The sequence below is a fragment of the Chenopodium album genome, chromosome 8 (genome assembly GCF_948465745.1).
Source record: "Chenopodium album chromosome 8, dcCheAlbu1.1, whole genome shotgun sequence".
Classification (NCBI taxonomy): Eukaryota; Viridiplantae; Streptophyta; class Magnoliopsida; order Caryophyllales; family Amaranthaceae; genus Chenopodium; species Chenopodium album.
In genome coordinates, this window is record NC_137841.1 from 6,825,740 (window position 1) to 6,897,828 (window position 72,089).

The 72,089-nt window shown below is 36.0% G+C and overlaps 6 protein-coding genes and 2 pseudogenes across 9 annotated transcripts in view; 2 read left to right on the forward strand and 6 right to left on the reverse strand.

Moving 5' to 3' along the window:
• The window catches only part of LOC145555756 (uncharacterized), a 6,347-nt gene extending 4,888 nt beyond the window's left edge, over positions 1-1,459 (reverse strand). The window contains exons 1-3 of the mRNA XM_081617482.1: positions 1,053-1,459; positions 481-867; positions 158-372 (exon numbers count right to left, since the gene is read on the reverse strand). Of these exons, the coding sequence (XP_081473608.1) occupies positions 158-372; positions 481-867; positions 1,053-1,061 (611 nt within the window). The 5' untranslated portion in view covers positions 1,062-1,459. The remainder of the gene's footprint in view (positions 1-157; positions 373-480; positions 868-1,052) is intronic.
• Positions 1,460-18,396: 16,937 nt separating this feature from the next.
• Positions 18,397-31,687, reverse strand: LOC145642686 (hyperosmolality-gated Ca2+ permeable channel 2.5-like; annotated as a pseudogene). Its single transcript, XR_014115711.1, has 10 exons — positions 31,385-31,687; positions 29,399-29,539; positions 27,974-28,037; positions 25,962-26,174; positions 24,924-25,118; positions 23,678-23,976; positions 21,175-21,454; positions 20,623-20,901; positions 18,964-19,197; positions 18,397-18,561 (listed from the first exon to the last, which is right to left on the reverse strand). The product of XR_014115711.1 is annotated as a hyperosmolality-gated Ca2+ permeable channel 2.5-like (transcript).
• A 3,446-nt stretch (positions 31,688-35,133) lies between these two features.
• Positions 35,134-37,137, reverse strand: LOC145642687 (pectinesterase pseudogene; annotated as a pseudogene). Its single transcript, XR_014115712.1, has 2 exons — positions 36,765-37,137; positions 35,134-36,200 (listed from the first exon to the last, which is right to left on the reverse strand). The product of XR_014115712.1 is annotated as a pectinesterase pseudogene (transcript).
• Positions 37,138-38,083: 946 nt separating this feature from the next.
• On the reverse strand, positions 38,084-44,383 carry LOC145641678 (diaminopimelate epimerase, chloroplastic-like). 2 transcript variants are annotated; one of them, XM_081692585.1, is made up of 10 exons: positions 44,245-44,383; positions 43,350-43,633; positions 43,066-43,233; positions 42,564-42,634; positions 41,358-41,415; positions 40,638-40,817; positions 40,354-40,438; positions 39,017-39,076; positions 38,753-38,826; positions 38,084-38,579 (listed from the first exon to the last, which is right to left on the reverse strand). In XM_081692585.1, exons 2-10 carry the CDS (start codon positions 43,626-43,628, stop codon positions 38,463-38,465), a joined length of 1,092 nt encoding a protein of 363 aa, XP_081548711.1. In that variant the 5' UTR covers positions 43,629-43,633; positions 44,245-44,383; the 3' UTR covers positions 38,084-38,462. The 2 variants fall into 2 exon arrangements, with proteins under 2 accessions (XP_081548711.1, XP_081548712.1); XM_081692586.1 differs by having other exon boundaries at positions 43,350-43,640.
• A 3,032-nt stretch (positions 44,384-47,415) lies between these two features.
• On the reverse strand, positions 47,416-49,081 carry LOC145555757 (basic blue protein-like). Its single transcript, XM_081617483.1, has 2 exons — positions 48,837-49,081; positions 47,416-47,825 (listed from the first exon to the last, which is right to left on the reverse strand). Exons 1-2 carry the CDS (start codon positions 49,006-49,008, stop codon positions 47,461-47,463), a joined length of 537 nt encoding a protein of 178 aa, XP_081473609.1. The 5' UTR covers positions 49,009-49,081; the 3' UTR covers positions 47,416-47,460.
• Positions 49,082-51,649: 2,568 nt separating this feature from the next.
• On the reverse strand, positions 51,650-52,477 carry LOC145642689 (uncharacterized). Its single transcript, XM_081693861.1, has one exon. It carries the CDS (start codon positions 52,475-52,477, stop codon positions 51,650-51,652), a length of 828 nt encoding a protein of 275 aa, XP_081549987.1.
• A 6,136-nt stretch (positions 52,478-58,613) lies between these two features.
• LOC145641679 (U-box domain-containing protein 24-like) lies at positions 58,614-62,973 on the forward strand. The gene is made up of 3 exons (XM_081692587.1): positions 58,614-59,633; positions 59,742-60,042; positions 61,327-62,973. The coding sequence occupies exons 1-3, from the start codon at positions 58,854-58,856 to the stop codon at positions 62,772-62,774; spliced, it is 2,529 nt and encodes an 842-aa protein (XP_081548713.1). The 5' UTR covers positions 58,614-58,853; the 3' UTR covers positions 62,775-62,973.
• A 1,687-nt stretch (positions 62,974-64,660) lies between these two features.
• On the forward strand, positions 64,661-64,984 carry LOC145642690 (mitochondrial import receptor subunit TOM9-2-like). The gene has a single exon (XM_081693862.1). It carries the CDS (start codon positions 64,661-64,663, stop codon positions 64,982-64,984), a length of 324 nt encoding a protein of 107 aa, XP_081549988.1.
• Positions 64,985-72,089: the final 7,105 nt, after the last annotated feature.

The window sequence follows — 72,089 nt, forward strand, 5'->3', positions numbered from 1 at the left end:
AGTGGGCTATATATTATATGTTAAAAGTCTCAATAAGTTAAATTATCAAAAGCATAACATACCCAAACATTATCAATTATCATCATCCAAGAAAGTTAAAGCAGCATAACAGATCCCTAAGACAAGAACATAAAGAGCTACATAAGCATAATTCTACCTGTACAATGGTAACCAGCCACCGAGCTCTGTCCCTTCTTTTCCCAAGATTATCTCTTGTATAGAAGGCGGAAATTTGGCAAGCTCCTCCCACTTCATCCAATTGGCACACCCAGAGTCCTCGGGTCCATAAAATTGCCTGAACTCTCTATGCATAGAAAGAAGATCCTCCATCATAAGCTGCCCAATTCTTGTCGTTGCTTCAGTAGCATAAATCTGATCATTGAAAACCATATCAACAAACTCACGAACATATCCACAGGGGACAAAACTGTAGAAGAAAAGAAAATCAGACAACAAAACTTCTGTGTACGAAATATTCACCTTAGCATTGAAATTCTTATTGCGGGTCAAGAATGGCAATCCAAGCATTCCCATAGGACTTGAGATTAATACAACATCAATGAAAGAAACATCCCACAGGTGCAAATTACTAACAGTTTTGTACCAAGGGACCCCATGAATCAGACTACTAGCATCAAGGGAATTATCAAGTTTTTGCTTATAATGAGCTGCACAATCAGTGTCCACAGACGCATGACACGAGCAATCGAAAGCATATTCCAGCCGTCTTTCGGAGTAAACAGGTACAGGAGCAAATATCAACAGAGCTGAAAGATCCAATGGGCAATCTACCAAAATGCGGAATCCACTAATTTCAATTATGTGACATGGCGGGAAATAATAACCCTGTCCCTTGCTTAAACAAGTCTGCAAATTGACAAGAAAACATTAAGGACAATGGAGAATATATATACAGAAATGATCATATATCGATTAACTCGATCCTCCCGGATTCAGGTATCGCATTATTAGTTCAAATTACAGTATCGACGTGAGTATTAATCACAAAAACAGAGGAAGTACATAAATTAACTAGGAGGGGAAGAACTTACAAGCTTCATGGAAACAAGAAAAAAGAGAACTTTCCCAAATGATCATATAAAAAAGGGTATCTGATGATCCTTTCCTCAATGACATTCACCCATTAAATCTGATTGCGGCATTTCATCGAACACCTTGTGAGCATGGGAAGAATTTGGAGGGTGTTTGTGATTGTGGTACTAAAAATTGTATGAATAAGAATGCAAGAAGAGAACAACGATAATAGTAACAGAGCTATTCTACAATATACGAAGTTGTAAAGAAACAAAAGAGTCAGAAGCAGCGAGACGGCTGTGCGTAGAGAAAAGAAAGTGAGTGAAGTAAAGCAGCGTGAAATGACGGTGGCTGTTCGGTGGTCGGCGTAGTTACCGGAGGTGGGAGCTGCGGTTGAGTAAGAGAGGTGATGGGGGTTGTGAACTTGTGCGAGGGCAGAGAGAATGAAGAAGAAGAAATGAGGGAGCACTGTTTATAACTTGGTCTTTATATAGCGGTGTCAAAACCAAACCACGACCCCAAAAAAGCTATCCGTTTTGAACTGTAAGTGATTCGATTTGATCCAAGAAATTTAAGACTTAAACCCGATCTGTAACCGAACTGAACTCACCCCGAATCTGAATTTAACCCGATCTGAACTTAACACGACACCGATTTGATCCGACCTGAACTCAACCCAAATTCGATTTGACCCGACATGACCTCAAACCAAACCGCTTTGATCCGACCCGAGCTCAACCCGATCCGAAAATTGACCCGGCAAATAAACGATCTAATCCAATCTGTTTTGACCCGAACTGATATTAACCCGACCCAATTTTAACTCGATTTGATTTTTACTCGATCCAAATTTAACTCGACCATAATTAATTATTGATCTTTTTATTCAAGTTTTTATACTACTCCGTACTATATTTAATAATTATTAATAAGTTAACTTTTTTTACTACAAAGAAATAATCCGGAGTTACAAGTTTACTTCATGTATATACCAATTATATGACATTACTTTCTAAGCTTTATATTCGTCTCATCTAAAAGTTGCTACAAATAATTTGTAATACTTGAATATTAAAACCTCTTCTTTCAACTCAATAAAAAATATGATACATGAATAACTTGATGTTGACCCAATAATAACTTAATAAGGTAAAAACTCAATAATAACTCTAGTTTTAAAATAACCTTATTTGTATATGAATTGGGTCAACTCGATAAAAATCCAGCCAATTCAAACATACAAAGAAAGTGAATTGAAATTGACCAATTAATGAAACAACTGATCAACCTTATCCTAATCAAACCGAACTTGACTGAACCGAAATCATCCGAACCGAAATCAAACCGGCCCGAAATTAACCCGGTTAAAACTGTTTTAAACCCAATCTGAATTTATCTTAATCGAACATGAACCGATCAAGAGTTGACCCGACCCATATCCAACCGGACTCGATAGACCATGACCCGAATTTGATCTGACTCGAATTTGACTCGACCCAACAGGATCCAAATTAAAAGAATAATTTTGACTTGAATATATCCGACCCAAACATACCCGACCCAAATAGACCCGACCCAAACTCTATCCGATTATCCAAATTGACATCTCTAGGTCCATATAGGGGTGATAGTGGGTAAGGTAAAACAAAGGATCTATCTCGTATCTACCCGGTCGATGCGGTAGGGATGGAAAGAGGTTTGGTACGTGTTGGGCTTTGGTGAGTCCGACTCACCGCGGAAGCAAACCCAAAAACAAGACCGCACTCGCAATAAATAAAACTATAAACATAATTAAATTAATCACAAGATTAAGATAAGCTAATTACCTTTGAGGCGTGTTTCGCTCCAAAATGAGCTCTTACTTGAAAGCTTCAAGTCCCGCTCACACGGAGACCTCCAACGAAGTCCACCCGCACCAACAAAACCGACTAGGTCCAATGTCTTGGGGTTAGCAAGACCCGACCAATAAAACCCGAGTAATTATATTGAGTTCAAAGGTTTTCACTAATTGTGATGTCTTTTTCAACTCTTACTCAAGCATCATTCCCAATGCCCATACTTGGGTATTTATAGGAAATGATGGGAGTATCATTTACTCTCCCATCAATGTGGGATAGTATGATTTTTCCATTTTATTTTAAAGCTAAAATAAAATTAATAATCAAGCTAGTAATAAATCAACAAGTGGCAAGCTCATGTGAGTGGTTAGGTGAGGACCACTTGGAGAAGGGGGGGACCAAACTTGCTCCCCACTCCCTCTCCCATAACCGGCCACCTCACTCCACACACACTCAAGGACCACTAGCCACATGGCACCCACTCTTGGGCACCAAGGCAGCCAAGGTGGGCTGCCATGTGTTGCTGTCCGTTGCAGCCACGCCCAACAAGCCCAGCAGGCCCAGCACTCGCATGCGGGCTGCCAGGCGCTGCTGGCCAGCAAGCCCAGCATGCTTGTGCGGGCTGCTGCTGGCCTTGTGCCTTGGCCAGCGCTGCTAGGCAGCAAGCAATGGCCTAGCCATGCTGCTGCTAGCCGTGGCGAGCTGGCGCGCCTAGCGTGCTAGCTGCTGCAGCTTGTTGCGGCATGGCTTGCTAGCCATTGCGCGCACAAGGCTGCGCTTAGCATGCTAGCACGCACTAGGCAGCGCCTAGCCTTGCGATGCTAGCATGGGTGCGCTAGCACGCACCAGCCAGCCTAGGCTCGGCTTGGTGCGCATGCTAGCAACCATGCTAGGCCATACGCCCTTAGCACTCGGTTTGCTTGGGCATTCCGATGCTAGGGGTATTTTGGTCTTTTGTTGATTTATTACTATTTCTCGTCTCGTCTTTTACTATTTTTCGACTCGACTTTCGACGCTCGGTTTCGACGCTTTAAGCTCGAATTTCTAACGTCTAAATAAATATTACTCGGTCGACTCATTAATTCCTTCTGAATTAATTCGTCGTTTCGGTTTGTTGAATGCTTGGGTGTGACCCGAAGGGTTCAGTCAAGATTAAGCTGTAATATTAATTATTCATTAATATTACTGATCGGAAGCGGCCTCCACCCAGGCATTCCGATCACTTGACCTCACTGAATATATTAGCTTTCTAATAATTCTGAACCCACTAACGGAATAGTACACTTGTTCGAAGGACACCATTCCTTTCAATCTCCCACTTGTCCTTCCGGACAAGTGCGCATTTTGTGTACAGTCTTTTTCCTATGTCGCTTAATGTCTCTTCATGAACTATAAGGTAAGATTTATTTTGTCATCCTTATTACGTCCAGAAGTGTTTCCCGATTCCGAGTCCGATTGTCAATAAACAGATGATTTCTAAAATCCATCCGAGCACGGCCATGCATTTTACAGTCTCGCTCTACGAGAGGCCTTGTATACAACAAAGACATCTTCCCTATTTTAGTAGGGGGACATTCCCAGTCTTGTAATGTAGCTCCTCTTAATGAGAGGACCTAGTCGCCCCAGTGTTGCCGTTATAATCCCCTATTACGGCAGACGTTTGACAACATCAAAGCGAACTAGTACTCAAACAAGAGAACTCACAATACTCATGGTCGAGGAAATAGGTTCCGATAGCCATAATGAGAAGTATACTTATGACAAATTTTTTAATTTCTTAAAGTTTTCCCATAGGTCGATCCAGTATGGTTCTAAACCAATACCTGTGCAAATGATTTATGACAATCATGTCCTTGTAGCACATGAAACGATGCTATAAATCAAACTACACACTAATCTCAATCGGTCATTAATCGTCCATCGTTTAAATGACCTTGATTAGGGATAATTTTCGATTATAATATTCAATGTTCACTTAATAGGTGTCTCCTTACCAAGACTGGTCTTGATACCCTATTTTGAATATTCTCATAATCGAATGGACTCATTATTTAATCCTAAACCACAATTAAATAGCATAACGGAGTAATAAAATATTGCATGAAATTTTATATTACTCCAAAACTTGAATGGTTTTCCTTAGCGTCTTACATTAATTTTTTTCAAAATTAACTAAAACACTAAACAAGGAAATCAAAGCTAGTCTCTTACATGCTTGATTCCCATTGCCTCAACGTGCTTGTTGTGCTTCACTTGAGGCAAAGGTTTAGTAAGTGGATCGGCTACATTGTCATCCGTTCCAACTTTGCAAATTCTGATTTCACCCTCTGATTTCCATTCTCGAATCATGTGAAATCGCCGCTTGACATGTTTGACCTTCTGATGTTCCCTAGGCTCTCTGGCCTGAGCAATAGCTCCATTGTTGTCACAATAAAGGGCTATTGGACCCTTTATAGAGGGTACAACATCAAATTCACCAACGAACTTACGAATCCAAACAGCCTCCTTAGCTGCTTTAGCAGCCGCTAAGTATTCGGCTTCAGTTGTAGAATCTGCAGTTGTACTCTGCTTTGTGCTCTTCCAACTAAACGCCCCTCCATTTAGACTAAACACATATCCAGATTGCGATTTGAAATCGTCTTTGTCTGTCTGGAAGCTTGCGTCGGTATAACCTTCCACAACTAAATCCTCTGCACCACCATACACCAGGAATTTATCCTTGTTCCTTTTCAGGTACTTTAGGATATTTTTGGCCGCAGTCCAATGCGCCTCTCCTGGGTATGATTGGTAACGGCTCGTAGCACTTAAGGCATACGATAAATCTGGCCTAGTACATATCATGGCATACATGATCGATCCAATAAGCGAAGCATATGGAATCTGATTCATTCTTACCCGCTCATCAGGTGTCTGTGGACACTGCTTCTTGCTTAGAGTTATGCCATGTGACATTGGCAGGTGACCTCTCTTGGCCTCCTCCATGCCAAATCGAGCAAGTACTTTATCAATATAAGTACTCTGACTCAATCCAATCATCCTTTTCGATCTATCCACTAGTAGAAAAATACAAAAAGGCAACCCCCAAATGGCACCGGTTCAGGCCAAACCGGTGCCAAAAATCGGCCTAAAAATGGCGGGTTTTTAGACAAAGAGAAATGGCACCGGTTCAGATCAAACCGGTGCCAAAAATACAAATGGCACCGGTTTGAACCGGTGCCATAAGATGTAAAAAAAAAACGGTTCAACAAATAATAAACCCTAAATAAATTGACTCACTCCGCCTCTTTTTATATCTTTCCCTCTGATCTCCTTCTCTCTCCTCTCTCCCTTCTTCTCCTCTCCCTTCTCTCTCCTCTCATCTCCCTTATTCATCTTCATCTCCATCTCCCATGCATATTCGATCTCCTCTCTCTCAACCGATCTTCTTTCATCTCCTCTCCCTAGCTTCTTCGATCTCCTCACTTTCTTTGATCTACACCACCACAAATTCGACCACCACCACAAAGCCCACCACCACAACATCACCACTGCCGCAAAGCCGCCGCCACCACCACAAAGGTCGACCGCCGCCGCAAAGCCCACCAACATCATCATCAACAACAATTTCTGGGTATCCTTCGAGGTTAGGGTTTATTCTATGGGTTTAATTCGATGTTAATCGAGTTTGTTGGATTTAAATTTGGGTTTGATTTTGGATTTAAATCGATTTTTCTAGGTTTATTTGATTGATTATTGGATTTTAATTTGAGTTTTGTCAATTTTTCTGGGTATAATTATTCGAATTTAATCGGTTTTGTATTTTAATTCGATTTTTCTCGTTTTTCTGGGTATAATTATCCGAATTTAATCGGTTTTGTATTTCATCCAATCGATTTTTTTTTTTTTGAGTTTTCTGGGTGTTTTAATGTTAAAAGAGAAAATTCGTGGATTTTGTATTTTTCTAGGTACATGCATGTTAAAAAAAATGGATGAAATACTTGTGTTAAGCCATTCTTGTTAAGTAATTCGGGGATTTTGTTTTTCTTTTTTTTTTTCAATTTTTCTTATAATTTTGAGTTTCTGGGTTTTTTTATTTTCAGTTTGTGAGTATTTTTGGAGTTTTTTCTTTTTTTGGGGGGGGGGGGGGATTTCTGGGTTTATTATCTTGCTTTTAATTTCGTGATTTTTGGGTTTATTTTCTGGGTTTAATTTTCGTAGTTTTAGTTTATTGTGAGTTTTTAATTAATTCGTTGTTTTAATTGATGCAGGTGAAGAATCAAAGTGTTGATTTTGGAATTTTTATTTTATTGTTGTAAATTTTTTTTTCGTTCGATGTGTAATTTTTTTTTTCTTTGATGTTGTATTTTTTTTTTTTGGATTTTGATGTTGTAATTTATTTTATTTTTTTGTATTGTAAAATAACAATTTAATCATCAATACATTTCTAATTATATTTCGTATTCAAGCTTGTTATATTTTCTGATTATATTTTGATCAATATCTCTGATTGAATGTGTGGATAAAGCAAACTTAAAAAAAAAAAAAAAAAAAAAAAAAAAAAAAAAAAAAAAAAAACTTGAATTATTGACTTTAATTCCCAACAAAAAAAAAATAGAAATAGATATGGCACCGGTTAACCGGTGCCAAAAATCAATTATGGCACCGGTTTGAACCGGTGCCAAAAAGGGGGGGTTTTTGGCACCCCTCACATTGGCACCGGTTCAAACCGGTGCCTTAGGCCGGGTTTGAACCGGTGCCATTTGCTATTTTTCTACTAGTGATCCCTGTAGTTCTTGATGCCTAGTATGTACTGAGCCTCTCCCAAGTCTTTCATTGAGAAGCACTTTCTAAGCCAGGCCTTTACAGACTCTAACAACGGAATGCTGTTTCCAATGAGCAATATGTCATCGACATATAAGACTAGGAAGGCGATGTCACCCCCACTAACCTTCTTGTAAACACAAGATTAATTTGGATTCTTGATAAAACCAAACTTACTGATGGCTTCATCGAATCGCAGATTCCAACTTCTGCTTGCTTGCTTTAATCCATAAATCGACTTCTTAAGCTTAAAAACTTTCCTAGCATTGTTTTGGTCGACAAAACCTTCAGGCCGTGTCATATACACAGTTTCTTCCAAATAACCATTAAGGAAGGCGGTTTTGACATCCATCTGCCATATTTCATAATTGTAATATGCAGCAATCGCTAGGAGGATCCGAACGGATTTAAGCATTGCGACTGGTGAAAAGGTTTCATCATAATCAATACCATGAACTTGTCTATAACCTTTTGCCACCAATCTAGCTTTGTAAATGAATACATTTCCATCTTTGTCGGTTTTCAACTTGAAAAGCCACTTACATCCGATAGGTGTATAACCTTCGGGTAAGTTAACCAAGTCCCAGACTTGATTTTCAAACATGGATTCCATTTCAGATCTCATGGCCTCTTGCCATTTAGCAGAGTCGGTGCTTGCCATCGCTTGCTTGTAGGTTGCCGGTTCATCTCCATCCATAATCAGGATGTCCTGATTCTCGGTTAATACTAAACCAAGATATCTATCAGGTTGAGATCTCGGCCTCTGAGACCTACGTAGGGTAATGGATTGAGCATTTGCATTGTCGGTTCGACTTTGCACATTTTGATCATTTTGACCTGCGTCAACAGATGCGGTTTGAGCACTTTGACTGTCATTATGATTTTGTTTCTCATCCTCACGAACTTCGTCGAGTTCGATTTTCCTCCCACTTGTCATTTTGGAAAGGTGCTCCTTCTCCAAAAAGACACCATCGCGAGCAACAAACACTTTGTTCTCCGATTTGTTGTAGAATTAATACCCTTTGGTTTCTTTTGGGTAGCCCACAAAGTAAACCTTGTCAGATTTGGGATGAAGTTTGTCAGAAATCAATTTCTTGACATATGCTTCGCATCCCCATATCTTTAGAAAAGATAACCTAGGAGGTTTCTTCGTCCATAATTCATATGGAGTCTTTTCTACAGCTTTTGATGGAGCACGGTTCAGTGTTAGTGCCGTAGTTAGAAGTACGTGTCCCCAGAAAGAGATAGGAAGATCACTAAGACCCATTGTTGATCGTACCATGTCTAACAAGGTTCGATTTCTCCTTTCGGATACTCCGTTCCATTGTGGAGTTCCTGGAGGTGTCAATTCTGAAAGTATACCCTTTTCTTTCAGATGGTCATCGAATTCTTGGCTCAAGTATTCACCACCTCGATCCGATCGAAGGGCTTTGATTTTCTTGCCAAGCTGATTTTCAACTTCACTCTGAAATTCTTTGAGCTTTTCAAATGATTCAGATTTATGCGACATGAGGTAGACATAGCCATATCTACTATAGTCGTCTGTGAAAGTGATGAAATATCGATGTCCATTTCTTGTGGTTGAGCTCATTGGTCCACATACATCGGTATGTATAAGACCCAATAAGTCACTTGCCCTTTCTCCCAACTTGGAGAATGGCTGTTTAATCATCTTGCCTAATAGACATCCCTCGCAATTCTCAAACGATTCTAAATCGAAAGAGTCAAGAACACCTTCTTGTAGAAGTTTCTTGATGCGTTTGATGTTGATGTGGCCAAGACGACAATGCCACAAGTAAGTCTGATTTGACTCTATGGTCTTAGCTCTTTTGGTATCATTATTCACATTATAAACTTGTCTGTCTAAAGAAAGCACATAAAGGCCAATTTCAGAATGTGCAATACCATATAAAACATTATCGAGATAAAACGAACATTCTTTGTCCTTTACTCGAAATTCAAAACCTTTGGCGTCCAACGCCGAAATTGAAATAATGTTTTTGGTAATGTTAGGAACATAATAAACATTATCGAGTTCCAAAACTAGCCTAGTGGGCAAAGACAAACTGAGAGTTCCTACGGATACGACACCAATTCTGGCTCCATTGCCGACCCGGAGTTCAATCTCTCCCTTCTCTAGCTTTCTAGCGTTCCTTAGTCCTTGAGAATTTGAACAAAGGTGTGAGCCACATCCGGTATCTAATACCCATGATGTTAAGCTAGTGAAGTTAAAGTCTATAACGAATATACCTGATTCAGAAGCAACGGTTCTGTTCTTCTTATCTTCCTTGAACTTGAGGCAATCTCACTTCCAATGTCCCTTCTTCTTAGAGTTGAAACATTCGGAATCAGATTTAGAAGACGCTACCTTCTTATCCTTGGTAGCTTTAGACTTAGGCGGAAAAGTTTTCTTCTTACCTTTCCCCTTAAAGCCTTTCTTCTTCTTGCCCGAAAATTTGAACGGCTTGCCCTTTTTAATCATGAGCATATCATGCTTCCCCTCATCCTTGAGCGTTTGCTCAGCTTGCTTCAACATACCATGAAGCTCGGTGAAGGTTTTCTCCATGCTGTGCATATTATAGTTCATCTTGAACTGATCATAGCCTTTGTGCAGCAAGTGGAGAATGATGTCAATTTCCATCTCGGTTGAATACCCCGCATCAAGCCTTCCCATGTTTTCAAACAATCCAATCATTTTGAGTACATGTGGGCTGACTGGCTCTCCTTTCTTGAGCTTGCTCTCAAGGATCTGCCTGTGGGTTTCAAACCTTTCAGTTCGGGCCTACTCTTGGAACATATTCTGCAATTCAGAAATGATCTCAAAAGCCATCTCTTTTTCAAAGAAAGTCTTTTGAAGCTCAGGAGACATTGTGGCCAACATGATGCATTTGACATCTCGATTGGCACTTTGCCATCGATTTAGGGCAGCTTGAGTCACCTCCTCATTGGGAGCTTCGGGCATTTCCTCATCAAGGACATATTCCTTTTGCTCTTGCATGAGAACAATTTGCAAGTTTCTTTGCCAATCAAGAAAATTTGGCCCACTCAGCTTCTCCTTGTCAAGAATTGAGCGTAACGAGAATTGGTTGTTTGAGTTATTTGAAGACATGATTCTACAATTGAAAGAATTTGAAATGAAAAACCATTCATTATACTTAAATAGGATTGAATTCATGCATTTTAATCAAACTTATTTAAAACGTCTTATACACACATTAAAGATTGTCCCCATTTTAGGTGAGAATAAGTCGATTCCAAGATCCAAAGAAACAAAGAGTGGTTAAGCATGCTTTGGCTTGTCTTAACACTCAATCTCCTAAGGTAAGCAACGCTTTGCTAATGGCTCCAAGCCACTCTTGGTTGAATAAATCGTCGCATCCAATGCTCTCTAAAAAATTTATTCACTTTGCCACGACATGTTAGGACTCCATCACTCATATCGTTGAGTATAACCAAAACCACCTTGCATACCCAGTATGCCTTACGTTCCTTGGAGAAGTAGTGATGCCTCGCTTTGGCGTAGCCCACCACTACCCTCGTTCGGTTGGTAAGTGTGTTTTGGAATGGCAAGTTTTACTCAATATTTTAGGGACCTAGGGTTTCTATGTTGGTTGATTTAAGTGAACTTAATTAATCATCTCAACATTCGAAATCCTAAACATGCATCTAACATATAATTCATATATATATAAACATAAATATATATCGAAAACATAAATAAAGATGCATTCGGCAACTAGCATGACCCCTTGAGATCTTCAAGTCTTCAAAAGGTCTTCATTTGCAACTTCATGGCTTTGTCTTCTAAGAACCCCGTCTTCAAGACTTGACCAAAATATTACAATTGCTAGTATCTACGATTAGGACTAATCTAAATATTAAGGTACAAAAATACTCAACGGTTCGCAGACCGTATTTAGATTTACAAAAATACATCACGGATCACAGTCCGTATTTTCTATCCTAATCGGGCCCCACTAGTTGCCATTTCATAAAACCTGTGAGAGAATTTACATTCCATTCATCCATTCACTATCTGTGAATGGCCCATGCATTTTACAACGATAAATAAGTAACAATGCATAAAACGCGCGAGAACTAGTAACTAATCTAGGTGGTTAATCCAATTAACACGCCTAATTAAACTAGTCAAAGTTGTTTTAACCGGTTATGGTAATAACTTAGAGACGCTCCCACTAAATTCCGCATCCAACTTAGCTAATCCAATTAATTAAGTCGGTGAACCCAAATATTTGCCAAAATTAATTTTGCAAATGTCGCTCAAAAACCCGAGGCCTAGCCTCAAAAATTTTAATTAAATAAACAAAATAATTAAAACGACAATTTAAGCAAAATTACGAATTCCAAAATGTCTAAGTGCCTAGCACTAAGACTTGGAGTCCAAAAAATAATACCCTTATTTACATATTAAGCAACGCTAAAATTAACTTTAAATTAGCATCGCCTTAATAACCCGGGGTTATTGTGCCAATTATGGGATTGTACGCACCGTACAATAAGCACGTAGTATGCCCATGCGCACCCCCGCAACACCAAGCATGCATGTGGGCTGCTTGTGCTCGCATGCGCCACGCCCAGCCCAGCCAAGCGTAGCAGCACGCACAGCGCGCACAGCCTTATGTTGCTGCTTGCTGCTGGGTGGCGCGCTATGCTGCTGGCAGCGAGCAACATCCCACGCCCTTCCTCGCACACACATACGCACAACACCACGCACCTAAGAACGAAGCGCCCAGCAGCCTCGATAGCCACATATGGGTTGCGTGAGCAGCCCAGCTGGCCGAGAGCTAGCTCGGGGCTCTTAGGCCTAGTGTTGCGTGCTAATGCTTCGAAAATTATCGATTTTTGTGTGTGACATTATAAATCAATTCTAAATTAATTTTAGAATTAATTTTGAGGAAAAATGAAAAATTACAAGTCCAACTTAAATAATTCATCCAAAAGCAATTAACCAAATTTATTTCCAAGAACCATTCTTTAATAAAATTGGTTTAACTTGGTGTAATAAAATAAATTAGGGCAATTCTCACTATTAATTTAATCACTTTAAATTAATCTTGAGATTTTGACAAAATAAAAGGGAGTTGGAAAAATGAACATAAGTTCAATAAAGACTCCAGCTTTAATACTTGTGACTCCATGAAAAAATTATATCTTCCAATATGAAGATAAACCAATTTCAATCACAAGTTTTAAACTTTATGATTCCAATCAACTAAAAAATGATTAAATCAACAAAGTTTAACCAAAATTCATGGAATTTAGTAACTCAAAGTTTCAATCACTTATCATAAATAAAGATTGAATCTTTAGTACTTGGAAGCAACAAAGAACAACTATTTCCACACTTAATGCAATTAATTTGCAATTATGTGAAAAAATAAAACCAAACTTTCAAGCACCAATTACTACCAAGTAATCATGCTTAAAGTGGTCTAAAATTGCATATAAATAAAGGAAAGAACCAAATTCATAACCACCATAAATATGCAATCAATTTTCAAGGTTAGAAAGACTTAAAATTTTTCGTCAAAACGAAAAATCCCTCGAAAAATGCATTTTTTGTCGTTTTTTGGCTAAAAACCGAGTCCTAAAAGGGAAAAACCATTTCCAAAACGCCTTTTCCACCCAAAATTCACTATTTTTGGGTCAAAATCTGGGTTCGGGAGCTGAAGATAGCTCTAATACGAGGTAAAAATTGGAAAAACGAGTTACTAATCTAATTAGCAACTTAAAACCAGAAAAATTAAGCCATAAAAAACACCTTTAAAATATTATGATTTTAAAAATAAACGAGCGAGGCTCCGATACCATTGTTGGGGTTTGGTGAGTCCAACTCACCGCGGAAGCAAACCCAAAAACAAGACCGCACTCGCAATAAATAAAACCATAAACATAATTAAATTAATCACAAGATTAAGATAAGCTAATTACTTTTGACGCATGCTTCGCTCCAAAATGATCTCTTACTTGAAAGCTTCAAGTCCCGCTCACACGGAGACCTCCAACGAAGTCCACCCGCACCAACAAAACCGACTAGGTCCAATGTCTTGGGGTTAGCAAGACCCGACCAATAAAACCCGAGTAATTATATTGAGTTCAAAGGTTTTCACTAATTGTGATGCCTTTTTCAACTCTTACTCAAGCATCATTCCCAATGCCCATACTTGGGTATTTATAGGAAATGATGGGAGTATCATTTACTCTCCCATCAATGTGGGATAGTATGATTTTTCCATTTTATTTTAAAGCTAAAATAAAATTAATAATCAAGCTAGTAATAAATCAACAAGTGGCAAGCTCATGTGAGTGGTTAGGTGAGGACCACTTGGAGAAGGGGGGGACCAAACTTGCTCCCCACTCCCTCTCCCATAACCGGCCACCTCACTCCACACACACTCAAGGACCACTAGCCACATGGCACCCACCCTTGGGCACCAAGGCAGCCAAGGTGGGCTGCCATGTGTTGCTGTCCGTGGCATCCACGCCCAGCAGGCCCAGCACTCGCATGCGGGCTGTCAGGTGCTGCTGGCCAGCAAGCCCAGCATGCTTGTGCGGGCTGCTGCTGGCCTTGTGCCTTGGCCAGCGCTGCTAGGCAGCAAGCAATGGCCTAGCCATGCTGCTGCTAGTTGTGGCGAGCTGGCGCGCCTAGCGTGCTAGTTGCTGCAACTTGTTGCGGCATGGCTTGCTAGCCATTGCGCGCACAAGGCTGCGCCTAGCATGCTAGCACGCATTAGGCAACGCCTAGCCTTGCGATGCTAGCATGGGTGCGCTAGCACGCACCAGCCAGCCTAGGCTCGGCTTGGTGCGCATGCTAGCCACCATGCTAGGCCATACACCCTTAGCACTCGGTTTGCTTGGGCATTCCGATGCTAGGGGTATTTTGGTTTTTTGTTGATTTATTACTATTTCTCGTCTCGTCTTTCACTATTTTTCGACTCGACTTTCGACGCTCGGTTTCGACGCTATAAGCTCGAATTTCCGACGTCTAAATAAATATTACTCGGTCGACTCATTAATTCCTTCCGAATTAATTCGTCGTTTCGGTTTGTTGAATGCTTGGGTGTGACCCGAAGGGTTCAGTCAAGATTAGCTGTAATATTAATTATTAATTAATATTACTGATCGGAAGCGGCCTCCACCCAGGCATTCCGATCACTTGACCTCACTGAATATATTAGCTTTCTAATAATTCTGAACCCACTAACGGAATAGTACACTTGTTCGAAGGACACCATTCCTTTCAGTACGTGATGGGGTGGGAATATATATAAAAAAGTGTATATGCCACAATTGATGAGTCAGGTATGGATTTTAGACTAAACCCGCCCCATTGCCGCCCTCCCCTATACTCTTCTTAGTGTCTCACAATAAAATAGTTATTTTCAACTTACGGTAAAATAGTTTAGTATAATTGTAAAATACAGATAATTTAGTAGATTAAAGCATCTAGATACTATAATGAAAAATTTATAATTTATGCAACCCGCCTAAGAAACTAAACGGTAAGTTACTCAATAGTAGTAGTGATAGCGGGTATGAGACAGGTTTGGGGTGAATATGGATATCCAAGAGGGCGGTGAGGCGGGGAAGGAAATTAGCTTATACTCGTTGGGCGCAATTTCTATAGTACTCCTGGAGTACCGTGAGCATGGTACTCCGGGGGTCAAATACTGGCTTTTTAATTAAAAAAAAAATCCTTCTTCTATTTTTGTTCTTCTACTCGTCTCTTTGTCTTTATTTTTCAAAATTTTTCAAGTAATCACTCTATTATTAAGAAATTTTGTTGAATTGAAGAGCTAATTGTTCAAAACACCAAAACCAAAACGAAAAATTAAAACCCTGAAAATCAATTAAGTGTTTTATATTTATGAGAATGTGATAAAATTTGAACAGCAATTTGAATGAAGATGATTTTATTTAAAGAAGAGAAAAAGAATCGAACAAATTTATGAGAATTTTCAGAAGAAATCTTATATAGAAATTAATTTACTTGAAAATTAATTGCGCTTATTTTTTCGGAGAGGGATATTAACGTATTGTTCTGTAAAAATAACATACATTTGAAAATAACAAAAAGTTGAAGCAAAATAACAAAAAGTTCAAGTAAGATAACACAATAATCTGTTAGCAAAACAATAAATGATTTCAGTGAAATAACACAAGGTTCGTGTGAAATAGCACAAGTTTATAGCTGAGCTTCCACAAAATAACACTAGAATTTATCAAAATAACACTACAATTTATCAAAATAACACATGGTTATTGTGAAATAACACAATGTTTAGCAAAGTAACATAAGGTTATTTTAGCAAACAACAACACAAGATTTGCGTAAAATAACATAATATTTTAGCAGAACTACATAGTATTTAATTAGTAAAATAACATAAAGTTTTCATAAAATAACACAACGTTTTGGCAAATTCAAAAATAACATAGATTCGATTGAATCAAATCAAATTAACATATTTAGTTCAAATTAGCTGTATCATTTTCAATTAATTAAACTAAAAACGAAACAAATTAAATATACTTACTTTGTTTTGCTCATTATTGTTCATGATTGTCGTTTCTTTATATTTTTCATGAATATAAATCATTTTTTATGTATTGAAATTGATTTTCAGCTTTGAGCAATTTTGTGCTTGTTTGAGTGGTTAAAATAATAATCAAATGAAATTTTGTGGTTTTTGTTAGAAGAATGAAGGATTTGATGATGCTAAAATGATGGGTTGGGAAATTAGAAAGAGAAAAGGTGGGGAGAGAGATAGTGGAGAGAGAAATGGAATTGAAATTTTGCTTATTTTAGGTTTATTACTCTCACAACATTTTATGTTATTTTGTTTTAAAGATGTGTTATTTCATTTAACATGTTGGAGTACCATGAGAATAGTACTCCAATAGTACCTAATACTAATTGCTCGTTGGGGCAGGGATGAATGCAGTGGCGGATGCAAGTGTAACAAAGTGGGGTCCCTTGACCACATTTGAACATGAAAAAATAATTTGTATGTAATTAATTTTTTTCCTTCTAAAAATTGCTTATTTTTTAATCAAATGACCCTATTAAAATTTATCAAATGTATTTTAACCCCATTAAATGTTTATCTGGATCTGCCACTGGATGGATGTGAATATTATACTCGCCATGTATGGTGGGGCGGGGATGAGTGTGTAGTTACCATCCTATGGAGGTAGGTGGATCACGATCAGGAAGGAGGAAGATGAAGTTTTTTTTTCAAATGTGAAAATATTTACAGTTATTATGTCATCGAGATAAACGTAGAAAAATCTTGAGTCTCTCAAAAGATAAAGAGAAAGGGTGGTGTTAGGAGTGGATTATTAGCCGCCAACAAATTAGGAAAAGATTAGTCAAAGGATCAATTAAAAGCATGCGAAATTTGACTTCACTTACACATACTAAGGAAACGAGCTGAAAAAGGAAATATAAATGGTAAAATAATACGAAGTATTCAATTGAATTATAGCTCATCACCAAGGATTTGATTGGTCTAGTTAAGAAGTCAACCGAATCATTAAAGATCTTATGAAATCAATCAAGACTATAGAATCAAATCAATAAAAGCTAAATCAAGAAACAAATCAATTGATTGGCGGAATATTACCCATGCAACAGTCTAAATTTGGTATTAACCAGGACGGACTTAACTACACCTTTCTGAGTAAGTCAATTGCCCTTCTAAGCCTTTTTGAGAAAGGGAGTTTCCCTTCAAAACTCGGACCATTAGATGATGCGTAATGAAAGCTTGGACAACAAGCATAATTACGTCCCATATTTAAGGAGTGAATTAAGGAAATATCAATCAATTAAGTCAACATATCCTAAAAAAAAAAGTGTCAACCAATATCGTCAGCACGGCCAAAAACAATAAATATTCTTCAATAATTACTTTCATTGGACTTACAAGTCAATAAAAATAAGATGCTCTTTGTAATAGAATTCACTCAAATAGTCTAAGAGTACAATTTACAACACTTTAATACTAAAATCTCTGATATTATTCATCATCACTCTTCCTTACTAAAAAAATGTCTCTTACTTTGATCTTTGTTCTTTGATTTATTATACTAGTATTATTATAATTCTATTATTTTACTGCTCTTAACTCGTTCATTTGAAAATTGTGTTTATTTTCTTTTAACAGATTTGATTACTAAACCCATTAAAACCTTTAACAAATCGGACGAAAATACTTTCTGAGATTTGTCCTAAACAGGTGGGTCTACTATTATTATAGCCAGTGATAAAGCATTGTCATTGTTGTACAACTAATATGCATACAAACCCAATTGTTACACTTGGAAATGAAATATTATCTATATGGTCAATATGGATATACATGTACAATATCTTCTACAATCAAAATCCTTTAAAAAACTAATCTAATTTATCAGCCTGTCAAAATTGTAATACCTTCTGTGATCCCAAAACCAGAGTAACATGTGAACAGCCAATCGATAAACTATAATCAATCAAGCAACAATACAAGAAAAATACCCAAAAATACCTTAGCTAATGTTCACAAATGACTAAACTTTCTGCTATATCAGTAAATTCTGCTGTGGAAGATAATTATAGTTCTAGCATATCCTACACAATTAGCTACAAAGTCACAGAGCCGAGCAGATTACGACAGAGGTTTTGCAGGCAGTCCAAGATGGGCTCATTTGCTTAATTCAGTTAACAACAGCAAAAGAATTGGACAGGTCACTGAGAAGAGCTTGATCCTTCTTCAGCAAAGCTAACTGGTCTTAAGAAAGGTGGTCGATATGCATCTGCTGCATTATGGGAGTTGATATCCAGATTACTTTCTTTCTCATCGCTCTCATCATTCTCCTTAAGAATCTACAATAGAAAGTTTAATGAGCTTTAACAAAGAAAATTGCAAAGTAATACAGCAGTATCTTTAACCCTTCCCTCTCTTGAAAAAGAGTGGAGCTTTAATGACCACATGGGTGCAAAATATCAAATTTAAATTTTCTAATACAATAAGTATGTATACGCGAACATGAAGCAAATGTTTAAGGTAAGATTCCATAACCATGCGTCCATTCCAACAGCAAAATAAATGGTACAGCATGTGCCTAGTCAAAATGGACCAATTTTATATACTAGTAAAAAAAAAAATCCCAAAGCATAGCTCAATGATCAACTATGTACATAATGCAATTCTATTCCACATCCAAAAAGTGAAAGGACATGGAAATATTGAAGTAACAAATCACTTAAATTGAAATTCACAAGCACCTGGATAGTATGTTGGCTGAAAGACGGAAGAAAGCGGAGCTTGCAATACTCGTTGAACAGTAATGTGAGCACAAGAAGTGGTAATGTGGCAACTGATGCCCCTGGCTTTGACTTCAATCCGAAAAGACCAATCATAGTGATTTGCATGAGAATGAGGGAGAAAAAGATGTAAGAATGAACGTATGGCCAATATTGTCCACTAGTCTCATAAAAAGTTGGATACACATCCTCAATCTGCAACAAGAATAGATTGCAAAATTCCAATTATGCACTTGACTTGAATAGTATTGTAAGAAAAAACATAAAATAATTCATGAAGCTGTTGATTGTTTTCTGATATTCAACCAAAAATCCTTTTCAACACAACAGCATGTCTTGCATATTATATTGATACTTCAATCCTATAACTAGCACTAAAGTCGTCTGTGTGTGTGTGTCCTGTCCTTCATGATTTCTTAAGGATATATACCTCTGCTATGCATTAGCCTGTCTTGTGTTATTGCCTAAGCAATAGCTACTGTACTATTTAGTAGCTTTCTTGCCATAGGCATCAATACTAATGAGTTTTCACTTTTCAGTACATCAGCTTGCTTCATATGTTTTTCTAAATAATCTTACTCAAACTTGAAAATTTTCGGAACCTTTTAATCTCAGGTTGCACCTACAAAGATTGATGAATCATGCAAAGCAGTTCAGAGTTATATCATAGAAACAGCTCTCATGATGTGATGGGTAACATAGTGCAGCTTAGACAAACTGTTTTCTATAAACAAGGTATTCATGAGATCAAATAAACTCTAAGACTAGAGATCTACCAACACTTTGATTCTTATATAGCTTACATTGTGAGAGGCTGAAATTACTTAAGATCATAGAGCCTGTCATCAATGGAAGAAACTAAAAAGATACGATTTACAAATAATGAAAGCTGCTCCAAGTGAATGCTGAGTTCTTATGGCATGCACTCAAAATTGATAAATAAAACACACAAATCCTGTAACAAACTACTACTCTAATTCACAAGCAAGTAGAATAAGCAAGAGATTAAGCAAAAGAAATTGATTTGAGGAATAAAAGGGAGGCTCATTCATTAATAAATGGAAGGTTTCTTACAAGCAGTGGCTTGAGGCCACAAATTTCCAAGAGAGTGACTTTAGGTTACTAGTCTCTCAATTTACTCAATTACACAAAAGCTGCCTATGCCTAGCCATTCTTCCCTTTTTTCATATATATACACTCGTTCGGCAAAAGCTGCCAAACGAATCCCAGCTACCCCCTCCTATACTCTTGTCCTGTGCCCCCTGCAATGTGCTGCTCCACTACCTCCCCCTTTCCTTGTTCATGGCCCTTCTTGCCCCTCCTTATGTAAGTAATTAGCCCACGTGGCTGCACAGCTCCTAGGCTCGGTACAAATCCCCAAATCCCCCCCTCCAAAGGGAAAAGGAGAAAAGGGAAGCAAACCCTTTTCCTTTATATTTTCCCTCATTTCAAGTTTCAACTGATTACCAACTAGGCAGAAAGGGGGAAAAAACAAAGCAAATTGATAATTCAACTCCAGATTTAGCAGCAAAACCATGAACCTTATTTATTAAAAAGACAATTTCTCTTTTCCACTTTTACCTACATTACAGCTAAAAAGAGAAATTTGAACAAACTAACCTGGTTCATGTAGACAGCGTATCCCAAGTATAAGTAGCCAAGCACAAATGGAAGGAGCAAGGGAGCAACAAGTGCATAAACCATGCCAATCAGAAAGCAGAGACAAACAAAAGGGATGACCCTGAAATAAGGCAGAGAATAAACATAAGGAGATCTTTTCTTTCCACGACCAAATGTATGTCTCTTTATGGCATCCCAAACCAGTAGGCCCGCTTGCAGTATTTCTAGTGAGAAACCAGACAGTCCATCAGACAAGATGTATGTTGTGAAAAAATCAGCCTGACAGACAAATTAAGCTTATGAGATGTTCATAATCTACAACATTTAGAGCATACATGTTTGAAATCATTGCATTTTGCAGAGTAGGATACTAGGATTTAATTAAAATTATTATTCATACCTGAAAATAAAACAGTACACCCTCATACCACGCTTTTTGACATCATAAAATAATTTAAGTAAAAAAAATCAAGTAGTGTCAAAATCAAAGGAGAAACATATAACAAAATTCCATAAGAAAGTTGGCATTATAAACTGGTTTGACAACCTTACCTGAGCTGCGACAGCACGAGCCAATCGGCTAGGAAAATCACCTGGATGACTGAAAGATTCTCCAAGTTCATCAAGGAGAGATCCTGATAATAAGGTCAAGAAGAAAACATTGCCAACTAGAAAGTAAAACACCATATTGCAGACTTTCATCTCTGTCTGACTCTTTGAGGGATAGCCTGCTAAGTGAGCCATCCCCAGTATTGAATAAGGAACAACGTAAATAAATCCATTTAGTATAACACTTGGAAGGTACCCTGTTACAACAGATCTTAATCCTGGTCTGCAAAAGAGTTCAAATGTTTAAATTAACCATTCATACAGCATCAGCAATACTGAAAAAATAGGCGAGAAGAAAAAAAAAAAAGGTGCAGTTTACTCAAATTTGCAAATATGAAGTCACAGAAGAATCATAAATCGGACAAAAAAACTATGTCCAAAATAGGTGCGTCCTGTCCAATCAAACATTCATATGAAAAATTTAGATTTTGTATTTATAAATGATCTAAGTTTCATTTACCTCGTCTATTGTCTAGCTGAGCATTACTCTAAAGAAGTTGTTTGTCGACCCAATAAATAAAACAGTAATAGTATAGAATACCAAAAGAAAACAACATAATACATGATTATGTTCCTAATTTTTACAATTGCACTCATAAATCACAAAATTTTTGGCATAGATTTATGACAAATTTAGGATCTTTCACTAATACTTCACTTAAACAAGTCAATCTGTTAACCTATAAAAACAGTTCATTTCAAATTTAGGATTTTTCACAGTTTCACTTATACTTCACCTAGTCATCACAAATAATAAATCAATGACCTTAAATAAACATGCTTCACGTAAATAGAGGAAAACACATTTGTCAATTGACTTATACAAAGCAGACTTCAAAGTTAAGGCGTGGTTTTGAAGAATGGCTAACAAAGACCTAGATTCAAGTAATACTTAACACGAGGAATAATAATGTTTCAGTTAAAAAACGTTGTTACCACATCTAATAAAAAAAAATTCAGTTTCCAACCAAGTGCTCTAGAAAATAGACTCCTGAACAAGAGTTCGTACAAGACTTTAATCAAATCCAAAAGGCTAGAAGATTCTTGAAGACGGGCTTGAGGCTTCTAAATTAACTTTCATAATCTATTAACTAACATGATTTTGCCATAATATTAAAGTGTGAGTTTTACATGTAAGGCCTTTTAATTCAAGTTCAGTAGCTAAATCAACTATATAGAATGATTTATAAACTTAGATATTTTCATTATGTTTAGGTGTGTGAGATTATGTTAGATCCACATATTTGTTTATTTCCTATGGCTTATAGGATTCCTAAGTCTCTAGGTTTATCATCAGTGCTTTGCTTAAAATAAAGGGGTCACATTAATAATTCAAAATTCTGATTTACTGAATTTTGCTTTCATTCAAACTTATGATGCACTAGTTAACAATAGGAGCTATTGCCTTTATAGTGTATCCTTCCATTTGCCCACCATTAATATCACCTATCAACCATCCATCCATACATATCCTAGACATGAAAACTCCAAGGCACCTATCCTTTCTATTCTACAGAAAAACTTGAGGAAAAAAATGGATTCACTTGAAATGGATAAGAAGCTTTCACATCGATATTCTTTACGCCTGAAGTAATAATAATAAATCAATGTTAAATTGTACATGCCTCTCCATTGCTGCAATGAAGCTAAGATTTTAAGTGACAAAAAAAAGATAAACTTAATGGTTTTATTGGGAATAACTATGTTCACCCTATCAAAGTTTTTTTTCATAGATAATATGAAGTTCTCCATAACATAAGGCAGAGACAAAATATGTAACAAGGATCTACCCCCTAAGCCTGCAGATGAAAAAGAAAAGTGGAAATGAAAAACTAAAAACTGTTCTCTGTTACTACATTTGCCAAATCCTTCCTAAGGAGGGGTTGACTGATATTCTAGCATCATAAGTTTTATCTCAAAACTAGAAGAATGGTTCCAAATAATACAAAGTGAATTGACAATAATGGGTCCAAAAATTTTAACCCCCGCTCTTAACCAAACATTAATTCTTACAAGGCTAATTACACCTATATATATGTTACCTAAAATGTTCAGAATCAGACATTGAATATTCTCGCAAAATGCTGCAAGAAAGAAAAAATATAGTATTGGATATTTTTTTTTCACTCGCCACATGGACTAATTTCAACATTATGTTTAGAATTCAATTTGAACGGTCTAACACACACAGTATTACCTAATACTCTGGTTCCCCTTGCAAATTTAACATTTGGAACGCATACTCTTGAACACTTTTGGGCTGAACTATCATAAAGGTCTCATATTCGTTCCACATACTGAAGTGTACTACACATTAAGTAACCCTGATCACAGTCACATTGACATGTGAGACTGTGAGTCTTCCCAAAACAATTGCTATGGATTTTTATACCAATTTCCATATTAAGCTAGTTCATAGATAGCACAATGAAACAAGAATACTCACATTAACTGCACGGCCATAGCTGGAGGGAACCACTTCATCAGCCTTTCAAATTTTGCTATTCCTTGAACAGCTGCTACCGGCACAGCAAAGAAAATTGTAAGAAGTGTTGCAGCAAGATAGAACCCAATTTTGTACAACAGCAACCTCCGAGAAGGGGTTGACAAGTTTTTCCATAACAAATCTCTAGGTTCTGGAGCTTCTTCTGTAATCCACAAGAAAGGATGTGGGTGCTGTTGGGACTGTGCAGCAAGTGCAGCTCCGACCCGAGATTTAAATGTCACAAAAGCAGCAGGCAACTCCTAAAATAAAAAAAAAATTCTTACTGAGCCAAACTTAGCACAACATAAATGGAGGTCATGGACAGGAAAAGGGATTAAGTAAGATAGCTGCTTTCAATTCCATTGTTTAACACAATGTCGGACCCTCGACACTCGGACATGGACAGGACACTTAGACACTCCATTTTAGTTGAAGAAAGGGAAAATTTTCAAAAATACCCGAGTCGGACACTTGGACACGTACCCGTATCGGACATGGATACCCAAGTCCGAGTAACATAAGTCGCATGCAAGGGCACACCAAAAAAAAAAAAGACAGGAATAATCTCAATTTTGGCCATCTATTATTAATCCCAACTTAGAGCATACTCAAAATATTCACAACTAAAGACAGAGTAAGGGCTATTCCGATAATAGTCTGAGGCAGGCAGTGTAAATTTTCATTTGGAAAAATAAAAGAAAAAACCACCTAGTCACCCACTACCTTTATTCCTTTTCATATCTTTTCTATCACTCTCCACCACCACAATCTCTTCATTACTTACATTCTATTCAAGCTCTCTCTACCATCAACAACTCACCATCAAAACCACTCCCTCCTTTGCTCAGAAACCATTTTTTAAAAAAATTAACAGTTTAAAGTAGTGTGGTTAACAAACATTAATGTCTTTAGCCCAAAACATGTACATGCATATGTCTTCATGTTTAAATTTATACTTACATGTATATGATTAAAAGACCAAATGCTTGTGTTTATACATACACAAAGACACACACGCAAAGATACTTCATCACTTATAAATCAGGAAAGGGGGTTGGGAAGATAAAAACTAAAGAGCGTATGCATCTATCTTATCCTACTAGAAAGTATGACCATAAAGGCTCCAAACAAGTTACGATGAACGGCAAACAATAACAATGTCTAAACTTAGTGAATGAATGAAACTGTCACTACAAAGCTAATTTACCATTTTCTGAAGCATAGTTTCATACTGCATACCACTTATAGCACCACATATTCTGCAAAGTTTTTCCTCCAGCAAAGTGATTTTTGAGGCATTTCCTCTCAAAGGTTCAGAAAGTGGATCATTCTGATTAGACTTCCTTCTCATGGACTTCTCTCGCAACCATTGTATCTTTCTTTGTATTAAGGCTGCTTGTTCCTACACAAGACAATGATTATTTGATATACTAATTGTTTTACAAGAAAGAAAAGCCAAATCTATTTCCCATATTAGAACAAGAGTGGTAGCTTGAAGCAACTCAAATGTTATTCATTTGTCCAACTAATTTAACTTTTTTTCCCCTGAGAGTAAATTACATATGATAGGGAGGACATGGCATTTAGGGGTTACATCCCTATTGAACGTCGATCCCTGGTGTACTTGTGATTTAGCCAATTGAATAATATCTTTCCCTAAGATATTTTAATAAGTTCTCTAAGATCAGACACAAAAACAAAAGAAAAAGATTCTTGTAAGGAATATAAGTGATACAAAATTGAGCTAGCCATATTTGATTTCACACCATTGAAAGATAACTCCAGAGAAACCCCAAGAAAGTAATACTGTCCCACAAAGGAAAAAGGAAACAAAAGAAGAAGGAAAAGAGAGAGAGAGAGAGAGAGAGAGAGAGAGAGAGAGAGAGAGAGGGGGGGGGGGGGAGGTCAAACTGTTTGGCATTGATCACCACTCAATAGGCCTCCTAATTAAAACCACATCAAAACTAAATATCAGCTGAAGTAAATCTTAAACGTGGGGGACTAAATATCCGACCATGTGGGATTAAAATCATTAAATACCTCTCTACTTTCTACTTATAAGAAATATTCACAACTAAAATAAAAATGCAAGTCTTATATATATAAATAGCCTACATTAGGCAGGTAGCCAAACACTCTGCAGAAAATGCTGATTCCAAGTCTCATCTATAGGCAGCTGCAAATTGGTGCACAAAGTATAGATATTCAAGAAAATAGCAATTAATGGACGCCTCATAATGCTTACCTGCAGCAAAACAAGATCCCTCCCATCATACAACATTTGATGGGACTGAAAAGCATGTTGATAATGTCTGGTAAAGAAGTGATGTACACTGCATCCATAGCTTTTATGTTCAGGGCAAAGTGGAATTTCTCGAACTAAAACAGTGAAGTGATCTGGTCTATCCTTTAACTTTTGAAGCCATAGAATTCTTTTAGCCAAAATCTCTTTATATTCCTGCATATTAGAAAGGTTTAACGTTAGTCTTGACATCACTGGTTCATAGGTAATTCAAAAATAGAAAAAAGAACATTGTTTTTACGAAATTTTTTCACATTGAGCATGGAAAGTATGTCCCTCTCATAAACCAGGTTTATAACTCCAGTACAGATCTCATCAGTCCCATTACCTTCAAGAGTGGCTGAAAATGTTTCGTTCTGACAAGGTTAAGCTTATACTTCATCCATTTTTAAATTGATGCATCATAGAGAAATGGCACGCAAACCAATAAGAAGGAAAGATAGTGGCGTGATTTACATATTTTCCCATGTGATGAACTTTAACTATGGTGTGGAGAGTTGGTTTCCACTTATTTTGAGGATAAGATACTAAAATAGTAATTGCGCACACAGAACCTTACTAAAAAGAGAGATGATGCATCTATTGTGAAGCATCCCAAACAGGAATATGATGCATCTATTGAGAAGCAGAGAAAGTACCGGAGTATGTAGAAGTGTGAATAATATTATGAGTCACATTGTCAGTTGTCACTCTTGTCAGTATAGTCAATTTTCAACATATCAAATTAGATCTACAACTCATTAGCTCCTCAGATATTAAGCTTAAATTTAGCAAATCCGGAAGTTAGAATTTACATTAGAAAAACTTTCAATAGATTAAGGTGATTAGACCAACACATTCTCACATCTTGATAATTACCCTTGATTAGCCCATATTATGATAGTTAGTTTGAGGTGTGCTAATACAATCTATAAGTGATAGTGCTATTGGAAGCACCTAATAAGCATAACCACATAGAGTTCCCTTTAGTAATTGTTTCTTTCCATGCTAGCAAAAATCACAGAACAAGTCCTATCATTTGATTAGGATGACTGACGTTTCCTTTCTCAAATATTCTTTAGCTAGCAAAAGATTGAACAGAGGAAGATTATCTTTTAAGGAGATTTGTCATCCTCATAATACCTAATTACACTCACTCCACAACTCCTCCCCACCCTCACCCCCCTCAATTCCAGAGGTTGATAAAAATGAATTTAAAAAAAAAAAAAAAAAAAAAAAAAAAAAAAAAAAAAAAAAAAAAAATCAAATGCATACTTTTATTAAGGAAAACATGATAAATTTACATTTTCTAACAACAACAAAATGATCCAGATGTTACTCAAGGTATAACTAAATTCCTCTTAAATTCTTCAATCACCTTCAAAATTCAAAATATATGTCAAATTGTTAGGCTTCGCGATAGAATCAAAAAAATATTTCGCAAAGTGATAGCATGTTTAACAGATTCATTATTTTCCACTTGAAATTTCTCATCTATTTGAGTTAAAATGAATAAGCCCTTAATAAACCTACTTAAATGTGCCTGAACTCTTATATCAAGTTTTCTTTAAACCGTTTCTCTGTAGTGATGAAATACTAAGGCCAATATCCCAGCATTACTGTATCCCAACCCTATGATAATACTAGAAGCAGAAAGAACTAGTTTAGAAATTGAAAGCTGAAAAGGAGGAAGCAGTGCAATAGATTAATAATATTAGCATATTTTTCCACTTTCATGTTTAGGATGCTCTAAGACACCTCTAAGTTAACATGATGATACCAACTCCCAATATAACGGAGGAGAACCTAAATTCTAGATAACTTTGGAATCTATATTATGAACATTTGTCCGTCCAACAAAAGGCAATTACTAGTACTAATCAAGCAATACTCACCTTGTGGTTCCATTTACACACACACACACACACACACACACACACACACACAGAGTGATTGATATTGAGTGCAAAACTCACCTTATACAGCATATACAATCCATACAAGGATATGAGCCATAAGCAAGAAAAGTGGACCCACAGCCTGTTAATAGAAGTAAAAGAGGTTGTGAATATACTTGGAAAATTAACTTTAATGGTTCCAAATCATGAGTATCCAACATCTATGAGGGTATAGTATTATCATAATATTATACATTAAGCTCAACATCACATTCAGAAGCTACCATCAATATAATAAAGTCATTGAGAATGGAGTGATACCAAGCATATCATACAAATTATTAGCCCCAATGACCTGTCACAACACACCAACTAATGGAGGCAAAAGGGGCCAAATGTAGAATCATAAAAAACTTCAACCTTACATGCATAATGTATAATTAATGAAACATAATCTTCCTTATATACTATTATTTCTTCCAGAAAAAAATAAGAAAGACTTAGAACTACACCCCTAGACCCTACCATATCATGTCTAAAGTAGAATATATTGAATTTTCTGGAAAAATCAAAATTGTGCACATTATGCTCAAAATTTATGCACAACAAATTTAAGTCATAATATTTTTTGCACATTTAGTTCAAAAAATATGCACATTCAGTACAAAATATATGCACATAAAAATATAAAATCCTTCTCCTACTAAGGAACTTCTCATTTGACCCTAAATCAATACATATAATGGGATGGGTGGTAAACCGGTGATGGACCAAAATAGATTACCCAAATCCGACCTGCATCCATCACCCACTTTTCCTCCATAATATTTAACTAGGTGATTGGGGTTTTAGATCATCCATTAGATATTTCTATCCCTACGCACTTGTAGTAATGTCCTTAGACAAAGACATGAAGAAGAGTAGCATATTACTATATAATGATATGGCAGCTAATGGGGTGGAAAAAACCCTTATCCATAAAGGATCTTTAAAGTTCAAAAACAGGCCTGCAAGGCTGCAAGTAAAAAAGTGACAAAACAATGCAAGTTACTACCATTTCATAAATACAATTTCCTTACTCTTAAGTCCTCTTTTAAGATATAGAAGAAAATTAAACTCATACTCTATGTCATTGATGCAAAACAATGCAAGTTACTCATTGTATTAAGATTTATGTCTACAACAAGAGTAAGTGAAAAGTTGTAGAGAAAAAAACAAGTAGACTTTTTCAATTTCAGATATAATACTTCGAATTAAGTAGTTTAAAAGAAATGCAGTCCATGATTATCTACAAAGAAAAAGAAACGGCAAAAAACCTGCCAAAAAATAGTACAAAGAAAAAACAGAAGGTGAAAGATAAGTACTACAAAAATCATATGCTAAAATCACCCACAAGCTAAAACCAAGATAATAAGGTAAAAATACTAAGAAGCAGAAATGAAGACAATCAATTACTCTCATACATTATTTTGCCGAAGATGAAGGAGAGCATATATTCTGTACCTATTAGACCCTGCTTGGATATTTGATATGGTAAACGAATTCATGTAATGTGAATGGTTGGACTGTGAGGACTCGGAATAGTAATTGAGTGGAAGAAGTATTAGCAACCCGATCACAGAGCAAACCACAAAAAATCTGATACTGCAAAAAAGCGATCACCGTATAAATAACAATGAAAAGGATGTAATATAATAGTAAAAAGTTTCTTACAAGAATCGAACATTAGAACTAACCGAGTAAGATATACTTCATCAGTTCTATTAATATTGCAACAAGGATGAAATTACGCACCCCAAAGCACATTTTATATGCTAAATATCTATAATTGTGTAAGAGTAAACATTATAAAAAGTTGATATTGTGAAAGTATTTTATGAGACAAATCCAAGAAGATCCCACATGACTATATTTTGCTTAACGTAATAAATCATATTATATGGTCAAACAAGAGTGATAAATAGTGCAAAAAATCCATTGATGCAATATTAATAGAATGGAGGAAGTAATAGAGAAGACATACCATACCTAAAATGTACCCCAAACAATTATGGTTAACACTAGAAACTACACAGCACAAATTATGTAACGCGGAAAACCCTTTAAATTTGACATCATTTCTAACAAGCATATTAGTCCAAAAGCAGATCATAATAATAATCCATAATCCATATTCATTCTTTTAGTAGTACCAAATTACCAAATGTTTCCATAGTAAAATGCTTTTTGTTTGTGTTAAACAAGGAGATCATAGAATCATCATATATCAATATAAGTTTACGATTATATGTTTCATATGAGACAACTAACTCTTACACATCTCCAACAGTTGGCTTTAGGTGTTTGTGGACTAAAAGAAATGAGGTCAGCTGCAAAATATCTGAAGAAGCTCAACTATTCATCACAAAACAGTGAACATATTCAAATAGCAATATTTCCCTGATTACCACCAATAGTTTAGTGTTCATCACTTTATCTAAAAAGATTGTCTCATTCTTTAATTTAGACCTTCTTGTTTTCAACAATCACAATTGGATTTAATGTGAGCTTCACTGACCTGAAATTACATCATTTTTTGGTCAAGACAAAGAGCTTCTTATACTCCACACTCGCAAAACACATCAACCACGATAGATATTTTTATAATGTATTTTTTCACAAAAAAAAAAAAAAAAAAAAAAAAAAAAAAAAAAAAAGTGTTATAAAAGGTGGGTTTTTTTTGCAATTTTTCCTTCATAAAATTTCATTTAAAAACTCACAGCATTGTATTTTATTTTTTTATACATACACCTTCACAAATTTTTTATCTGACTCCAACAAAATAAATAAAAAAATTACTCCGTAATAAAAAAAAAAATCATAAACAAAACTATAGTGAAGAAAATATAATCAAACATATTAGAATAAAGAAAGGGAATTCAAGGCGTTAATTCTCATTCTTAATTTCTTAAATAATTTTCATAACACCTCTTTTAAGTGGAAGTTTAAGGAGATTAATCACCTTGGTTATACTCTTGTAACTCTTATAACCCCTCCTTTTTTATGAGAATATTTAAGGTGATTAATTACCTCCATCATTCTGATTATTCACCTCCCATGACGTTTGATGGGATTCTTCTTCTATACATTTCTATAAATAGAAGATGTCTTTATTATGTTTCATACACTTAAAAAAATACATATAAAACACGAGCTAAACACATACTCTATATTAGGCATAAGTTACTAGTGGAAGTGGTATGTTAACCTTAGGGAACGTGCCGACGAACCCAATTGAGCACCCCAGTTGCGTCGGAATTTCGTTTTCAAGTTGGCGAATTTCACCACACACCGTACTCTTCCTACTTTTGTGAGATCAATTTTTCGGTCTTGCTTAATATTTTTATACTATTTGTAATAGACTACTCATTTATTTACAATAAAACAAACCACTGAAATCCGGAAAAATGTAGCAATGAAATTAAATTATGAAAAAATATAGTAAGATACCCAAATTTGAAAAGACGGATGATAATGAGAGCATCAAGGCCAGAATTGGTGAGAATATCGTCCTCGGAAACACGAAGAGCGCGAGGAATCCACGAAACGGAAGGTAGAAGACGGCGAAACGAGAATCGATCAAACGACAGCGGTTGTTGCTGATGAGAGAGACGACGAGCGTAGTAAATGAAGGAATTGGAAGGTTGTTTCTTGAGAATGGAGAAAATACAGAGGATCGCCATTGCTAAACCTATGTTTATTGCTGCTGATGCTAGAAGACCTTCAGGAGTCATTTTAATGGAGGTTTTTCAGGAGAGAGAAAGTGAAAAGTGAAGAATGAAGATGGAGGTGAATTACTGAATTGAATATTTGATTTGGTTTTTGTTTTGAGTGACATTTCAATTGACACTGCTGTGTATTGCAAGTTTTACGTGGCAGAGTTTTAGAGCGGGAATTTGGGCATTTGCCGTTTTAGCCCTCTACTTTTGCTTACCCATAAGGGAAAGGACCTTGGCGAGATGGTAACTAGTGTTTGATCCGAGCGTAATTCTTGATTTTATCTACTTCCTCCATTATGTATTATGTGCAATATTTTTCAAAAATGAATGTTACACATTATCTGCAACAATCTAAAACTTTGTTCTTAAGGGTCTGTTCTCATTGGCTGAACTCAGCTGAACTGAATTGAGCTGAACTGAACTGAGCTGAACTGAGCTGAACTGAACTGAACTGAATATTTTATAAGAGACGGAAATTAGGAGATGAACTGAACTGAACTGAAATGAATATTTTATAAGAGAAGGAAATTAGGAGATGAACTGAACTGAGTTGAACTGGGCTGAACTGAGCTGAATTGAGCTGAACTGAACTGAACTGAATTGAATTTCAACGTAAGAGAACAGGCCCTAAGTACTCCCTCCGTTCCACAATGATGTTCTTGTTTGGAATCTTTGACTTTTTTAAAAAAGAGAAAATCTTCTAAATTTCTCTTAATCGATAAGAACAAATATAGTCATGTGGGATCTAATTTGATTCGTCTTGGTGAGTAGATTATTAATATCTAACTTTTATAATTTTTGCTAGTGTGAGATTAAAGATATTTACGGTCAAAGATCGGTAAAAATTTGCATCGATTTACGAAACAGGAACATCATTCTGAAACGGATGGAATAATTTTTTTTACATAAAATTACCAATATACCCTTAGTTAACTTTACTAACACATATTAAATGATTAAGATTATATGTTATTAACATATTAATCAAAATTAATTAATCAATTATCTAAACCCATCCCAATCTCTCTCCTCCCTCACAACCACATCAACCACCATTATCACCAACTTTTCTCTCACCTGCCTCGTCGCCGCCACCACCACCACCACCACTTTTCTCTCTCTTCTCTCACAGCCACCACCACCACCACCACTTTTCTCTCTCTTCTCTCACAGCAACGGCCCGAATCCACCCAGCCACAACCCCGAATCCCCCTAGCTCCTCCCCTCCATGTCGCCGCGAAATTCCCCACCCAAGTCGCCTCTGTCGCCCAAACCTGCCCCTGCCGCGCCGAGATCCCGAGAAAAACCCCAATCCCAACCACCCAAACCCTAACATTGCTTCTTTATTTCCTCACTTCGCTCGGAAATCACCGCCGATCGAGTCACCAACCTCATATTCCATGATATAGTCGCCGATCCTCCTCGAAATTGAAATTGATTAGGGTTTGCGGTGGTGAGAGAGTGTGTAAAGGGTGGTTTTGTGGTGGTTGCGAACTGGGTGAACTTGGTTGAGGTGGTTTCAGATCTTGATTGTGTCGGTTTCTGTTCTTAGTTTTTGGTTGCAGTGGTTTCAGATCTTGGTTTTTGGTTGCGGTGGTGAGAGGGAGTCATGGGATAGGGTGGTGGTGGTTCGGGGGAGTGGGTGGATGTTGCTGGTGGTGGATTTTGCTGCTGGTGGCTGGTGGGTGGTGTTGGGGAGAAGCCATGGTAGTTGGAAGTGGTGGGCGGTGACCTTGATTGGTTAATTATCCCACTTCTCTCTCCTATCTTAATCACACACCCTTTCACTTTGTTAATTAACCATTAACAAATTTTGTATTGGGAAACGTGCAACAAGGTTTGTTGCACATAATGCGTTACGGAGGAAGTATAATGGATTTCTTTGGTTTTGTATTGAGTATAAGATGTCACGTTTTATTAAGTTAACATGGTGCTCACAAATCTCTTTACTACTTCTGTTATTATGAAAACTGAGGCCTTATTTGGTTGGATGTGGGAAGTAGAACTTCCCATGAAATCTCAATTCCTATGAAATTGTAATTCCAAGGAATTTCCAAAAACTGTTTGATTGGATGTGGGAATTTTTACTTCTCATGGGAAGTTCCACTTACCTAGGTGTGACTAGGTAAGTTAATTCCTTCATTTTGTGGGAAGTGGAACTTCCTAGGAAGTTTCAATTCCTACATTATTGTCAACCAAACAAACATGTATAAATCCATTTCCTAAGAAATAAAAAATCCCATGAATTTTTTTGTCAACCAAACAAGGCCTAAGGTGTTGTTTGGTTAACATTAGAAAATGTGGGAATTAAAAAATCATTTGGTTGATAAAAAAAATGGTAGAATGGGGGAAGTAGAAAATCATAGGAATTTTCACTTCCCACGCAATGTAGAAATTTAATTACCTAACTCCTCCTAGGTAATTAGAAATTCTTATGGAAAAATTTCCCACATTGCAAACCAAACAACTTAGAAAAATCCCATGAATTTAAAATAAGCTATTAAATTCCCAAAAATTTCAAGTGAATTTTTACTTCGTTTACCAAACATTTGCTTAAGGTCCTGTTTGGCAAAAGTAGCGATAGTGGATAGCTTTTAGCGGTCGAGTAGCGGGTAGCTGTTAAGGTAGCAGTCAATTAGTAGTGGGTAGAGGTTAGCCGTCAAAGTAACGGTTGATGGTATGAGTGTTTGGTAAAAGTAGCGGTTGCAATACTAAAATATATCAAAATTCATATAAATATTGTTTAAAAAGTAATTAAAAAAAATTGTCAAACGCTACCCACTACTTCTAAACGATACTATTTTTAACGTTCGAGAAAAGCTACCTAAACGCTACCTCTATCGCTAATCGCTACTAGAATCGCTACTTTGCCAAACACTCTCAAATTTTTTCTAGTAGTGTTTTGACTGGTCCACTTAATATCATAGTAACTTTTAATAAAGTTGAACTGATTAGGGATGGGACAATTCTAAAGAGGTAGAAGGAGGAGGTGAGTAGCAAATATAAATGTATAAAGTTTCAGTGTATTCCTTGTGTGATTGTAGTGGTATGAGTCTTTAATTATTGTATGATTTTACTGTGGGCATGTTCACATTTATTAAACTGAGCTGAACTGGTGATTGGAGCAAAATTAAACTGAACCGAATATTTTATGAGAGAAGGAAATTAGGAGCTGAATTGAAGTGAAATTAAGCTAAAGTAGTTAGTAATTTTTTGTCCATTGTTGCCTGAATGCCTGGTATACATCAAATCTTTGAATGGTCAAAAATGCATTCCTTCTTACGGAGTAATAGATATTGTTAAACTTTGATTTGTTAAAGATATATCACGTAACCGATTTAACAAGATTCTATTTAATGTTTTTTTTATATTTACTAGTATATAAGTTCAAAATACACTCAAAATTCAAAATGAAAATAAAAAGGAAACAAAAAATAAATTACCTTAAAAAGTCAAATGTGACAATTATTTTGGGACATAAGAAGTAGTCCGATTTTCCTTAACTTAGAATTCATACATCAATGGTGTCAATAAACCCCAATCAAAATTCCCAATGAAATTTTCCAATGAAGATAAATGGTGTGGCACATTAATTGTAAACAATTACAAAAAAATTGATTTTTTTTTTTTTACTTTGCCTTTTTTAACAAAGAAACAATACAAAGCCTAACTAATTACCCACTACCTAATAATTGTATATTGACCTATGAGTAAAATTTACCTACTACTATGGTTCAAAAAAAAAAAAAAAAAAAAAAAATTTACCTACTACTATATAATTTTGCCTTCTTTGACAGAAGTAGATCAATAAGTTAGAGTGTTAGACTAACAGTAAAATTATGCATTGTTCTGTTAATATGATGACAGAAATTCACTATCATATGGAACCTTTGTTGCAGGGATCCATTCATTTCCTTGGATCAACTGAGAAGTAGTGTATGGCAATGCCTCACTTGCATCCTCTACCACCTTATAACCTGACCATTTTACCCTCCTGCTTGTATCAGCGCCCGGTCCCCAGTTTCTGTACTCGAGGTAGATTGCATTCGAATTAGTTGTATTAGGCCACTTTTCCCACCCTGAAGGACTGATTAACCTATCCAAGAACGATTCCATTACCATGACAGTCGAGTAAGGAAACCACGGTCTACCTAGGAATCCGCTTATGTTGGTCCTTAACCCATCCTCGGGTGCTAATGTAAAGCTGCAGCCCTGCAGTGTGAATCCTGAATTCTGATCCAAGGACTGTCTTCCCTGTGCTGTGTACGTTACTATCAGATATTCTGATACACGGCCATAGAGGTTGCATTTCTGAAAAACTGCAGTTGCAAATCCGAAGATGAAATCAACTGTTCCATAGATGTCACACTCTCTATAGAATTGACTACCTTGTTTAGCATACAGAGTGTCATGGTACCCTAGGATTTTACATCTGTAAAAAATCGCGTGGTTTGCTGAACACAAAAGCGCTACTGCTTGTCCACTCTCACTTCCTGCATTGTTCTCAAAAGCTATGTCTTGTGCCATGAATCCATCACCTAAAACAGCTGCATTTCCATGTACAAGATCATATTAACACGGGCGTCAACAAATTGACAAAGGAGACAAACACAATCATACATATCATATTATAAAGTATGCTAAATTACAGCTCATTACAACATATAATGAATTGTATAAAGTATATAACATCTTTACTCGAAAATAAAAAGTTATGTTATGCAGCATATGAAATTGGCTTTCAACTAGTAAAAAAGTAATCCTGCTAGAATCAGAAGACTTGTCAATGCAGCTTCCGTTTCGTGTATTACATAACAAAATCAATTTGATTGAAACCCATATAATGAATTTAATATGCTTTACGAATTAAAGGAGGCTGCTGTGACAGAAGACATTAGCATATTTTTGTGAAGTGCATCAGATTCTTCAGCATACAGAACATAGAAAACTGCTAATTGCTACCTTTTTTTTCTGTTGAATCTGAGCATTTTTATACTAATATCACAAACTCGATATCAATGAAAACACGATAAATTCATCTATTGTTACTAGGAAATAATCACAATTAAAAAACAGGATGAACAGCAATAAACTGATATACATATACTCACTGAAGGTGGCAGTTTCTGAAGTTGAAAATTCAGAAATCCGACGACTAGCTGTTATTTTGGTGACTTCTGCTCCATCCCCAACTAATGCAATGTTAGTCTTGCTTTGAGGTACGATCACAACTTCATTGTACACACCAGAGCAAACCCGAATGTAGAACCGCGACGAGGCGTATGATGGAGCAGAGAGGATAGCCTCTGAGATTGTAGTGAAATCCCCATCTCCATCTAGAGATACTGTGGCATTAAAGTTGATATTGTTTGTAATGGAGTTGGGTTTATGAAGCTTATCATGATATTTTACAAAGAAATAAACTCCAGGAATAGCCACTACAAGAATTAGCAGTATAAGCCAAACACAATTATTTTCTGCCATCTTGGATTTTTTTTTTGCAAGTATTATTGTGGATACATTTTTTTCTGGTAGTTTTGTGTATATAGGAAAATTGTACGGAGTAATATGTTTATAAAACTTTTGTTCTTTTTATTTTTTATTTATCTACTTGATTGTTTTTAGGTCTCAAGAGTCTTTATCTACTTGTATAATATAAGATCAATTAAAAGAATTCTACAAAGTTTATCATGATACTAAAAAAAAAAAAATTATTTGTTAATATTAAAATATACAAGTATATAACCTATATGGGCCATATGTGTTTTGGGACTTTGAATAATAAAAGGGACGGTGGCTAACTTATAAGCATATGCATGCACCTATATAATATGGTTTCAAGATGTAACCTAATTACATGTAATGTGGCCACTTGTTTCAGTAGAGAAAGCCATATCGATAATCAACTGTTTTCTATGTGGCCGGCTGACACACGCTAAGCCTTTGACGGAAAACCTTTGACCGAGTAATCTCTGACCGACTGAGTAACTCCTGACCGATCCCTAATCAAGTAACTCCTGCCACACGGGGACACGGTGTGGCTAGATACTCTTTTCTTAAGTGACTCTTGTCACACGGGCATACGGAGTATATGTACATTAACTTTCATTTCTTAATTATGATGTAATATTACATTTGTTTTGGCAAATTTTGATAATTAGGAAAATTATTATGACGGCTTATTGAGGAAATTCAACATTGGCAGAGGGTAGGAAGTAGCAGTGAGATTTTTCAGTCTCTCGTTGAATTGAATATGATGTTCTTAACTTATTATAGTAATGTAGGCAGCAATGTAGCATGGGCTAAGGTGCAGAAGCTGAAACGATGCAGACAAGACTTCTCATTTTTATTGTTTTACTTAAATAATTGTATTTGTATTTGAATCAACATATCAGCAATATAACGACTTTATGTGATTAAAATGCAGCTATGAAAATAATAAATGGATGTATTTATTCAGATGATCCAAGAGGAAGAACAGATGTTTGGTTTTTATGAATTCACTACTGCTTACAATAATACAATCTCTGGGTCATACAAATAATTCCAACACCAAAGAGGATTACAAATAATCTAACCTAGCAAATAACAATCCCGATGCCTTGAATCAACTTTTCCTAAGATGAAAAACCATGTTTGCTACAAAGCGATTCAAAAATGAGTCTACAAGAGTACAAGCTGCTGCACTTGCATCAAGTACGGTTAGTTTACAGCACAATAATTGAATAACAATCAATCCCGCCTTTCGAATGCTCGATAGAAGTGCAGAAAGTTGGCAAAGCAAAAGCTGAAAGATGCTTCAGAGGAAATTATAGTGGTACTGATCCATAAAACACTACTTCAGCTGGGCCGGTCATGTATATACGGTTATCTGCCTCCCTCCATTCAATCTCCAATGGACCTCCAGGAAGGTCAACAGTGCAATTCTAATCCCCCAAAATAAAATAAATAAATAAATACATATTCAATAACAGTAGCAATATCAAACAGTAAAGGCAATGAAGATTGAAGAAACGGAAAGCAATTCAGAGAGGAATATGAACATTGTTTGGCTATCAGGGAGCATCACAAAAAACATTAAATACTAAGCAGTACTCACCCTCTCAGATCGACCCTCGAGCACTGCAGCAACGACAACTGCACAAGCTCCTGTTCCACAAGCTAAAGTAGCCCCTGCACAAGTGCACAACCAAGTAATTGGAGTCAACAAGGATGAGGAACAGCCCAATTAAGATAAGTAAATATGTATATAAATATACAAAGTAATTTAGAAAAAGGGAAAGAAAAAAAATAATATAATTTTATACTCTTAAAAGACTTTCAATAAGAATATCATTAAAAAGACTTTCAAATAAAATCAAACCTGCACCGCGTTCCCATACACGCATCTTCAGGTGTGACCGAGAGAAAACTTGAACAAACTCTGCAAGATCAATACAGTTTTCAGGAAAATTCATGATCCTTAAGCTATCGATGAAAGAGACTTTCAATAAGAATCAGTGTATGATTTACTGAAATGTTTCCAAAACTAAAAAGGAATAATAAGTTCAGATATCCATAATACCACAATTCATGACCAGTATATCATAATTCATAAACTGGTATAATAAATTTGTAGTAGTTATACCCCCCCCCCCCCCCCCCCCACCCCTTCTCCCAGAATAAAAAATATATATATTATCCTATGATAAAAGTCTGCATTTCACACAAGTAAAGTTCATTTTACCTAATGAAAGAAAAAATCAACAAAGAACACGGACTGCACTTCAATAGAGCCTTTTTTGAGATAAACGGAAAGATTCAAAGGTATCAAACTGCCAATGGATAAATTCAGACAGTCTGGTGTATCTATTATTCTATATGTTCCGCAGGAAAGTGTAATAGTGTATTAATCAGAAAGGCAAAAGCAACATCATGTTGAAGTAGATCTGTAGATATATCCGCATGCAAGATCCCACTATTTTTGCTTAATTTACAAAACAAATAGATAGTACTTCATAATGTTAACATCTTGGACTTCAGACAGCCAAAAATATAGATTGCCGAATTGGTGAGATAGGTTTTCGTTCATTGAGTACAAGAACATACATACAAATACATCCATACTGGAGAAAGACAATCGTCACCAGATTGTTCAAAGAGTCACTGATTGATCCCATAATGATAATATGCAAAATTCTTTTCTTGGGGGGGGGGGGGGGGGGGAGAGGTGGAGAGGAGAGGTGTTAGAATCTAAATTTCCATTGTTGCAGAAACCAAAGTGGGACTTCAACTTTGTACAGGACTTTGCCAGGCTGGAGTTCAAAATTTTCTGCTAGCCATCTATGCTTGTAAATGATTTCAGGGGAAAATTAACAGAAGATAAGAAGCACAATGAAGAATATGTCAAATATTAATGGATGTCCAAACACGGAAATATTTTGGGGGGGGGGGGGGGGGGGGCGCTTTTTTGAAGAAGCAAGGCACAAGCTTTCAAAATCACTAACTACTTGTTCCAGTTCAGATTGGATAAACAATGGATGCTATCATAAAATCTTTTTGGCACACAGAAATCGCCTCTAATGTCAACATACTCATGAGAAGAAAGAGTATTATAACTATCAGGGAAACATGGAGAATAAATGTCATTACAAGATTAACACATAAAATGTACAGTTATTTTTTACATCACATCATCATTTATCAGAATTAAAAACTGACCAGTGTTTGTTCGAGCTGGAAACACATCATGGTGCTCAAATTTCGGTCCAATGTCAGCCAATTGTATTTGATCAACCACCAGATTCTGCTTGGTTACAAAGAGAAATGGTTAACCATAAGGACCTAACACCTAACTAGACCAGATTCCAGACTCTGAACTTTCAGCTAATCATGAAATAACATATTCTATATGTTGACCTCTTCTACAGATTGGAATCTATCAGTATTAGCCTACACAATCCCTAATCAAAAGAAGTTATTAAACAAGACGGACAAAATTATACCTGCTCTCCTTTTCTACCAAAAGTAACACAGTGTGGATTCCCCATGCTCACACAGGTGACGCTCCAGGTTTCTCCGTCAACCACTAGATCTGATTTAACAGCAGAAGATTCCTTGTTTGCAGGCAGTTTTGTAGGTACATCAGCTGCTCTAAGCACTGGTTCACCCATATCGACTTTAACCTGACACACAAAACAATGTCGTAAAATGGATAAGGTGACAGCATATAAGCAGAAACATAGACTTTTATCTCCAAAAATCATAATACTTTGTACTCCTTCCATGACTCCATCTCACTAAGATTGCCCCATATTCCTAATATGGTTGTCCGGTTGTTCCATTGAGATTGCCCTGTTACTTAAATAGTTAAATGATATAATTTTCTCCTCTAACAGCCCATGTGCAACTACATAAAGGCAAAAAAAAAAAAAAAAAAAAAGAGCATCCCGCATGCTTAGAAATGAACCAACTCTTATATGAGAGAATTGTGGGGTACGGGGCAATTGTAGTATGATGAAAGTAGTGATTGCCAAAAGGGAGCACGAAATTATTCAATCAACTTTTTACACTACTTTTTGCTATGTACAGTCGTACATATAAGGCTAAGGAAGGGAAAGATAGTGGTATTTAACACGCGGTGAAGATTAAGCTGCAAAGGCAACCGAATAATAGTACACCTACCCTATAAAACACCAAAAGGGGCTAGAGGCTAAATTATGTACCTTTCCATCATCTTGAATCTCAGGTACAATCAAACCAGCACCAGTATGGACTGTGAAACTGAACAGCATAGCATAGAACATGACACATAGTTAATTAGGGAGGCAAAATAAAGATCAAACTGATTATTGATAGACAAGAGTTTTGGCAACCACAAAAGAGAACACAATGAGCTGTCCATAAATTAATGGTTTCTGTATTCCCCCTCCCTCTCTTTTTCTCCTCACTTGGGAAAAGAAAAAGGAAAAAAGTCTGTTCAAATTCTTTAGAAGAAAGTCCATGTATTATCCCAAATTGTTCTGGATCTTCCTTGCATGATGAAGAAAGAGTCTAACCACCATTTCTTTTTAAAGTTTTTCTTTTTCAAAGACAATCAGCTGATGACTCGTCAAGGTAAAACTGTTTTTTAAAAAAGTGTTGGAGATGCCATTTCATGCCAAACATAGCAAAAATTGGAAAACGCCCTGTTGACTTGTTAAGTCTTAGAAAACACCCAAAAGAATCAAAATAAATAAACACCAAAAAAAAAAGGGTTTTAATAACAGTGTTAAGCTATGTTTCCAATTTGTACAAGTACAGTTCATAATTACACAAGAGGAACAACATTTACACTAACAGTGCACAACAGTTCCTGCTTATCCAAAAGTACAAAGCATCATTGCTAACCAGTTGCTTTAGCCATACAAGACATAGTCTGGTCAATTTTTCAGTATTTGAACTGGCTGATTGAAACCGAAAAAGACAGGGAGCCTATGGGATGGTTATACTATGACAATTAATCAATGAGTGGTTCTTTTAGGAGCAAGCCATTTCTAAAATCTCACGAAGACAATAGGAAATGTACATGAATTAAGATAGGATATGTTACAGCCAATGAAGTTCAACAACTAAAATGCATTACTAGTATAGAATTATTTACAATTACTCATATACATGAAATAAAGATTGACATGCACAGGCAGGGGAGGGCTTGATGGTGTAAAAGGTGAAGTATGTATCTTCAGTCAAGTTTCATAGCAGTTCCAAGCTCAGATCAGGTGGGAGTATAGAGACCTAGCTATAGTTCTCTATCAATGCTTTAACAGGTGAAGCATTTTTTATCACTAACAACTAGTCATTACAAATAGGTAAAATCATAAGGCGAGAAAGAAAAGTCATTAATCATTTAATGGAGTTAGAAGATAATGATTGGGTCGAAAAGCAATTACCTGTGTTTTCCTTGTAAGTTCTCGAGCTCGGCAATGAATCTAGCAAAGCATCTCACTCCATTACCACACATCTAAAAAAAATAAAAATTCAGTAAAAGATCAGTTAAGAAATACTAAAAAAACATTTACTTTTTAAAAAATTACACTTGATTGGAGCAATTACAATAGGTAACCATAACAATATATGCATCCAGTCAATCAAGAAATGTCGCCATGTAGTCTGAAATGTTAATTTTTATAGGTGACCTCTATTGCAAAGTTTATAATTCTTTTTTTTTTTTTTTTTTTTTTTTTTTGAAAGAATTGCAGAGTTTATACTTAAACAAGTGCATTGTCGTAGTAACTTGTAAGTTGTAACAGTAGTTTCAACAAAAAGAAAGTAGACTTGAAATCCATAGAGAATACAATCATATAAACAAGATCCAACCTTCAAAATGAAAACTCACATTTCATCCTCATAAAACTGGTACAATAAGTATACTGTTCACAAAGATATACACACCTCTGGCTCACTTCCATCAGAATTGAAAATCCTCATAGCATAATCAGTGCCATTAGTTCCAGGCATTGCAAAGATCACGCCATCAGCTCCCACTCCAAAATTCCGGTCACATAGCTTCACTGCTTGTTCAGGGGTTACCTTGGGCTCAGTTGAGTCTCTATTATCAACCTACTCAGCCCAAACAAACTAGGTGAATGGCCGAAAAGTTAAACAAGAAAATTCCACAAACAAGAGAAATCATGACAAATAATTCAATTCAATCAATATATGGGGGCATTGCTTACCAAAATAAAGTCATTACCAAGTCCATGGTACTTGACAAAATGAAGAAATCCACTCTCTTTCCGGTCTAAAAAGGAGGCTCTCCCCTGAGTTTCAGGGGCCATTGACACAGCCACAACTTGAAAACTACGACGTCCTTTACAAGATTTATTCAAAGTCAAATTGTTCCTTAAAAAAGAACAATGTCGGGACTGAACCAAAGAGGACAGGCAACGTCGAGAACTTGAGTTCAATGATGAGGAAGAGGAGACTGAAATCGAGCTTGTAGTAGTGGCTGCCATTTAACCTGTAAGCTACCATATCATTTGCTTTAAAATTAGCTCTCAAATTCATCCAATACAGCATACAATAGTAGTATATCGTATACATTATCGATTCACAATAAACAACCATACTAATTTAGTCATTTAGACCATCGGATTATACATTAAAAAAATACAAATATTTAAAACTGTTAGCTCCTAAAATTAACAAAACCCAGTAAAATTCCAACATTTTACAAGTAGAAATTGAGCATCATGCTCCGAATTATTGATGGGATACTTGTAGAAGACAAGAATATTAACAGAGAACCAATTTGTGAAAAGAATTCATTAGACCATAATCATTTCATTACATGGAATTTAAATTGAAGAGCAAGAATGACAAAAGCTATGTAACATATTAAAAATATGAACGATGTTATAATCTTTAAATAATTTGTTAATTGCAATCAATAGTTCAATGAGTTAGCTCAGAAAAAACCTGAAATGGGTATACTGCCAGTTAAATTTAATTAACGATAGTGTGAATTAAATTAAAATTAAACCCTAGATAGTGAATTTTTTTTTTTTTGTTTTTGACAAAAGATAGTGAATTTGATATTCAATGACTTAAAATAGAAAACGAATGTCATACCTCAGAAGCAGAATCAATGGAGGAGAGGAAGCTCGGAAACTGCTTCAATGGAGAACTCAGAGAACGTTCAATGAGAGAGAGAAGAAGAGCGGCGTAAAAGTGATTGAGAATTTCAGCGGTGGTAACCGGTAAAACGACTACTCCCTCCGTTTTCAAATACTTGCTCTACTTTCTTCATTCGGCCGTTTTTAATACTTGCACCATTGTCCTCTTTTGGCCCCGTTTTTAAATACTTGTTCTACTTTTCTCTTTCGGCCCCGTTTTTAAATACTTGTTCTACTTTCCTCTTTCGGCCTTTTTAAATACTTGCACCACTTTCCTCTTTCGGCCGTTTTTAAATACTTGCTTCATTTCCTTAGAAAGCTTTTACAATTTTTTTTTTTTTTTGAAATAGCAAAAATATTTAATTGATTTCTTTATTCCATATAAATCATACTTCCTCCGTTCTGTTAATATTGCAACAATGGACTGTTAATATTGCAACTGTTAATAATTGTGTAAGAGTATAAATTATAAATATCTCCCCTACTTTTGATTTTTACAATTTTTTATTCTTCCACCTACCCCACTACTTCAGTATTTTATTACTTACTTCAATTTCTCCTAAAAATCCGCGCATGGAGAAAATGGAGCAAGTATGGAGGGAGTACTACTAAGGGTCTGTTTTGATTGAGGCTGAATTGAAGTTAACAGAATTGAGCTGAAATAAACTTTTATAAGAGAAGAAAATTAGAAATTAAATTAAAATTAAGCTGAATAGAAGGCCCTAAAAAATACTCCTAGAGATATTGGAGGAAAATTACCCGATACGTTAACTGTTAATCTATACTCCCTCCGTCCCCAATTGTTTGGCCCAAACCATAAATCCACTTTATTAAGGCTTTGGGCAAAAAATGGTGCACATGGGTTGAGGAAAGTGGAGCAAATAATTACGGACAGAGGAAGTATATATCAACGGTCATCATTATTCTCATGTATTGAGATTTGAGAAAATACAAGTTTTTTTTCTTTTTCTTTTTTTTTCTTTTTCTTTTTTTTTTTTTTTTGAAAATAAAATTATCATTATCCTTCCAACCTTAGATACATGTCCCTATTAATATGATGTGCCTCTAAATTTTTCCTAATAATATTACTATGAAGTATTTATTTGCCCTCATTAGGATTTTTTTAATTATTATTATTATTTTTAAAAATATATAATGTGCGGTTATTTATACCCCTATAAATAGGAGATAGTTGTGTACTCCTTTTTTTCATTATGTTGCCAATATAATAGCTCCCGAATATGACTAGTAATGTTATGCGCTAGTCATAACTCATAAACAAAAATTGCAAACTAAGGGGAAATTTTGATACGAGTAATAAATTCACAAAATTTCATAGAAAATGAACACCGCACTTGTTGACCTTATTACCAAGTACGAAAATATTACACTAATTAGACAATTTTTTTTTTTTTATCAATGTATAGTTTTGCCATTTGATTAACATGTTGGTTTGTTTTTTTTTTTTTTTTTTTTTTTTTTTGACGGGAAGATTAAAGATTTCATTTATAAAATAGCCAAATGGCACTTACAATCAATTTTTGAGAAATTTAAAATTCCAACAAAAACATATAAAACCCTAAAATTAACATCGCAGAATCGATTGATAATAGCCTTAACAAAAAACTTCATCCGAAGCAATACAATCTGTGAGTTCGCTCTAATTCGGCATAAGATCTGCAGATGCATAATTTTTTGGACGGATATCCTTCCGTGGTCTTCTAAACTCCGGTAGAAATTGCGAAACCTTCGATCTTCAATCTTCAATAAACAAGTAATTAAAATCCCTACCATGAACACCATCTTAAGGATGATCTTTTTAATGAAAGCAATTAAAGAGATTTTGGGGCATTCCACCGGTACAAAATTCACAAATAAAAATCAAGAATGAAGGAGATGAAGAAAAGTAGGGAAGGATTGAAGAAAAAATAAAGAAAAAACCCTAGCAAAAGAGACTAGGAAAAACCCTCCCATGGGAAAACCCTAGAGGGAACTATCTCTCTCTAAAAACTAGAGAGAGAAATATAAGACCAACAAGTCTTGAGTTATGAGTCTTACCAACATGTTTGGTTTGTTAAGGTGACAAAATGTGGTAATAGTCTCATTTGGTTTAGCAATTTTATTTTTATTATTATTTTTTTTTAATATTTTTTTTTTTTTTTTGAGAAACTTGGTTTAGCAATTTTGGATGCAACCTTCTATAATATACTCGCTTTATTTCATAATATTTCAGCAAAATTGTTAGAAAATACTCAATACGACCGTACCTTGTTTATAAGTTAATTTGTGAATTAGTACCTTACTTTTTTTTTTAAAAAAAAAAAAAAAAAAAATTGTAAACTAATACCTCTATATAAGTTTTGATTTTAAAATGGCTCCATTTGATAACGGATTTTGGTCAAAAAGTCAAGTTTCTAGCTTTTGACTTTCATTTTCCCTCCATTTTTTTCGTGTGTGATGCACTCCATTAACTAAGGAAAGAGTAAATTAAGGGCATGTTCACATTTACTTAATTTCAGTTCAGTTCAGTTCAGCTTTTATTAGTTCAGTTCAGCTCCAATTAGTTCAGTTCAGTTCAGCTCTTAATTTTCCTCTCTCATAAAATATTCAGTTCAGCTCCAATCAGTTCAGTGCAGTAAATGTAAACAGGCCCTAAGTTAAAAATGATTTAAATTACCAATTTATACATTGGGTGGCTCTCACAACTCACAAGCTCTATTGTGACAAAATATGTGAACAGATGAAAATCAAACATCAAAACTTAATTTTTTGGCGGGCGGACTTTCTATATGAAGGATACGACATTTACTGATAAATTTATCCTTATGCATTATTTTCTATGTTGCTCAGACTCGGATTTTGGTATCATGTCCGACATGCATGGTGTCAGATCCTTCGACACTCTAAGATATTATAAAATTTCATATAAGGCCATTATATAAATGGATGTCATGTCATATCGAAGTATTGTACAGCAGGGTGTTGGAGTAACATAGATTATTTTCCATTAACTGTACGTATGTACCTCCTACAATTTGAATATTGTTACAAGCTTACAAACAAAGTCAATAGATAGCAAACATAACAAAATTACATACATAAACCAAGGCAAGACTACATACATCAATTAATCATATTCAAAAAATAACTCTTCCATTCAAAAAGAACCCTTTCACAGCACAATCATTGGCAAAAAGGTCATGGCTAGAGAAAGTGATGCCATGATTGGGGTGTAACGAAGGAGGCTTTGGTAAGCACTAGACACATCTGAAGTCGAGGATGAAGATGAAGATGAAGATGAAGGCGAAGAGGAAGATGATGATCCAGTTGCGCCGACAACGTTTACCTTGAGCTTCATTCCTGCACCACAATGCCCTGCAGTTCCACAAGTGAAAAATCGAGTGCCAACTTTGTCTAGCTTAACAACATCGTTACCCCCGTTCATTGAGTTGGCAGCGTTGCTAGTGTCACACTTTTTGTACTCACTTTCACTCCCTAGTTCCATCACGCTATGTAATCCAGGAGTATACTTAAACACTGGAAAAAACAAAAAAAATCATTAGTGAAAATAGTATGACAGATTCAAATTTGTCATTGCCAAAGCTCAAAGCAAGGCGTCTACTGAAAATAAGGATGTATCATCACATTAGAATAACTACATGTGAGTATTGTCATGTGAGATTATAACCCCAAAAGTATTATGAGACTATAAGTGCATAAAATAAACAAATAAATAAATAAAATAAAATAAATCATGTAAATAAGTTCAAGGAAATATTAGAAATAAACTGATTGTTCTGATACAAATTAATAAGAACTAAAAATTATTTAATAAAGTATAATAAGTTCAAATATTGATTTTTTGATAAATTAAAGGTATAAAAAAAACAATATACTTTTTTTTTTTTAAATTAGCTGGGGCTACAACCTTATATCAAATGTCTCAAAACATCTACAACCTTGTTTTATATTATTTGCAATTATTAGACATTTTTTCTCTCTACTTTATGTCAAATCGTTGCAAATAATATGAAACAGAGGTAGTATTATCAAAGAATCATACCTTACACAACCAAATTTAAGCTTAGAAGCTAGACAACAAATGGCTATACAATCCGAATGTCTGATACATATCAAAAGATGTGAGCTTGGTCTAGTAGCAATTACGGATCTTGGTCAAAAATATTAGAGGGGTGGATCTTAATCTTCCATCTCTCTCTCAAAACTAATCACCACGTCCTAATATTATATAAGTGAAATAAGATTATTTAAGTTTATTAACTAATTAATTACAATAAGTTACCAAGGTAGAGCCCAAGCCCAAATGGCCCTAGTGGAAGGTCCCCGTCCCCCTCTTTCTAGTGGAAAGGATTGTATACTTTCCGGCCATGAGCTTGGGGTTCAAACACCCCACTAGAGACACTTTGAGGGTGGGATCTCATACCCTTCTTCCTCACTCTTAAAGTGTCAAACCCGCATATATTAGACAAAAAAACTGGGAAAAAAAAAAAAAAAAAAAAAAAAGGACGGAGTATGTAAGTAACATACCGAGTGTATCACCAACTTTGAAAGTCTGGCTTTTAGCCCATGAATCATAATCTGTAGTCTCATCCCAACCATCACTTCCACCCACAACATGTTGTGTTGCAGTAACTTCCTTTGCAATCAACACCATTAACACCACTACCACCATCATAGACATTCTCTTCAATCCTTCCATGTTCGTCGTAATGCTCGTACGTGTTCGATCAAACCTCTCTTCGAATAATAATTAGCTTATTAAATAGTACAACTTAATTATCAATCGTATGAATACAATACAATGCAATGCTATATATAATGTACAAATAAAAGCTAACGTTTTTATGAAGTCAAATGGAGGTGGCTTAAACTTTGCTTTGCAACTAAGGGATTATAGTTGCTGTTACTGTGACAAGATTATTGACAGACTATCACCGTCATAGTTGGTTGTATGAACTTTCTGGGTGTCTCAAAATTTCGATTGTTTTTAAGGCATTTATTATTTGAAAAGATTTCTTGCTTAATTTGAAATTTTTTATCAGATTATATACATATTCATTTTTCCTTGCTTCTTTCTGAAATTGGTATGATTTGGGGTTTAATATTTACAAGTTTATTAGTCAATTTGGTGCATGATTTTTTTATTCTTAATCTTGCAAAATACTCTGTACTCATTTATCTATTTTATTGCTAAAACATTTTGCATGAATAGTTAATAAACAATGGTAAGAATTACGATCAAAGCAAATTTCATGTATACCGTTTAAGGGCCTGTTCTCATACGTTGAAATTCAGTTCAGCTCATTTCAATTTAGTTCAGTTCAGTTTAGTTTAATTCAGTTCACCAGCTCCTAATTTCCTTTACTTATAAAATATTCAGTTCAGTTCAGCTCAGTTTAGTTCAGCTCAGTTCAGTTCAATTCAGTTCAGTCAATGAAAACAAGCCCTAAGTCGTCTTACAATAAGCTCAAGTAACATAATTTTATAAAGGAAATTTTGTAAAAAAACCTTCCTTTATATAAGAAATTTTTTGCAAGAAACTTTTTTTTTATCTTTTTATTTTTTTTTTTTTTTTTTTTGCAAAGTCATACCTTAATCTATATTTTTTTTTTTTTTTTTTTGCAACGACATACCTTTCTAGCATTGACTACCCCAAACTCACCCATGAAACCGCCCTCTCCCCAGCCCCATTCATGACTTTACCCCTCCTTAACTCCACCCATGAAACCACCTCCCCTCCTCATCCCCACCTACGAAATCGAACCCCCTCCTTTCCACCACCCCGCGAAATCTAGGTTTAGGATGGTTTGAGCATAAATTAAATTTAGGGTTTAGGGGGCTTGACTAGGGGTGTCAGCGCCGACAGTGGAGGGGAGAGGGGTGGCTAGGTGTCACGGTCCGGGAGTTTGGACCCCGAAACATGCGGCGCGCTCTAACCTTTTGGCGGCAAGAACGCTAGCCTTGAGCGGAAGAGGGGCTTGCGAGCACAAAGCAACACAAGCGGGCAATGGAATCTCAGGAGCACTCACGTCTATCTGGGCGACGGAGTGCGGGTGGTCGGGGCTTGTGACGGCCGATACTTCAAAGCGGGCACAAGCGGGTCCGAACCACGAGTCCTTAGCGCATCAAGTTGGGTTGGAGGGGAGCTAATATGCAAGTAAGACACAATATCTATAAAGGTCTAACAACAAACAAGCATAAAAGCAAGGCAACACTTGGTAGAAGGCTTTAAGATTTCATTAATCATTCGCCCTCTAAAGAGCTTTAAATGACATACAAGGAGAATCCCTAGTGAACACTGATCTGACAGTAACACAATAATGGGACCTCAAGCTAAGAAAGCATAAACTAAACTCTAGGAAAGCACTTAAAGGGAATCAAATACATCAAAAGGAGTTGGATTCTAACATTCTCCCCCACTTAAGCTGTCGACGACCTCGTCGACTTACAAGTGTCACAATCAAAATTAGAAAACCCTAAACTATCTCAAGTTCTGGATGCGCCGTTGGTGCGGCTGTCTTCTGGAATCTTTGCTGACTCTTGAGCTGGATCTTCTTTGTTGAAGAGGAGCTTGTCTCTGGAGTCGCTCGGCTCGAACATCTTGTTGAGAGCTTCATCTCTAAATTTTCTCCTGGGAGTGGAATCTGTTGAATTCTGGGGGACAACTGCTTCCACGATCATCTGTTGGGGAGCTGCTTCCTTGAGCCTGTGGTGGAGAGCTTCAAGTTGTGGCCGGTGACTCTTGGGTGATCATTTTCTTTGTAATCCCTTGCACGGGCCTTGCGTTGTTTGCTCAACCACTACTTTTCCTCTCTCTTGGGAGGTTCTTCTTTGGTGTCTCTGGGCTCGTCGCTCTTTGCTTCGAACCTGGTGTCTGATTCTGGGTTTGGCGGGTGTGTATCTGGGATGTTGCCAACTCCATGGGCTTCATCTCCCGCTTCTCTGGGTTTCTGGTGCGAGCTTGTTTCTTCGATGTTGTCTTCTTCTCCGGCTCCATCACTCGCATTCCCGAAAGGTATCGGACTTCTGGTTCTTCTTCAGGTGCTATCATTCTCATAGCACTCAGGCGTCGTATGGAACCCATCCTGTATGTGGGCTCCTCATCGCTGCTAGTCTCTTTTGTGGCCTCCTGAACGGACATGGATGACAATCTCTTTTGGATCTTGTCAAGTTCTTCTTTATGCTCGCAATCCCACCATTTGTGTGGACCTCGACAAAGGATGCAGTTTATCGCCCTTGTGTTTGCCGAGGATGCGCCGGCCCTTGAGTTTCCTGAGTTGTGGGAGGGGGTAGATGTTTGTCTCTGGGCATCACCTCCTCCACTTCTTCTATGATATGTATTAATGGTGTTGGACGATACTCGTGAGCCATTCAATGTACCCTTTAGAGCGTGTTGACGTCCCACTTGAATCATTCTCGGATTGACGACCCTTCCCGACTGAGTAGTCCATCAATCTCTCAGCAGCACACATAGCAGCAGCGAGGGTATCAATATTCTGCCTTAATATCTCTCGCTGCGCCCATTCCTTTAACACGTTGACAAAGTTGAACACCCGATCTTTCTCATTCATGTCTGTGATGTCCAACATTATCGCCGAGTATTCCTTAACATAGTCGCGAAGAGAACCCTTCTGGCGGCACTCTTGCAACTTCATCCGTGCAACAAATGCTGTGTTGACGGGGTAGAATTGTTCTTTGAGTTCCTCTTTGAACTCAGCCCATGTATCAATCTTGATCCTTCCTGCTTCGATGTCTGCGTGCTTGGTGCGCCACCACAACTTAGCATCTTCGGACAAGTACATGATGGCAGTATCCACCTTCTGATCGTCACTCAGTTGACATATTCGGAAGTACTGCTCCATGTCGAAGAGGAAGTTATCAACTTCTTTAGCGTCTCTAGCGCCACTGTAGTCGCGAGGTTTGGGCAGCTTGATCTTCGCCACACCAACACCCAGTGCATCTCTGCCCACAGTGCGCGTCAAGGTAGCACATTTCTCAAGTGCTTCGTCGGCTTGTCCTTGAACAAATTGCAATTGTTCGCGGAGGGCATCTCTGTCAGCCATCAATTTCACAATTTTCTCGGCTTGCTCGTGTATAATGACTTGGAGCTCGGCCCATTTGTCCGCCTTCTCCTCGAGCCAAGCGAGCCTTTCTTCAACAAATTCCATCTTCGTGTAGCCCTCCTTGGTGCCTACACGGGTTGCTTGCGACGAGGTTTGAGCCTCGGCTCTGATACCAACTGTCACGGTCCGGGAGTTTGGACCCCGAAACGTGTGGCGCGCTCTAACCTTTTGGCGGCAAGAACGCTAGCCTTGAGCGGAAGAGGGGCTTGCGAGCACAAAGCAACACAAGCGGGCAATGGAATCTCAGGAGCACTCACGTCTATCTGGGCGACGGAGTGCGGGTGGTCGGGGCTTGTGACGGTCGATACTTCAAAGCAGGCACAAGCGGGTCCGAACCACGAGTCCTTAGCGCATCAAGTTGGGTTGGAGGGGAGCTAATATGCAAGTAAGACACAATATCTATAAAGGTCTAACAACAAACAAGCATAAAAGCAAGGCAACACTTGGTAGAAGGCTTTAAGATTTCATTAATCATTCGCCCTCTAAAGAGCTTTAAATGACATACAAGGAGAATCCCTAGTGAACACTGATCTGACAGTAACACAATAATGGGACCTCAAGCTAAGAAAGCATAAACTAAACTCTAGGAAAGCACTTAAAGGGAATCTAATACATCAAAAGGAGTTGGATTCTAACACTAGGGCTATAGAGAAGGGTTTAGGGTGGACTAGGCCGTGAAAGGGGTGGGTTTACGGCGGTCAACGCTGTAAAAAGGGTGGTTTTGAGAGTGGGGTTGGGGAGAGTGGTGTTTTTGTGTGTGGATTGGGGTAGTCAACGTAAAAAAAAAAAAGGGGATCAAACCTTATTTTTTCGGCATAAAAATACGATTATGCAAAAAAAAAAAAATGATGAAGGTATGATTCGCAAAAATTTATTAGGAGGTTTTTTTTTTTCAAAATTTCCTTTCAAAATAAATATAAAGTTCAAACTTTGGACACACTCACTTGTTCTGACAAATAAATAGTGTTTTTTTTTTTCTTGGTATTTAGTCCAATTAATTCAGATACACTTCAATAATTTTAGGCAAATTCAAATAAACCCAATAAGTTGAATTGATTGAGTAATCGGACATCACTCACTTATTTTATAGTGTATGTAATTAATTATTTCGTAGATTTAACCTATGACAAACTTTTAAATAAATCGGATATACAATAAAATATTGTACATTCATTATAAAGTTATCTTAAAATGAGCAAAAGTTACCCTGACATAAATAAGGGTCTGTTCACTTCAACTTAATTTCAGTTCAGTTCTGTTCAATTCAGTTCCAATCAGTTTAGTTTAACTCAGTTCAATTCAACTCCTAATTTCCTTTTCTCATAAAATATTCATTTCAACTTTATTCAGTTCAGTTTAGTTCAGTTCAGTTCATCTCTAATCAGTTCAGTTCAGTTCAACTCAATTCAGTAAATGTGAACATGCCCTAAAAGTTACGAAGTTTATACTTTATTGATAAAAGTTACCAAAAAATTGTAAAAGTGACCCCCGATGTACAGTAAATTACTGTATACCGGATATATACAAAAGTCACTCGTAACCTAATTCGCATAAATGAAACGCATTACTTCGCATCAGGTCTCCGTCAACGATGACATCTTAATTATGGCTTAATCGGGAAGCCATTTGGGTTTCTACTTTCTACTTGCTAGTATCCCCGGAGCACAACGCGTAAGGCCGGGACCCATTTGGCGAATAAAAGACCAAGAGCATAGGTTCACCAATAAATAACATTCCAGGGTAAAACATAATAATCAATCATCAATGCATCAATTAATCAGATCATAAAGGGCTTTCACTACGTATTACAAACACAGAATTAATTTACCGGCATTAAATAGATCTCATCTCTCGAATCTCGACTTAACCATTTATAAATTAACTTGCCTATTGAAACTATACTTAAACATCAATTCTCATCTCTCGAATCTCGAATCAATATTGTCAAACTCATGCATAGAAGATCAGGCCTAATCTAGTCATTGAGCATTAAATCAATCAATAGGAAATTAATCTAGCATTGATAATCAACAACAATAAATTACCCCTTCATATTATTTATGGATCCCCATAAACCCTAGAAAGGAAACTACTCAGACATAATTAAATATAAACTAAACAAAGCAATTAAAGGAAACATGATAAAAGAAATAAAGTAAATAACTGAGATTAAAGTAAAAGAAATCGTTACCAAAATAATCAGAATTTAGGAGTTGAATTAAGAACAAAGTTGTAGAGAGAGAAACTAATCTAAAGCTAAGTAGAGAGAAAAAGTCTAAGAAGAGAGAAACTAAGCAAAAGCATTAAAATCGTATTTATATCTAAAACAAAAACTCCTAATTAAAACAAAAACAAAACGCCGGAATTAGTACTAAAAATCTCGGGCCCGCCTTTTTTCGATGTAGGCTTCTCTCGCGCTCGGCCGGGCGCGAACATACTCTTCCCCTCCCGGCCGGGCGCGCCTTCGGGCGAGAGCATACTTGGCCGGGTCCGGGCACTTGGGCACGTTTTGGACTTCGATTGGGCTCCGATTCTTCGGCCCAATCCGGATTTCCTCTTCGAGTCTTGAATACTCGGTCCAAATGCCTCAGAATCTCAAATGCTAATCCCTTAATCACCGATTTGATGGATCTAACCAGCCCTGGGCTATAGAAATTGGTCGTGCTTCTCCAATGCTCGTAGTTACTCCATAATATCTTGGGAAAATGCTCCAAAAGTGCAAATCCCTACAAAAGTCAACCAAATCTACGAAAACACTATAAAACACCAATTAGTAATAAAAGTGGCTCTAAAGAGCCAAAAACACTACTAATTATGACCAAGGGACGGGGTAAAACACCATATAAAATGGACATATCAACCATAACCCGTAATAGGAATGCGGTGATCATTGCCAACTGAAATATTATTATTAGTGCTTAAATTAAATAGGGGCATGAGAGTACCTGAGTTATGAGTCATATGAGATGTAGCACCCGAATCCATGTACCATCCGTGAGCCTAGCTCGGTGGGAGTGTATAGTTGGTCGTATGGGAGTGAATTTGCCATATAGGCTTGCTGCGTTGGGCCTTGAGGAGTAGAAGGCCCAGTTGGTGTTGACTGCCTCATGGGTTGCCCAATTGGGCCAAGTGCTGTGGGATATAGGCAGGGAGGTATGGCTTATGACCTAGGCCATTGTTGAGGCTGCCACGTAAGGGCTTGAAATCTAGGCCAGAATTGAGGCGCGCCCCATTGTTGTTGTTGAGGTTGGGCTGATTGCTGCTGTGAGTTAGGCGCCTTGTTGGAGTTGCCTCCTCGACCCTTCCCTCGACCCTTGCCCCTTCCACCTTTTGCACCTGTGCGGCCACCCAAGCCATGACCACCGGGAGTGACCGGTTGCTGCTGCTGCTGTCCAAAACTTGATGAGGGCACAGAATCTTGCTGGGCTACGAAGGAAGATGGAGCCGATTGTTCCTGGTCATTGGCTCGGCGTGACTCCTCGAGAAGGAGACGAGACCTGGCGGAATTAAAAGAGGGTAACGGGTATGATTGTTGTATCATTGTCGCCACTGTGTCAAATTCAGAGTTTGTGAGACCAGAAACAAGACATATCACCATCTTCTATTCCAAAACCGGTTGATCAATGTTAGCTAATTGATCGACAATACTCTTAAGCTGTTGACAATAAGCAGTGACGTTAGAAAAACTGCTTATATGAAGCAAATTAAACTGATTTTCAAGATACACGACCTGGTATTTTTGTTATCCTGAAAAATTTCTTTAATCCGATCCCAAAGATTCCGTGCAGTCGATTTTGGTGCCAAAATCGTGTTGAGAAGCTCAGTGGAGATGGTGCCGTAAATCTATTGTTTAACAATTGCATCAAGGTGTTTCCAAAAAGAGTCCCAGACATCGGTCGGTCGGGAAACAGTTGAGTCTATGTGATCTAACACATTGTATGCACAAGCGTGATTCTCAAATAATTCCACCCAATGGAGTATTGAACCTTCTCGTAATCAAGAACCAAAGGGATTGCATTCTTCATGTTATTGACTGCTTAAGCCGGATGAAATTCCGACGTTGGAGGCGAGTTGGGTACATCGTCGTCCTTGGCCATGTCTAGCTCAATGTTACAGTGAACAGAAAATTAATGGAGGAAATAGGAGTCGAAATCTGTGTGAAAGGCAGAGGAAAACAAAATTGCGGAAAAGAACGTGATGAAGGCAAGGTCCCAATAAAACGAAAAAAAAACCAAAGAAATGGGAAAATAAAAAAAATTGAGATCTAAAACCTAAGTTGTGATACCATGTTAGATTTCGGGAAAACTCCTCAATCTGAAGTGTATACCATTGACCAAATATATAGAGTTTACAACGCTAGGCCTAATCATTTTAGGAATCCTGGATACGATAAACATACAAAATATACATAAAATATATCCTAATTTGCGACAAATATTATCCTAAATATAGTATTTATCAAGGGCCATATGTAATACAGTACAAGGGTGGCCAGTCTGGCCACAAATCCATTATGGCATTGATTTATAATGGGGGAAGGTACAAACAAAATTGAAATCGATAGATGAAAATTAAATCCTACGTATAATTGAGGCAATCAAAGAATTATACATTTAATATGGCTGTATTTTTAATTTTATCTGTTTTGTCCAAAAAAAAAAAAAAAATGTATGGCTGCGTTTTGAAAGTGACTTGGTGATTGTGATTTGTGAAAGAAGATTATGAAGACCTTCAGCCTATGACTTGGTCTTCCAACACTACCTCGAACTTCACGACAATATTGGACCATTTTTACAATGTTACGGAGTAGAATTTTACAATTTCCACTACATGTAACTTTTCCGCTCAATTTGATACGGAGTAGTATATTCCTCTATAATCCGAAATTAGGTTAGATCCCGTGCCATGCACGGTAATTTCAATATTTATCATTAGTTTAATATAATTATTTTACTATAAAAAATAATATTAAATTGCAAAATAAGATGAAAGTTCTGTAATTACAATTTTTTTGAATCTTTAAAAAAAACAGAGGAAGAAATGCATGCACGGCTAATAAAAATAACTATGGATTACATTACAAAGTTATAGATAATATTACATTATTGTATTACATGACTTTGTTCCCATCATAAAATAAATAAATATATAAATCTTTGTTGAATGTGTAAAAATGAATATACTTGCCAAATAGAAAAGAAATATTATTGTAAGGTAAGTATTAAATTAAATACTTCTCTAAGAAGCTTTGACAAAAAAAAAAAAAAAAAAAAAGACCTTTTTTGGAGGGAAAATTTTTAACCAGGTTATGACAACTGTCATTTCTGGTTTCGCCTTTAGTATAGGTATATTGATTCAACCCCCAAATTCCACATTCTAATCGGTCGTAACTCGTAAGGGTGCCAAAATCTTTGTTCTTTCCTTTTTTTCTTTAGTCATCTGCATAAAAAAAAAAAAAAAAAAAAAAAAAAAAAAGACTGATATGGTATTATATTATACGATGATTTCGCTATAGAAGTTTGGACATGAAATTCTACATGGAATATCACTATATTAGATTAACACTTCTAAGAGAACAACAAAAATAGAATTAAATATTGTAACAATTGTTAAATGACCAACTCAACCAAAAACTTAAACTGATTGTTAAGATCCAAAAATATGTTTTATACTCTATCACTCCCCCTTACATGAAAGACCTTTGGGCTTGAATGTGGATGCTGCACAAGCCCTTCCATACTCAACGCAAATTTATTTTACTTTGAAAACCAATTAAGAATTCCATATGTGTGTAGAGATCAAAAGAGTGGTAGGGAGGTGACTATCTTATAAAGTTTGTAGGTCTTTTTTTTATTTTATTTTTTATTGTCATGTGGTTTTAAAGTACAATCTTCTTATCTGCGTTAGTGGTCTCTCATACTATCCCTTGTACTTGACTAAAACCAAATGTCATATAAAAAGAACCCGTAACATAAGATTGAATCTCTTCCATCGTTCCACGCGATTCCTTTACTTCACTATAAACCAAGAAAAAACATGTTGAATCCCCAAGAATTCAGTAATTTTAGTGGAGTCAAAAATTTCTACCACACTTGATACGCAACATACTTGGAAAGGAATAAAGAATTGATACTCTTGTAGTCTTATAGACTAACTTACCAAAAGAAAGAGTCCAAGGTAGGCCCTTTCTTACCATTCCACTTCATTTCTTGGCCACAACAGTCAACTTAATCTAACAAAACAGAGTTATACCATTCAATTTTCCTGGAATTTCATTTTAGTCTTGTTTCTTCATCACTCGTTTTCTTCTTCTTCTTCTGTTCTTCATACCAGAATTTTCATTCATCAGCCAAAAATAATACTATAAATAGTTGAAAAAATTGAAAGGGTGATCCCAAAAAACCCAAAAAAAATTTAAAAAATGAAGAAGATTAAGCAAGTTAAAATGGAGACTACAAGAAGTTTCTCAGAGCTAGTGTTAGAGCTTGTTGCATCAGCAGATGAAGTGGTTTCTCTAGCAAAAGACTCTGAAATCGACACGGAAGTTTTAAATGAGTTTGCTATCTACATTGAGAAGCTTTCGCCGATCTTAGACACTCTAAGAGAAGATAAGATGATTATGGACACTCCAAGTATAAGGTCAGCCATAGGGTCCGTAGAAGCCGAGCTTCAACGAGCTCGTAATTGCATTGTCAATAAGAATACATGCTCGAATGATCATCGTTTCGATGTCATCCAACAATTGACTCATGATCTTGGGAGATCATTAGGCCTTTTATTGTTTGCTAGCATTGGGGTGTCCTTAGACTTAAAGGACAAACTTGGGATTTTGCATAAGGAGATGATGAGTGCTAAGTTTGATCATCATTCTTATTGTTGTTCGTCGAGTGAGAGTACTAGCAGGGAGATTGTTGAGGAGATCATGAATGAAGAACAGAGTTACCGCGAAAAGGAAGAGATTATGATCATAGAAAGAGAGGATGTTGCATTACAACTTAAGTATGGAAATGATGATGAGTTTAAGAATTCTCTTTTGGGATTAGAGATAATGATTAGGGATAAAATCGTTGATTGCGAGTGGATTACTGATGAGGGTATTATCCCCATTTTGTTTAATCGAATGGGTTCGAGCAAATGCATTGATAGATTAAGTATAATCAAGGTGCTAAGAAGCATTGCACATGAAAATCCTCAAACCAAGGTACTTACTCTCTTCTATTAAATTTGTTTAACTGTTTTTTGTTTTGGTTTTTTTTTTTTCTTAGTGTACTTAAGCACAATTAGATACTGTACTAATTAAGTTTAACAGGAAAAAATGGCAGATATTAATTCCCTAACAACATTGGTGAAGTCCTTGGCTCGAGATGAGATGGAACGAAGAGAAGCAGTTGGATTGCTGATGGATCTTTCTCAGTTATCTTCAGTTCGACGAAGAGTTGGGAGGATCCAAGGGTGTATAATTATGTTGGTGGCTATATTAAACGGGAATGATCCAATTTCTTCAAATGATGCAGGGAAATTGTTAGCTGGTCTTTCATGTAATACTCAAAATGCTCTTCTTATGGCTGAGGCTGGTTATTTTCATCCTCTAATCCAGCATCTTAAGGAAGGTATAATATACTACTCCGTACTATTCTTTTCCTTAACTTATTTCTTTTGAGGTAAAAGATTAATGCATTAGTTAGTCTAGAGACAACTTGTCCATGAGTACATTCGAGGATACATCTCCAGGACTGTGATTTTCCCAAACCTACTACTCGTGTTTTCCTAGCTTCTTTAGCTGCTTTACTTCCTTTTCTTCTTTGTTCTTTGTTCTTTTTCCCTCCTAAATCTTTTTTAAATTTTAAGGTTGCTTTAATTTTTAAGATAAGATTGATTTTAAGGTTGTTAATTATATATAAAGGGCTGAGTTACTTGTAACTTGGGCGGTCTGATTTATGACTGAGATACATTACAAATTACATATCACAGGTTCTAGTTTGATATTCAGGGGATAATACAGGAAGTATCAAAGTGTAGGCAAATTTTGAAGATCTAGATTATAAAATCAAGTTGTCAAGAACTTTGGCAAAGTTAGTAAAGTAAAGCAACTTGTGAAGCACATTTTTGTTTAATAAAGGCATGTTTTACACCTTTGTATTGTGGCCAAATTAGCTGTTTTATGGATTTTTCATCTAAAAGATTCAAATGGATATCATTTAACTGAGATACTTTTCTTTCAAAAGAAGCTTAGGGAAGAATCACTGGATTTGAATCATACTTAAAACTTTGGAAGGTGGGGATGAGATCTAGTTACTTCACTGCTTTATAGAGCGAGTACCATACAACTTTACTGCAGTCTGACTACTCTTTTTAGGATCTAGGGATCAAGTTAGATTGAGCAAACTTTATAAAATAAGGACTGCATATAGTTGTATACTAACACTTTCGGTTTATCAAAATGATTTTATTTTCTACTGAAGATATACTTTGATGGGAACTCACTGAAGGTAAAGGCTCCGTTTGTTTTGACTGAAAACATTTTCCAGCATACCATCCTCTATTCATTAGGTTGCAAATATATTTCATCACCGGAAAGCTACTATCAATTTGAAATTATGTATTCCACCCCTTCAAAATTGAAAATTGAAAATTGAAAATGGAAAAAAGGATTTGCTCCTAGGAAAACATATCCTTCCAGTCTATAAAATCATAATTAGTTAACAGTCTGACTTAGGTGGAAGACTTCTTGTTCTGCTGAACTTGACAATGGTAAATAAATAGGACTATTGATTGCAGTATTAATGTGACAGGCTCTACTTGCTGTTATGAATTGGTAGTATGAATCTGTAGTTTGAGTGACTGTAAGTAAGAAAATCATACACTAATATGATGAAAGTCATATATTCTTGCAGGTTCAGAAATGAGTAAAATTCTAATGGCAACTGCACTTTCAAGGATGGTATTGACAGAAAAATCTCGAGACTCACTTGGAGAAGACGGTGCAATTCAACCATTAGTCATCATGTTTAAGACAGGAAAGCTTGAAGCAAAGCTTTCAGCCTTAAATGCTTTACAAAATCTTTCCCTCACAACCAAAAATATATCATACATAGTTGATTCCGGTATCCTCCCTCCTCTGCTTCAGCTCCTTTTCTCTGTTACTTCTTCTCTCATGAGCCTCCGGGAACCTGCATCTGCTATCCTTGCAACCATATCATGTTCGGATTCTGTTCTTGAACATAGAGATTTGCCTGATCAACTTCTGTCACTTATAAACTTGTCTAGTCCAAAAATCAAGTGCAATATCCTTCTAGCTTTAAACAACATTCTTTCTCAGCCTAATGTAGCTGAAGTTACAAGCAAAACAACCCAAAATGGCGCTATGCAGCTTTTGCTTCCTCTTATCAATGAAACTGACACCAAAATAAGAGTGGCAGCCCTGAATCTGTTATTTACCATATCGAATAATGTATCCATTGAAGAAAATTATCTTCCAAACATAGTGAATATAATCTCATCTTCATCGTCAGAGGCTGAAAAGGCAGCTGCAATTGGTTTGTTGAGCAACATTCCTCTTTCTGATAAAAAGGCAACTGATACACTCAAAAGGATGAATTTGTTACCTATGCTAGTCTTGTTAATTGGTTCTTTGTGCTCTTCAAGTTCTACCACCACTACTCAATGTTTAGAAGAAAGTATTGCAGGTATTTTTATCAGGTTTACACTACCTTCAGACAAGAAACTACAAGTCTATGCAGCAGAAATGGGAGTTATACCTATTCTAATAAAGATCCTCTCACATGGATCAATTAAAGCCAAATCAAGATCTGCAACATCGCTAACTCAACTATCACAAAGTACCCTTTCCTCTAGAAGGCTAAGGAATTTGCGGTGGGGTTATTGTGTTCCTACGCCTTCTGCAGATGGATTCTGTAAAATCCACAGTGGATATTGCAGTGTGAAAGGAAACTTTTGCCTAATAAAAGCCGGTGCTTTTCCTCCTTTGATCCGTATTTTGGAGGGTGATGAAAGAGAAGCTGATGAAGCAGTGTTAAATACCATTGCCACTCTATTGCAGGATGAAATTTGGGAAGATGGAAGCAATTTCATAGCTACAATATCAGGTGGAGTGATGGCTATTATTAAGGTGTTAGAAGTAGGAAGTGTAAAGGCTAAAGAAACGGCATTATGGATATTGGATAGAGTTCTTCGGATTGAAGAATTTAGATCGAAGTATGGAGGTTCAACTCAAGTGGTGTTAATTGATCTTGCTCACAAAGGGGAGCCTTCTTTGAGACCCCTGGTGGCTAACATATTGATGCAGCTTGAATTGCTACAAGATCAATCCAGCTACTTCTAGTCAATGTTTTGATAGGATACATTATGTAATATTTATACTCTTTATTACTCCTGTATAATTGTTTTGTGCAGTGGATTGGATCATTTAGGCTTGTGAGCATATATAATAGAGGAAATGTAAGGAATGGTATTTATCAATGGATGTAAATTATGTGCAAAATCAGTCTATGAAAGAAAATGACACGATTTGGAACCTTTTATTGAAATCTTACTAATACTTGTATATTTATCTGTGTACGACTTTATGATACACGAAAAAGCAGCATCAAGCACCAGTGCAAGCACCTTTTATCTTACAAAGAAAGAAGAAAAGTTTACTTCAACATACAAGAAGGTCAAGAAAAACTACGCCATAACAAAATCAATTTCACACCCTGAACTCTTTTCAAAATAGCTCAAAAGCAGGAAGAACTGACCAGCAGGGCAGCAGGACACAATTCTCTGACTAAGAGCCAATTCTAGCAGAGGTGACCATGAGGCCATGATGGATTCCATTGCCTCGACCTTGCTTTGTTCGTAAAAAAATGTACTCTATAGAGTTGATGGAAAAACCCCTATATTCATATGAGCACTCCTAGGAGATCAGACCACAAATGGACCAATGTTAAATGCAAACTTTTAGAAGCATTATAACTACATGACATATGTTATGTATGATAGCAATTACATAAGGTTTATTGTGCAAGAAATGCTGGCTAATTGGAATCAAACTTCATTCATGAAAGTATTATTGACAAAGCAAGCAACTAAGGTATTGAAATCAGCTAAAACTAAGTGTGACAGAAGAAAACTCGAAAGCCAAACTGTGAGTTGAACTGTTTCCCAGGGATGCCCCAATCATTAGCCCTCAGATGTGCTCCAATCCAGTAACTGGATTGCTGCATAACTTGATCATAACAAAAATACCAAGTATTTACCAAGCATGCATTTTCACAAGTTATTATGCTTCCGTGAGCTTAGGTGAGGATGTAAATGAGTCAAGTCGAGCTGAGTATAACACCACCATCATACACCAAATTCCAGCCTAAAACTCGACTCATGGTCCCAAATTCTAGCCTAGATATCGACTCATGGTCCCAAACTTCTAGCCTAGACACAACAGAAGATACTAATCATTTATGACAAGTTATTATAGGGCGAAACTAACTTCTTCATTGCCAATAGGGAAACTAGAAAAGTAGACCTTTAGGAGTTAGGACATGGTTAAGTTTAAGTACTTAAACCAAGAGTAACACGTACATTGACAAGGTATATTAGAAGTATATGTATGTGTCCGTTGTCCTTTATTTTGTGGTGCATTAATTAAATGTGTCATCGTTTTGTATTATGTACGAGTACTTCGTATGTATCAATTGGTGTTGGTAATCGAAATTATTATGTTTTCCTGAGCTTTGAGGTATTTCGTTACTCGTTTTTGTGAATTATAGATACGATAAAACATATTCATGTGATGTATATTTTATTTAAAATTTTTTTTTTTTTGAATAATGTATATTTTATTAATATTTACTTTTTTTTAATATAATTTTATAATGTTGATAATTAAAAATATTAATTGTTAAAAATATGCGTTGGCAAGTGTAATAGTAAAAAAGTGTCAATTAAAAAAAAGGAGAAAATATTAATTTTTGTATGAAAAGACAAAACAGCCCTTGTGCACTACAAAAAGTCCTAGCACTATTGCAAGTCTTGACAGCCTCAAAGTCTTGTACATTCTAGAACGAATCCCTAAACCCCCAACAAAAACCCTTCTTCTCTTCTTCTTCTTTTATTATTTCCTCTCTTCTCTCTTTTCTCTTTTCTCTTTTCTCTTTTCTTTCTTCTTCTACACACAGAAAAACATTCACAAAAATCAAGTCCTAAATTCATCAATCAATCAATCAATCAATGGCATCAAAAAACATCGGAAGAAAACGAATAGGATCAAGCAATGACAACAACAATGGAGGAATATTAAGCAGAGTTACAACAACAGTTACAAACTCACCCATCTACCAAAAAACCCAGCAAACTGCTAGCAATGCAGCAAACAGTACAAAGAAGCTGCTTAAGAGCACTGGTAAAGCTGCTTGGATAGTTGGCACAACACTCCTTGTCCTCGCTCTTCCTCTCATCATCGAGCTCGAGCGCGATGCTCAGTTGGATGCTTTGGAGCTTCAGCAGGCTAGCCTTCTTGGCACCCCTCCTCCTGCTGCCCCCAATTCTTATTAAATTTTATTTCTTTGATTTTAGTATTTTTTGGGTTTTGTTGGGGTTTTAGGGTTCTTGTTTTGGTATAATCTCTGGGTTTGATTTGATATTTTAGTTGACTAAAAGTATGAAGGAACTAAGGAGTTATGGTTTTTTTTTAATTATATTTTGGGCTTAATATTCAGATGTTATTTTTATGTGATTTAGCCTTTTTTTTTTCAATGGTATAATAATGAAATTGGACCTGCTTGCTTTGCTAATTGGTGTTTATTATTTATGATGAATTATTACATTTGATTTAATTTTTTATGGGTTCTGAATATCCTTCTGCTGTGAAAAAATTGAAGGTTAAAGCTGTGTTCTTGTTTAATTTTGGGTTTGTATGATTCTACCTTCTGCAGTGAATATCCTTCTGCTATGAAAGAATTCTGATGAAGGTGCTCTTAGTTATTTTGCTATTTCATCTGTAGTTTGAATGTGTGATGATTTTGATTAAAGGTCTTGTTTTTGTTTAACCTTATATTGATTTTTGTTACAGATTTGCAGGGGTTTTATGTTGGGAACTTGGGGTTTTAGGGCAATGTAATTTTTATTGAAAAATTTCTGACATTTTGGTGTGTTTGTATTATTTTACTGCTCTTATGTTTTGATGAATAGACATTAGACAATGAAACATTACCGATTGAAAGACTTCTTATGAATAGGAAAATTTGCTGTTGTGGTGAATTTGATAGTGAGTTTCAAGGGCTTTGAAATGAATGGACCCTGACATCCATTTGGTTGATTAGTTGGAGGAGGATTACAGATATAGAGAAAAGAAGCCAGTGATTCGAGTTCTTTTGCTTTTGAGGTCTATTGAAATTAGGCAATGGTTGTTATGTTGAATACGGCAGCACCTAGGTGTATTAGGAAAACTTTAAGCTGTCATTAAACCAAAATTTAAAGAGGGTATAGTGGTATACAAACTAATATGGCATTGTTTAATCTGACATATGCTTGTTTTGAAACTGTGATTCTTGGGAAACTAGAAAATTAATGTGGGAAATTGATGTTTGGTACTTTCTTTTGTTAAATGAGGGGGGCTTGCATGATGCAACTGGTGGATATACTATGAAGTATTGGACTGTTGATTTCGGTCATGAATGTGACTTATGTGAGGATCATATCAGAAGGGCTTGTTCATTTGCACCTCTTTCACATGCCAACTAGACTTATATATTTGTGTATATATTTTATAACTGCAACAGTTTCTTGTTATTGAAATGAGATGAGGAGATCAAAATGAGAGTAGAAGCAAACAACTTAATCACCCTTCAAATGACCTTTCTGCAGGATCAAGAATCTGATGTTAGCACCCATCAACTCTATGCAAAAATTATATGCTTTGTGACTTTGTCTCCTCTGATATTCATAAATATCGTCCCTGATTTGGTTCTGTACCCATTACTATGTAGGCTCCTTGTTCTCATTAGCCTTTCATGGCCATCAAAGATATTTGTCCTGTTCCAAACCCTTAAGGAAATCATAATGACCCGACATCACAGTTTTATGTCACTTGGCTATTGTATAGTCCGTTTCTAGTCTTATATTGGGATTGCTCAAGTATGGTTGTGCTCCGTATAATTTTTTCTTAGGATTCACATGATTTACCATTGCTCTTAAGCGTGGGTTATGGGTATTTGGCTTAGTTTAGTCTTTGAAATAGATGTTGTTTTGGGACCTTTTTGGTGTCCTGTTGTTATTTAGTTAGACTGTAATTAACATGTTTAGTTTGGATTTCAGTTGTGTGTTGTATGATTCTGTTGACTCGAATGAACAATACAAGAGGGGGGGGGGGGGTGAATTGTATTGTAGAGGAACTAGGGTAATTTTTGCAGAATTTATAAAGGAACTCAAACAAAAACTAAAAGTGCAAAGAGAGATTTTACGTGGAAAACTTTTTGGCCCTAATCAAGAAGAAAAACCACGACCACAAGGGATTTTAAACTCAACTCTTAATAATAATAGGGCAAACAACCTATTACAAATTAAGACTCTAAACTTAAGTTCCTCAACGAACTCAAGCACCCTTCAACTGATCCCCTCAATCAGTTGATCTCGCTAACTCTCTCTTTCTCCTTGCTTCACTTAAAGCAATAAAACACTCTTAGAGTTTTCTCAAACTCTATCCCAATACAACTCAAGATTAAACTCTAAATTGCTAAGTACAAAGACACTCAAGGACTTAAGTGGATTATGACTCTTTTGAAAGCTAAAAGACCGTAATGCTCAAGTATATTTTTCTCAACAGAAAACCGAAGCTATTTATAGAAAAATTAGGAAGTTAAAATAATCGTTGCCTCAATCACCACTCAACCACAACTTATTTTGACAAAGTAAAACACACGTTTAAGAGAATATTTTTCCAAAACAGATTTTTCAAAGAATAGGATAAAATCAAAATAGAAAATCTTTTCACAAAAGATATTTTAACTTAAAAGATATTTTCGAAAATTAACAAGTTAAAATATGAAAAATAAAATCTTTATCATAAATAAATTTAAATCCACTTAAATCCTAAATTATCATTGTATTATCATAAATACAAGAAGCCTAAAATAAAGATAAAATACATTAGACTCCTTGAACTCTGCTGAAGCTTCAGCTCCTCACTCAAGAAACTTGCCTTCGAAGCTTCAACTTTGGAGCTTCAGTTCCTCACTAAAGGAACACGACTTATGATTGATTTCTTTATCCTCACATAGCTGACTTAGACCTTGTGTCATGCTCCCTTCTTACTCCATAATTTCATAGCATAAACCTATCATTAATCAAAGCTAAAAACGAGGTTCCTTGAGTCATCATCAAAACATAAGGTCAACAGATTCATTGCCCTCATGTTTAGGCATGTTATTACTCTATCAGACTATCAAGGCAATTTATATTCATTAGGACTTTGTTTAAGAGCTATTTTGATTTTGTTTTGCATTTGTGATGGTCGTGTTATGGATTATCTTACCCTGAAAAATTATGCCTTATTTTTAAGGAAATGATGAAAGAAAACGATGAGCTTATGCTTATTTGTGAGAGATGTGCTTTGGCGTAATATTGGACTTAACATACTTGTTGACGAAGCTTGACAAGAATCCTTCTGTTTTTTTTTTGTTTTTTTTTTTAAATGTAAGAAAATTTACACTTGGTATGTCTGTTGGGTAATTGTGGCCCAAATTTTATGGTCCAATCCTCTACAATGTCGGTGCATGCATATTATAACTTTTGGTTTGAAGTCTTGATCTTGATTATTCTAGACGAAGCATAATCTTCTAGAATAATACACATTACTCAAGTAATGCCGGTCAACTCAAGGAAAGAAGCTAATACGATCATATGCAACTTTGAAATTTTTTATATCTCACAAATAATACTCAAAATTGCATATATTACAATCCGGAGGTAGTAGATGATTCTAGTATTAAAGGTTCGAGAATAATCTTGAAGGTTTTTGCCGATTTTATCTACTACTTATGCACCACTATATATATAAGGGAGTTTGACATATACAAAAACAACAAGAAACCAAATACACAAAGAGCCACACACAAAGAGAGTGAGAGATAGCTCAAGCGGTTAGAGCTCCCCTCCCGATTTCAGGAGATTGGGGAAAGATAATGGTGAATTGGTGCGTGTGATGATTAGAGAGAGGAATGAAAATTTAAAAAGGGATGAAAATATTTGTTGCACAGAATGTGTAACAACTATTTTTGATAAATTTTGCACATAATATGAAATAGAGGTAGTGCATTAAATGTTTTAAAGATTATTTAAACTTATTATTGTTATAAGGATTGGCAAATAAAGCGTGTTATTATTCTTATTACAAAATTTATATACATGGTTGTTTACCTGTTATAAGGTGAACTATTGACATGTTTGATGAGATAAGATACATATTTGAGTTGCGCATTTGAAGTATTATCAATCACTTATTCCATAAAATAACTCATTATATCATTTTTCTAATTAAAAATTGAGGTTTGAGCGTTATTATTTTGACAAATATGTCATAACTTACCCACAAAATAACCAATTAAACACTCATTTTATATATCAAAAACTTAATTGATCTACCAACATCGCTCACTAATGTGACGATTAAAAGCAAGTAATCCTCATGTGATTCCGTTTGCCACAATCTAAATCACCTACTTTTTTCTTGCTCTCATCCTTCCAACACTTTTGTCTTACCCACCAAATCATTTGAACTCATTTTTTTTATATAAAATATTCTCTTTTAATTTCCTTTGAATAAAGAAAAAAACATCTTATCAGAATCAGTAATATTGTTAGGATCAAAATGTCTAACTATTTTACCTTCATCAATATTGGTATTATAGATTTTCTTTGATTTTTTTGTTGACATCGGACAATCTGCAAAACAACTAGTAATATCACTCCATAAACTAGACAAAAATTTGAACTAAAATTTCTAAATCATTTCGACAAACACCTTGCATGCAATTAATAATATTGCAAAGAAACACAAAACAGAAATGGAAACCCTAATATATAAGACAACATCAGTCCAGAAACTAAATAAAAAGATGCACTAAATTTTCAAGAAACACCTTGCATGGAATCAAAAATAACGTAAAGAAACAAAAAGAAAACTCTAGTAAATAAGACTCAACATTACTTGGCCAAACATCAAAACTAAATTAAAAAATGCACTAAAATCTCTAAATCTTTTCAACAAACACCTATTAAATAACACTCAACATTATTAAGCCAAATATCAGTCTAGAATATGAATAAAAAAAAAAAGCACCAACAGACACCTTGCATAAAATTTAGAATATTGCAAAGAAACTTTGATACTATTTCAACTCACAGAACACCTTTTAAATTAGAATCGATTTATGATGATCAATAGTCGTTTATAAGTCAATACCTGTTAGCATTGAATATATCTAGCCTCCATGCATCAAACTTTTAAATTTAGGGTGTGTATGTTATACTAGACTTTTTTTTCGTTCAATACACGAATTATTTCATATAGATTTTTTTCTTGTGGTTTTTTAGAAGAGTTTTACTTTATTTAATGTTTTACGTAATAAAAAAAACTCACCCTATCTAAAACTCTCATACTCAATATATAAACTACAATAACTCTTTTTTTTTTTTTTGGCAAGGCGGTGGATGAGCTAAATAATCAATTTTAACGAACTAACTCAAAAACCTTCAATATTACACCTTATAAAATGAAACTAGGGGCATATAGTAATGTAAAAATATAGCATCAACAATGTATGATGGTCAGCAATCCATTTTATTTTTTTGGAAACTTAACAACAAGTATGATTCGTGTAAATAATTTTTCATTGTCTATACTACCTAGGTTACAAGTTGTTAAATACTGCCTTTAAAACTGATTTAGCTGTATGATTACTATCTCTAGCAATTTTTCGGCTGATTAGTCTAATTATGATGTCATTTATCAACCTAAATGTAATTTATGACATATTAATCTTGTTATTGAGGCCTATGAATCACTTTATTAGCTTGTAAGTTATGGCGTCAATTATAGATTGAAAAATGTAATTTGTGTCATTTTAATCACTTATTAATGGATTTCCACTGCTAGCCTAAATGTAAATTAGTTTTAAGGCAATAAGCGATGTCATAATTAAGCTAATTTGCTGGAAAATAATTTGATAAACTTTAAAAGATTGGGTTTATAATAACTAACTCATATCAAGTTTTACGAATATAAAACCTTCAATATAATTTCTTAATGAAAAATAATCCACATGCTATTAAGAATCAATGATCATGTCCACATTATTATGAATTTACCGTCTCTGAAAATTCTACTCCATTATTACCCTTATAAATTAGACGTCTCAAACGCCCTTTATCTAACACTTTAAAGTTATTACCTAAAAAGATCGTTCGTGCTCATTTATAGTCTTATACACAAGCCGTAAGCATAAGCTACCCTCTTCCGATTTCCAAGTCCACTAAACTCACAAAGTCTTTTATTGGATAGTATTGTACACGTAAATTTTTTATTTTTTGACAATGGGAACTATATAAATGAAGAACGAGACAAATTACAACCTATGGGCAAGTAAAACTCGCAAACATCGCAAACTAAAACCTAACAAACATACCAAACCAAGCAAATACACAAAAAACCAAAGGAAGCCTTGTATTGTGGCTGAGGCAACACACCTTAAAGAAATCCACTAGCAAGACATGCCACTTACCACCAGAGGATCGACGAAGAGTAAGATAAAACCCAAGCCATGCATCATGTGATCATACCAATTACTACGGAGCTTGGAGAACCATAAAATTCTTACCAAATCCTTACCGTGGACCTAGAAATGCCAAATGAACCGAAAACCTCAAGATGGACATTTAGTGCAAGATAAAACTAGTGAAGGGAATAATTTTGAAACTTGTAATGACACATAAGCAAATGTGCGATGGAAATTGCGGAGAGATGTAACGACCGAAAGTTGAATGCACCTTGTTGCCGGGAAAAAGAACCTTGACACAATTTCACTCCCAGGGAAAAACATAGTTACTTCCTAGGAGTCCAGGAACACAACCAAGAGAGTCGTACGATTGAACGACTCTTCCTTGAGAAACCTTGCACCAAAATGCAGGTTCTTCTCTTACAACTCTACCTACCGAGAGTGCAAGAAAATGGAGGACCTTGCTTAACCCAAACATTAAAGATGGGGCGCCTCCTTCGAGATTTAGATTAACAACGATGACGACTGACTTTGTCATCACTAACACCAATATTGGGACAATGGTAGCCGATTGAAAACCCAAATCATCCCACAACCTAAAACCTACAGGAAAAGCAAACAAACCTCTCCCCTCAAAACCACCCTTCCCCTGCAAACTCCAAATGCAGGGTAAACCCTCCGCCTACACAAGCAACTCAAGCCCCTGGAAACCAAAACACAGAATTCTAACCAAACCACTAAGGGGAAACACACACCCATTTTGAAAGCTCCCCCTTGCCCAAAAGCTTGCAATTCCCAGGATAACGAAGTCCCATCCCGAAAAAGCAATTAAATAGACCACCAACCTCACAAGCTTGCCCAAACTAACATCCCCTAAACCCAAGAGG

Coding starts and splice junctions, on each gene's coding strand:
- LOC145642690 (XM_081693862.1), top strand. CDS start 64,661: ATGGCATCAAAAAACATCGGAAGAAAACGAATAGGATCAAGCAATGAC.
- LOC145642689 (XM_081693861.1), bottom strand. CDS start 52,477: ATGGAATTTGTTGAAGAAAGGCTCGCTTGGCTCGAGGAGAAGGCGGAC.
- LOC145555757 (XM_081617483.1), bottom strand. CDS start 49,008: ATGGAAGGATTGAAGAGAATGTCTATGATGGTGGTAGTGGTGTTAATG. Junction 47,826..48,836: donor CAAAGTTGGTGATACACTCG/GTATGTTACTTA, acceptor TGTTTTTTCCAG/TGTTTAAGTATACTCCTGGA.
- LOC145641678 (XM_081692585.1), bottom strand. CDS start 43,628: ATGGCAGCCACTACTACAAGCTCGATTTCAGTCTCCTCTTCCTCATCA. Junction 43,234..43,349: donor TTGGTAATGACTTTATTTTG/GTAAGCAATGCC, acceptor TGGGCTGAGTAG/GTTGATAATAGAGACTCAAC. Junction 38,580..38,752: donor TCGAGGGTCGATCTGAGAGG/GTGAGTACTGCT, acceptor TTGGGGGATTAG/AATTGCACTGTTGACCTTCC.
- LOC145641679 (XM_081692587.1), top strand. CDS start 58,854: ATGAAGAAGATTAAGCAAGTTAAAATGGAGACTACAAGAAGTTTCTCA. Junction 59,634..59,741: donor ATGAAAATCCTCAAACCAAG/GTACTTACTCTC, acceptor TAAGTTTAACAG/GAAAAAATGGCAGATATTAA. Junction 60,043..61,326: donor AATCCAGCATCTTAAGGAAG/GTATAATATACT, acceptor ATATTCTTGCAG/GTTCAGAAATGAGTAAAATT.